The following is a 72,089-nucleotide window of genomic DNA, read 5'->3' as shown; positions in this document are numbered from 1 at the left end:
TACTAGAGCAAATATTTCAACCAATAATTAGGAGCGAGCTGTAAGAAACAGGAACAATGAGTGTAAATGTCCAACAGTCAGAAAATGCTCGTTACGCCGTGGCTGCTGTTGAAGGAGAGGAGCAGACAGCTAGGAACCCCAATGTCCTGGCTGGTGGGAGTCCACACTTATGCGAGGCCAGCCTGAGTCTATGATGTGGACAGAGAGATGTCCCCAGACAGACTGAGCAGGCAGAGTCACCAACAGTCCCACTCACTATGAAGCGCCCATGTGGCTCTTAACAGTGTTGCGTTCAAATCAGCTAATGAAGGCAACGTCCTTAGATTAAGCTTGATTAAACTTCATCCTCCTAGTAACCATCACCCAAGCCAAAGCCACACTGCAGGAGGTCTGTAAAGTGCACATGCCCTTAGCGCTACCAGACTGAAGTCGCTGTCTCTTTTCAAGGTGCATCTTTATGGAAAGGGTATTATTTAAAGTCATCAGAATGGTAATTACCATATGAAGGCTAACTGGCCTAATTAATCCAGTGTCGCCAGTGGCCAGTGAAGATTCTGATCCAGCAAGTCGAGGGTGCACCCTGAGAGTCTTAACTTCTCAACTCTCGGGCCTGGGTTGAGAAGACCAAGACTAACGTTTTAGTGGGTTAGGTCAGCAGAAGCCTACCATGCTGGAGTCACCAATGTCACCCAGAGAACTTACAGGTACTGATGCCTGGCCCTGAAGACAACTGACAGGTGTGGGAATGCATGCTGCAATCCAGCTCCTGGGGCTGGAGTGATGGTTCTGAAGTTAAGAGCACATACTGTCCTTTACGGGACCCCAGTTCATGGTTCCCATACCCCATTAGGCAACCTCTGTAACTTCAGTTCCAGGGATCCAATGTCTCTGGCCTCCATGGGCATCTGCTATCATGTGTCCATAGCCACATACAAGCACACACATATGCACGTGATAGTCATTTTAATCCCAACACCCAGGAGTCCGAGGTAGGAAGGTCAAAAGTTCAAGGCCAGCCCAAGTTACACAAGGAGACAAAGAGGGAACAGAAAGACGGAGGGAAGGGCAAGAGAGGGAGGCAAGGAGAGAAGACTCAGACAGACTGACTGGCTGACGGGGATTGAATTAAAACCTTTGGTAGCTGAAGGTCAAGTGCCACACACTTTAAACCTTTCCAGGGGCTCTCATTCTGTAGACATACAGTCGATGTTTTCACAAGTGTCTATGTTGTATTGTGTAACAATGTAAGTTCTTTGGTGAATGAGAAATAAGGACATGATGGCTCGTAGGCGTGCTTGAGGGGAAGGTTTTATCATAGATATGAGGGGGAATTCAGCCATAGGCATCTAGAAGAGTCCAGACTGAACATGGTCAGCAGACTGAACCTGAACCAGGCGGGGGTGGGGGCTTGTGTAGGAGGCCAAGAGCGCAAAGACGGTGTGTCGTCAAAATGACTGGGTTATACAGGAGTCAAAGAAGCTGGGGGAAGGGAAGGGAGGCTCAGAGGCTGGAGAGGTTTAGGGTAGGGGTGGGGTGTGCTACCAGGATGACTCCTAACAAGTCCTTGTGAGCAGGAACTGAGGGAGGCCAGTGGCCATAGTCAGCTTTGCTATGGTAAATGTGCGTTTCAGTAAGCCATTTGTCCCGGGCTTTATAACTTCTTAGGTCTCACTATATAGAGAGATAAATTATAGTCCATGTAATTAGAATTATAAATAACTTGAGAAGCAAATTGCACTTTGCATGTGTGTGAACATCTCAATTACTCTTTACCATAGTTGCAAATGCACTCAGATTATCAGCATCTCAGCTATGGATAAGACGTTAATTCAAAATGTGAACTTCCACGATTCCATTGAGCAAACTCTCTCGTACGTTTCTGCATCAGGAAGAAAGCCAGTCTGTAACAGGCCACGCTCATTTGGACAACCACTGTACAATTTTTAAGAAGATAAAGAGGGCGGGAGAGACTGCTCAGCTAATGAAGGAAAATGAGGGCCTGGATCTGGATCCTCAGAGCACACATGAGGGCAGGCACGGTAGTGCACGCCTGTGATCCTAGCCCTGGGGAAGTCAGTCCAGAAGGGTGGGTGAGCGCTTTGGGGTCGGTGAGAGACCCTATCTCAAAAAAAGATGAAAAATAAGGAAGACATCCAATATTGACCTCTAGCCTATATGCGAACACACACACAGACACATAGACAGACAGACAGACAGACACACACACACACACACACACACACACACACACACGATCAATGTTGGCAAGAATACAGAGAAATTGAAAGCTTTTTTTTTTTTTTGACAGAGTCTCATTCTGTGGCCCAGACTGGCCTTGATTCCTGTCTCAATTTCCTGAGAACTGGGATTTATATGAATGACCTGCCACATCTGTCTCAGAGAAACTAGAACTTTTGTGAGCTGTGGATGGGCATTTAAAATAGCAGTGCTGTAGAAAGGTGCTACTGTAGGAGCCAGCCATGATGAGCTAAATAGAAACAGACCGCCCGAAGGATGTTCTTTACTTCCAACCACTATCACCTGCCAGAGTAGGACTCAGCCATCCATAAGTTTAGTGGAGGCCTGAGTCTCAGTAGTTGACCCTGAAGCAATACCTGGTTGCAGGAAGGACCATAAACTAAGATTACCCAAGAACAGACCATCCAAAGGAAATGCCTAATGTTCCAACCACTGTAGATAGGATCACCTGCCAGCACACACTCACCAGGACACCCCTACACAAATGTCAGCCAATCAGGGGTCCTGAACCTCAGAAACCCCTCACCCCCACCTTTATTACTATAAAAACCCAACTCTAACTGAGCTCGAGGCTCTGTTTATTCCAATACGTTGGACATGTGGAGGGACCGAGTTTGCAAACTTGTATAAAATAAAGACTCTTTGCTTTTACATATGGGACTCAGTCTCCTTGTTGGCTTTTAGGAAACTTCGCGGATTTGGGCATAACACTAGTTCCTCAAGAAACCAAGCATATACTTATTATAAATCCCAGCAACCCCACCTGTGGATGTACGCCCAGGAGAACAAGAGGCAGACTCTAGGAGACAGCTGCACAGTTGAGCTCACAGGTGACTCACGGTTCAAACAGTCAGAGGAGGAAGTAACCCAAGCATTCACCAGTAGACAGATGGATAAGCAAGCATGTGGACACACGAGGGGAGGGAATTTTTTTTTTAATTTCCGCCTCCTCCCCACCTCCCTTTTCCCTCCCCCTCCATTTTTTTAAAACATTACTGAAGGCGTAAGTCACAAACAATCCCACACCAGTTTGGAATTATGATTAATAGAATGGTTATTTATTTAAAGGGGAAAAACTTACAGTTCACCGTCCCTGTCCCAGACAAGAGCCCTCTGCGCAATCAGGAAGGGAGCCTAGTCCCCGGAAGTGGAGCCAGAAGTCAGAGAGAGAGGGGAGGGCAGTTGTTGCTTTTTTAAAGAGAGAGACCATGCCCCAATGGGCTGGTATCTCAGCAGCTATTGGCTGAAGGAGCAGAAGAAGCTCCTGCAACACATTACAGCAAGGGTGAACCTTGAGGGTATTGTGCTAAGCATTAAAATCAGCCACAGATGGACAAGCACTGTGTGAATCAACTCTCGTAGGATATTTAGAATGGGCAGGTTCACCGAGCTGGAGAGCAGAAAGCTTGGGAAGGGACAGGGATGAGGGAGGGCTGCAGCCCCGCAGATCAAAGTTTGGCTGTTGCAGACTGAAGGAGCTCTGAAGATGGTTGTCAAAGACGTGAATGCTCTGTATGCCTAAAAGTGGATTTACTCGAAGCCTGCTAGCTTCGAGTAAATCCAACCCAAGCTAGAGTCGTTGTAGAAGGGGGTATCTCAAATCAGAAAATAACCCCACTAGACAGTGGACAAACCCGTGGTGCGTTTTCTTTGGTTGATGTGGGAGGGTCCGGTTCACTGTGGCCAGTACCACCCCTAGGTGGTCAGTCCTTGGTAAGCAGTATTCTTCATGGTCTCTGTTCTAGTTCCTGCCCCCAGGTTCCTGCCCTGACTTCCCTCACTGATGGAGACCTGAGAGTCTAAGATAAAAACCCTTTCTTTCCCAGGGTGCCCTTTGGTCAGAGAAAGCCTACCTCAGACAGCGGCTGACATGGTAAATTTCGTGTTCTGTGTTGTGGAGTTGTAGCCTCTGAATTGAAACCCTCCATCCTGGCAGGAGGAAGGAGGCTGAGATTCAGAAGCCCGGGGAAACATACAGGGCTCAGGAAGACGAGAAAGCCCTAAGGCTGACAGGCCAGCTGCTGGGGAGAGGAGACGATCCCAAGGAATAGTTGTGCAGGGAATACCAAGGATACAGAGCCATGGTCGTTTGGTGATCTCGCCGTCCCGAGTCATCCACGCTCACTCAGATCATGAAGCTATACTCGGGCAGGATTTCTTCAGTCTGTTATGGTACCGTATCTGGTTGAATAGACATTTGGTCATGTCTCCTGAGGAAAAGTAGCATGACATATATTTTACCAAAAAAATGTTAAGAAAATAATAGAAAATTTTAAATATAGCGAGGGTAACATCGTTCAACTTGGTGAACTCTAAGGCTCAATGGATAAAGTGTTGGCTGGACAAGCTTGAGAGCCTGAGTTCAGAGCCTGGAACCATAGCAAAGGCAGATGTGGTAGCAACACCTGTACTCCAGGACCCTACGCTGACAGGGAAGGCAGAGTCTCTCTCTCTCTCTCTCTCTCTCTCTCTCTCTCTCTCTCTCTCTCTCTCACACACACACACACACACACACACACACACACACACACCAGAGGCTGGCTGCTCCCTTGCACTCACACCTAGATGTGAACAAGCACATCACACACGAGCACACACAGGTCACACACGAGCACACACAGGTCACACACGAGCACACACAGGCTAAAAATAGGAGGGTGAGAACCGGAGAGCTAGCTCAGCAGTGACGAGTCCTGGCTGCCCTTCCAGACCACCTGGAGTCAATGCCCAGCACGCACAAAGTGGCTCACAACCATCCATAACTTCAGTCTCAGAGGGTCTGTGACTACTACCAAGCACACTGTTAAGAAAAAAATCCTAAGATGGGCCACTCCGCCGACACAAAGAAATCCAACTAGATCAGATTAAACCAAATTAAAATACCTATGTTTTATTAAGTACAGGGCTCTCAGGTGGCCAAGAGCATGGCAGGGGAGACAGAAAACCAGGGACCACATGCAAACCCAGGACCACGTGCTCCTTCTCTGGGAGCCCACTTAAATACCCTGTGGGAGTGGTCAGGACCTGGATTTGGAGTCCAGACCAATTTCAACTCCCAGGTCAGGGGCCTGGGATGGATGCCAGGGGCTAGGGTGACACTCCTAACTTAACACACACGTGATGAATGCACATATATGCAGGCAAAATATTCGAAACACACACACACACACACATATTAGAAACAATATTGTTGTCAAATTTTTGATACTTGTCCTGGCTAGCTTTATGTCAACTTGACACAAACTAAAGTCATTTGAAAGGAGGGAACCTCAATTGAGAAATGCCTCTATGAGATGATTGATGGGGGCAGGTTCAGCCCATGGTGGGTGGAGCCATCCCTGGGCAGGTGGCCCTGGGTTCTATAAGAAAGCAGGCTGAGCAAGGCATGGTGAGCAAGTCAGTAAGCAGCACCCATCCATGGCTTCTGCATCAGCTCCTGCTTCCAGGTTCCTGCCCTTTTGGGTTCCTGTTCTGATTCTCTTCAATGGTGGACTGCAATGTGGAAGTGGAAGCCAAACGATCCCTTTCCTCCCCACCTTGCTTTCTGATCATGGTGTCTCATTGCAGCAACAGAAACCCTAAAACAACACTTCTATTGTGACGACACAATCTGATTTTCAAATTAAAGAAACCAAGATTGAGGAATGTAAGATGAGAGTACCTTATCTACGGGGCATAGAGCCTTCTCTTCTATGTTCCCTTGCGAGGTGTGTGTGTGTTCTATTTTTCAGATTAATATGTTGCCTGGATGCTTTTGCAATTATAAATACCTCTAAATGGTCGTCACGGCAGGGCTGTTTGCCTCCTTCCCAAGCGATGACAATGTATCGATAGTATTGTTAAGCAGAATCTTCAATGGTGACACAGTTATCAGACAGCGCAGCTGTCTCTGCTGGGTCATTGGCTCACACACCAGAAGTGAAGCTTCCAGAAACAGCCTCTCCCTGGACCAGGATAATAGGTCATCATTACCAAGTCAGCAGCCGTTGCTTTAAAAATACAAGTGAACGACCCTGCTTCACGGGTATCTCAGGGTTGTTGTGCATCTGACAGCGAAAGATAATGACCTATTTTATATTGTTCCACTTTTAAGAAACATGTCCTAAACGAGATGTTTCCGGTGACCCCAGAGTGGAAGCATAGGTGGTTTTAGGGAAGTTCGGTAGCAAAAGGATAGAATTTGTGCCCCTGCACATCAAGTCTGCACAATCATTTCTTCCTTCTTTAGCTTTGTTCGGAGCGGATGCTGTAGAGAGTGCTTGTGTCCAGGATGGCCCCTGGGCTAAACCTCCTGCACCACAACAAAAGGACAGGAAAAGGGTAAATCTACTAGGTGACCTAGTGTGATGTTTGCTTGGGCAATCAGAGCAAACCGATGGTCCCCACCCAGGGCTGTTTCCAAAGGAGGAGCTCTCCGTTTCCCCAGGGCAGAGCTTTCTACCCACAAGGCCAGGGCTTTCCCCATGGGCTTCTCTTAGTCCTCACTGGCCTGGACAGCAACTCTGCTGGCCATGGAGTCTGAATTAAGCCCCCTCTTCTCCCCAGAAGACCAGAGATATAGGGACCTACAGCGGTGATGGGAAGCACTTGCCTCCAAGGAGGGGCTTTTTTTTGGGGGGGGGGAAGGATCTTGTTTCTTGGCAACTGGGAAGCATCCTGTTAGGGGTGGCTGGTCTGCTTTCAAACAAAACAGAGCTTGGGGCTGTAAAGGACAACTGTGGGCCTCTGCTCCTCCACGCGCTCACAAGCAAAACCTATTTATGAGGTTTTATTAAGTGCAAATAAGTCCCTGGGTTTCAGCTGGGACTCAGCAGCTGCTGAGAATGTGGACATTTGCATATAAATGACGTGATTTCAGCTCAGAGAAGAATATCAAAAATATCCTTGTCGACAACGGAATCTTGATAGATTCACACATATTAAGGTCAGATTTTGTAATTTTTAAGGCTGCTGCTTGCTGATGACTGCATTGTATCACACGTTCAATTCTGTTTGGGTGACATTAGTTTTGTCTTCTATGAAATGGAGGATTTTTATTGTGAATTAATTAGACTGCTTTTTCCTCCCTAAAGATGAGAACATTTAGGTCAATAAGCTAAGTGCTCTACAAACACATCAGCTGTGTGATAGCCAAAGTTACCGACTCCAAACTTGGTTCTCTTCCTAGCTAACAGAGGGCAGCATACCCAGGTCTTCCCAGAAAGAATACAGAGATTTCCCTCATACAGGTCCATCCACTGTAAGAGCGGCCTTCCTTTGAATAATCAAAGAAATTTTGTTGCCATGTTCTTTGTACATGTGTGCACACACTCCCATACATGTGTGTGCGCAGGTGTACTTGCATGCGCGCGCGCGCACACACACACACACACACACACACACACACACACACACACACGACCAAAGGACAGCATATCAAGCGCCATTTCCTGTGAGCTTTCCACCATTTCTTTGTTTAAGTTTTAAAGGCAGGCTTCTCACCAGCCTGGAACTTACCAAGGCTAAGCTAGGGCTGGGTTGGAAGACCAGCCGGCCCCCAGCACCCTCCTGTCACCGCCTCCCAGGTGCTGCCGTTATAAGTGAGAATCCACTCCTGGCTACTGTGTAATTAAAATATAATTAGGTCATGTCCCTCCATTCCCTTTCCTTCCTCTGATTCCCCCATGTCCACCTTCATACATCCCCAAACCCCTGACCTCCTCCTCCCTAATTATCAAATATAAATATATACGCACAAATACATAGCTACAACCTGCTGACTCCATCCAGTGTTTCGTGATTTCAAGGCTGACCACCTGGTATTGGGTAACCAATTAAGGGACTCCACTGTTGAGAAATTATTATTATTGTTACCAGGGCTCGAAGGACCTGAGCTAAATCTGACCTGGAAGCCTTGTCCCAGGGAACTGGCTTTCATAGAACCAGAAGGGGCTACGCAAACTAACAAGGGCAGGAAGCACCCAATGCTGCCCATCCGTGAAGCCCATGCACCACACAGTGATCAGCATGGCACAGATCCCCAGTGGTGCAATAATGGTATCCGTGTCTCAGCGGCAACCAGCCGTTGTCTAAGCAGACTAGAAGGCCTGCTCAATGGGAGGGAAATTATGCCTGGTACACTAAGCCTAGCCAACTACCCAGGGCTAGGATCTTGGAGGAGAACCTAGTACCACTAATTTATTAAATTAGTATAATCCCTAACTGCATCATACACAGAGCTATCCCTGTTCACACGTTACACTTACCTATAGGAACGTGCACCTCCCAACCTTTACCAAAGAAGCTTCTTTATGCAATAGACCATTACAGAGAATCACTACTGCCCAAAATACAGAGAACAAGTGATTGCAGGGTGCCCAGCCCCATTGGGTGCCCAATCCCAATGGATACACTCAAGGCTCAGAGGACATCTTGGACGGGAAGCAGAAAGACGGTAAGAGCTGGAGGACCAGAAACTCTCCTGTGAGACTGTGTCCTAGAAATAACAGGGAAGTTCACTTGTGGTACCTGGACAGCGTGGCGGCCTGAACAACACCAACCGATGTGCCGATGTGTAAGGGGGAAATCTCATGGGGCTTTTACCACAGGCAACTAAGGACGCTGAGAGCAGACGTGCTCCTGGAGTTTTAAAATGCAGGTTGTCCCTGCAGTGGAAGGACCGGGATAAGCTCAGGTCTTCAGGCTCACAAAGCAAGTCCTTAACCAACTGAGCTATGTTCCCAGGCTTCAGTTCCACACTACAAAGTTTTGTAACGACTTGGCCCAAAGAACAAAAGGGAGCTAGTATAGCTTGGAAATTTCCAGCTTTCTACATGTTATTGTTTCCTTCCCTGGGCACTGTAGCTCAAGGTGCACCAGTGTGAGACCGTTTCTATAGCCCTGCACCATGCCCAAGCCCAAATACTGTACTGCTTAGAGAAAGTCTCACCCTGCATCAGGCAAGGTGGGTCTTGACTCCTGCACCATCGGCAGACTAGAGATGATTTACTATATTATTAATTATAATTAATAATAAGTTGGCAAACGTCTTTCTGTCTGTGAGTCACCAGGAAGATGTACTATTACCTACACGACCTCTGTCCTGCCAGGCAGACCAAAGCTCTCAGAGAGAGAAAGACATCCTATAAAAGATGGCTACTCCCTAAGACCCCCAAACAATCTAGGCTATTGCGCTTGTTCTTGATTGCCTCCCAGGACTTGGTGGTAAAAGTCTAATGCTGAAGACGCCATACACATTGGCCACAGGACATGGAAAAATCAAGCTGGCGACGGACAGGAGACTTCCTCCCGGCTTGCTAGCTCTCACAGTACTGGAGGGTATTGTGCAGGCTTCTGGGGCAGAAACTCATTGTCTAGCTTTGAATCTTTTGAGTTACGTTAGTGACCATCCTGGCAAGACATGCCTACGGGCATAATAGTGGCACAGATGTTCTGGGGGCAAGCGGCCACTTTCTGGCACTACTGTAGGGAAGGCCCACTCTATAGGAGGAAGCACAACTCCTTTCAAGGAAAATCTTGCCAGGAACCCACGGTTGAGGAGCTCACAAGCCCCAGGAGTGAGCCAATTATTCTGATACTCTGGACATCGTAGCAAACTGTCGGCTAAATTCCCATCTCTCTACCTGCAGATTAGCACAGCTCTCATAGAGAAGTTCCTTGTGCAATGGTGGTTAAAGCGGAAACTCACAAATGGTCACAATGCCAAGAAGTGACTGTGGAAGGCTCAGCCACAGTGGGCCATCTGTATCATACCCTCTCCCCAAGGCTCAGCCACAGTGGGCCATCTGTATCATACCCTCTCCCCAAGGCTCAGCCACAGTGGCCCGTCTGTGTCATACCCTCTCCCCAAGGCTCAGAGGGCATGGAGAGACCGTGAGAGCCAGAGGTCAGGGAAGACGGAGGGGACTGGACAGGACCCCAGGACCCTGCTCTAGCGAGCTAAGCAGCTTGGTTTCTTCACCAGCTCAAGCCAGTTGATGCGCTATCACAGAGTGGGACAGAGTTCACGGCCCCCACCCCTAACTGAGCAGCCCTAGCCCGCTGATGGCTTCCGGGAAAGGAGACTCAGTTTCCTCTAAGGCTCTGAGTCCTGGCCGGTCAGCCTGCGAGAACACAGGTGGTCCTCAGAGGAGCTACAGGGAGGGATTGGAGTGACTATAATCAAAATGCATTGTATGGAATTCTCGAAGAATTAATAGAAATATTTTAAAAAATAGTGATGGCTACTTATGTGAATAACTTCAGATTTTATCTTGGAAAATTGGTGTCCTGTAGTTCTTACAGTAACAGACATTTGCACTGGCCGAGACACATGATCTGAGGAGACACATGTACTGGTTTATGCTTTTAAAAGATTGAAAACTATAAATCTGAAAAGCTTAATCCTGTAGTCGATCAACTTTACAGGGAGATAATAATTGCATTGCCCAATGTTGGTAGTCCTAGATTAGGGAGGTGACATATGCCACCGGGGGTGGACCTAGGCATCGTAAACCTGAGCCTAAGTATAGTTATATACTATATATAAATACACACACACATACATACACATGCATGCATGCAAATGCATACAGAATGTATCTGTTATCAGTAGAGAAACATTTCCTTTGTCTTCATAACTGGCAGTGGCTAATTTGATGTACAGTTTCTCCTGGTCATCATCAAACTCAGGATCCTTCCTTCCCGCTACCTGTTTCCAGTGTGGTGACTGATCCTAAATGGTGCCACCTCTGCAGGAGCCTGGGGACAGAGGGAACTACTGCTTTCCACCAGTGTGCCTTTGGGCCCTGTATTTTCGTGTCTCTGAAGTTGTGTTTCTGGATGCCATCCCTGAATCAGAATGGCCAGCAACACCTCTGCCTGCCAGTATGTCCATTTAAATGTCTTCCGAAAAGAATGTTTTTCCAGCCCCATCTTGCCGCAGGTGGAGAGGAAAGACTTTTTTGAGAAGGAGCAGGGTCAAGTGGCTCTTTACACCTTGCTTGGTCATGGCTGATTTACCACGTGTGGGATTTGTGATTCGCAAAGAAGGGCAGCGAAAGCAGGCGTGGGAGCCGACTCCGTCTGGCAACAAGGGTTAAAATCAAGTTAAAAAGGCCGGGATACGGCCCAGAGAGTAAAGTGCTTCCTACACAGGCCCGAGGACCTGTGTGAGCTCCGGCTCCCTTGTGAAAAGCTGGGAACGGTGGCAAACATTTGTCCTGCTAAGAGTCGGAAGCAGAGGAAGGAAGGTCCCTGGTGATTGCTGGTCAGCTAGCCTCACCCAGTGGGTGAGCCCCAAGTCCTAGTGAGAGACTCTGCGAGAAAAACTAAAGGGCCGCTCCTAGGGACGCCACTCGGGGATGATTTCCAGCCCCCACGTGCACGGGCACACACAATAAATAATCGAGTTAAAAGTTAATTAAAACAAAACAATTCTCCCTAGCTCCTTGGAAACGAAACTGCTGACTCTCCCCGTGTGAGGCACCTTGGTTCCAGCAGCGCGAAACTGAACCCAGGCAAGGCCGACAACAGAAAGGTAGGTGGCCCAGGGGGCAGCTAGTCTCTCTGGGGTGCACTGAAGGACCACAGCCAGTTTTCTAACTGGTCAATGGCCACCGTGCCCTGGAAGAGCTTTGCTATAAAAGCCGTGTGCCCCGGAGCCACCAGAGATGGCGTGAACCTTCCCTCCACTCTGTTCTGGAGAGAAGATGGAGCCGGCAGTTTAGATCACCGAGAAACACTTTGAGATAAGCTTGTCGTTTCATAGAAATTAATCCGGGCCTCTAGACAGCACGTAGGCCTATTGGAAAGCTTCTTCAATTCAAGCAGTTAATAATATATCAAGTCTTGTAGCTTAAGGGATACAATTTTGAAAATTATTGTGCTGAGGGAATCATAAATCCCACCAAGGGGAAGGTTGGAGTCCAGATATTTTATTTTCGATTTCCATCCAGGGTGCATTACGACAGTCCGCATGAAAGTCAAATCGTCCATGTAAAATGGCTTTCAGGTGATGAGTTTACCCCTTGGGGTCCCGTACAGCAATGCATTCAGAGTTATATCTGACTTTCACAATCTATAAAGACTAGTTATCAATTTTTTGAAAGATTTGATAAGCAGGAACAAAAAAATAGCTTATGGATGCTGACATTTGTCTCATTAATGGGAACAGCCTACGAAACATGGGCTCCTACTGGATTTGGCTATAAATACAGTGCTGACATACATTTTGGAAGGTTGCTGTTTTGTGCTGGTGGGAATGTATTTGTCTAACCTTGCGCTGACTGTAATAGACGGGAGAGTCGGTGAGAAGACTGTCAGCCACGTTCGGCTTTTAAAACAGGGGCACCCAGTCTGCCAGGATCTGTCAGATTCCAGGCCACTGCGTATTAAAAATTATGTCCCATCAACACAGTCTGGTCATGTATAAGTTTTATTAGAAAGTAATTCTCCTACTGCATTGGGGGGGGGGGGCGGCACTTTGCACAATAGAATTCAAAGAAAGAATGTCTTGTCTCTGTCTTCAGGAGGGAACGGCTACCCCTTCTCTGGCCAATCAGATGGTCTTCTGCCCCCAGCTTGCAGGAAGAATTAATATTAGACATAGGCAAGAGACTCAAACCCTAAGAAACCTCCAGTCTGGGCACCTCCTGCCGCGCCGATCCACCTTCTGTAATAGGGTGCTGACAATGTGCCGTTCCTGTGTTGTGGGCGAGAAGGGCTAGGATCTCAGACGGTTCACATCCGTGTGCTGGCCGAAGCCCCTCATCACAGTTATCACCGCAACAGCAGCGCTAGGCTTGGCTCAAACTGTCAAAGGCAAAAGAGCTGTCTGGGAGGAAGCTGCTGGCCTGTGCAGAGAGGGTTGGGGCTGCCTCAAAGCCTCAGGTCCATCTGATGAGATACAAGGAATGGCTTCATTATCCACCTTCAGAATTTAACACTAAACTCTTTAAAAACTAACCATGTAGTCAGGCAGGATGGTGCACACCTTTAATTTCAGCACTCAGGAGACAGGCAGGTGGATCTCTGTGAGCTCATCAAACACTTCACTATGCCCTTAAACAAAGCAGGTAGTGGTAGCTCGTTTATCGAATCCAGCAATAACAGAACATTTTCCTGAAAAGTGGATCACATATCTACATGGCATTTTCCTTTTAAACCATGTGCGGTAGAACTCAAGCCTCCCTGACAGCACCATCCCCCTGGGTTTCTTCCTGAGGACCTCTTAGTGATCTTCCTCAGTTAGGCACACAAGTGGTTCCGGAAGTGCTTTCAAACTCCTCCCTCCCCGTTCTCATTTCCTTCTCCTGCTCACTGCTGTGTTCTGACCTCTACAGCTCATTCCTCTGAGGGAGGCAGATGCTGACCGGTGAGGCCTGGCTGGGGAGTCCACCACACACCACCTGGATGACCTTAAATTATCCACACCTCCTTTGTCAGTGTGGAAGGGCCCACCCTCGTGTTTCTCCTGAGACGACGCAATGTTTCCAGGGGAGAGACTCTAGGGTCTGAGGCACCAATGCATCAGCTGTCCGAGTCTGTCTACCACACGGCCCTGTGACAGTCCACCTGACTGAGCTCCAGGGTCCTGTCTCCTCGCTTGTGTATTTTTTTGCTGAAGTCCTGGCTGGTGGTCATTACAAGAGGGGCTGAATACAGAAACAGCCAGAATCTCCTTCTAGGAACAGGGATAATGTTTTGTTTTTTTAATTGCTGTTGCTTTCTTTTTAAATTTTTAAAACTTAATTGTATGGTATTCTGCCTGCATGTATAACCATGTATTACGTGTGTAGACATGTGTAGTTCCTATGGAGGCCAGAAGAGGGCGACAGATGCCCTGGAATTGGAGCTACAGATGCTGGGAATCAAACCAGGCCCTGTGGAAGAGCAACCAGTGTCCTTAACTGCTGAGCCCTCTCTCCAGCCCTAGTCTTCAATGGAAAGGTTCTGATGTGCGGTATAGTAGTGTAACCACCAACTTTAAGATAAAACCCTGAATGCTAGCTATATAGCAGAGTGGGTCTCGGCTGTGGTCTCCATGACAGGACAGCCCCACGTCTGTTCTGATCCCTGTCCAGTGGGAAGTCAGAGGACACAGTCTGGGGGTTCGCTGAGCTGCTGGGCTTCAGGGAACACTGGGCACATGGCCTGGATCAAGATGGCAGCTCAGTCCTTGGGTATGTACGGGGCACGTGCAACTCCTCAAGTTCCACCCCCACCATCCCTGGCACAAACTACACGTACACAGACACACACACACAAATACACGCATGTACACACACAGGCATGCACAGACAAAGAGGTGCCAAGGTGGCTTCTGAATCCCCAAGTTATAAGTAGATTCTGAAATCGATAATTCTTACTAATTTTCCTTCATCCTTATCCAGGTCTCTCAAAGTGTTCATTCAGTCACAAATATTTCCACAGGACCCTTGGGGTCCAGCTGTGGGCAGATGTTGGGATTACCATGGCTAGCATAAGGTTGATCTCCAACACTGGTTGCTCCACGTGGCTTCCATGACCTAAACTGTGCTCTTCCCTAGCCTGGGCCTTCAGCTTCGCTCAGCAAGAAAGCTGGGATGAACTGTATAGACAGGAAACCATGTGTGTGTGGTGCAAACATGAACAGACAGACTCTATCCGTCTGTCTCTCTTTGTCTCTGTCTCTGTCTTTCTGTTTCTGTCTGTCTCTGTTTCTGTGTCTCTGTCTGTCTCTCTTTGTCTCTGTCTCTCTGTCTCTCCATGTCTCTGTCTTTGTTTCTATCTGTCTTCTCTGTTTCTCTGTCTTTGTCTCTCTCTGTGTCTCTGTCTTTGTTTCTGTCTTCTCTGTCTCTCTGTCTTTGTCTCTGTCTGTCTGTCTCTGTCTTTGTTTCTATCTGTCTTTGTCTCTGTCTGTCTGTCTCTCTCTGTGTCTCGGTCTTTGTTTTTGTCTGTTTTTCTGTCTCTGTCTTTCTGTTTCTGTCTGTCTGCCTCTCTCTGTTTCTGTGTCTCTGTCTTTCTGTTTTTGCCTCTGTCTCTGTTTCTCTCCTCTCCTCCTCTCTCTCTCTCTCTCTCTCTCTCTCTCTCTCTCTCTCTCTCTCTCTCAGAGAAATCAGCAGAGCCTTCCAGGTTCCTGCCCCAGGCCCTGACGTCGGCTGCCTGGGGCTAGGATTGCAGGTACTCGGTTGTTCTCTCTTCCTTACAGCTGGAATGAGTCTGGCCACATCTGGTTAAGGTGATGCTGCTTTTCCCAGACTCATTCTTAGAATATTTTTCTTCCTTGGCTTAAAATAGCTTCAAAACACACAGAAAGCGTGAGTTCCCTGTAGGGCTTCTCTGGTGGTCCTGCCATGAGCCCTTGTCTGCTCTCTCTGTTTTGAGTCCTTTGTTTTAATTTTATTTTGTTTGAGAATTTTATACAATGCATTTTGCTCATCCCCACCTTTCCTCCCCATCTTGTTTTGTTTTGCGGTACTAGGGACTGGACTCAAGGTCTTGACTGGGTTGGGCAAGTCCCTATCATTCAGCTACAATCCCAAGCCCTCTTTTTATTTTGAGACCTCACTAAATTTCCCAAGATGGCCTTGAACTCACTCTGCAGCCCAGGAAGCAGTTAGACTTGTGATCCTCCTGCCTCAGCTTCCTGAGCAGGTGAAATTGCAGGTCCGTAGCACCAGCCTGGCTGTGCCCTCTGTCCCTGCTGATACCAGAGAAGAATTCAGGAAATACAGGCTGGCTCATTGTTCTAGGTTCCCTGCTAAAGTCACTGCCACAAACAACTTAGGTGGCCATTCCTAGCCTTGCCGTGCTGGAACTGGGGAAATATGTCAGGCCCCTGGGATGTGTTCTGCTACTGGTTATTTTGCCTGAGAGGAGCTGCCAGATCAATTAAAACTCAAACAAAAGAGAGGCCGGTACACACAATCCACCTCATGGAAAAGGGACCCTCAAAGGGAAAATAAAATTTGGGAGGCTTACTGAGCCCACTGAAGAGCTGATCCAGAATTTAAATTGATTCTATAATTTATTGCATTTTAATTAGCAATCACAGGAGACCAAGTATTGTTTACTCATCTTGTTAAGCGCTTCGACTGGAGGCAAATACCAGGGAGCCTTAATAAGCATGAGTTATATTTACTGTGTTCTATTGTACAGTCTTGTTATAATCATCACAAGAAGAGATTCATTTAGCACTCACCTGTTCTTGGCATGACATTTGTTGACCACTAGGGTGACATAAAATCAGAACATATCCCATAAGCCAACCCTCATCCCACTGCAAGCTTGTCCCTGCATTGCTTTCAACAGTATAATTTAATGAGAAAATACTTCTGGCTAAGGTTCGGCAAGTTCTCATGTGCCATTGTCACCCAAAACGCGTCTAAGCTGCTGATGCTGCTGGTTATTTATTTATTTAGGCAAATAGTGCCACAAACAAAGAAGGTGTTTATAAGTGTCATTCTGGTCTGGAAACACCAGCCGCATTCACCTGCATTTTCCACGAAATGATTTCGTTCTACAGTCAGGTTGGGAGGCCCACTGGATGTTTCTTCTTTTAATGAAATTTCCCCAGAGGCGGGACACAACCCCGAGCCTTTCAGACAGCTCGTGCTATGACTACTCGAGCAGGAAGGGTACTGAACTCTGCAGAGCAGCCTCTCTGGGAGCACAGTGTGTCTGCTCACTGCTGAGAACGCTATAAAGCTACTCCGTGTTATTCCAGGGTTCCGTGTTCACTCTCATGCTCTCCTTGGGTTGCACCCAGCAGGAAACAGCCTTGCGACGTAAAGGGAGGACAGTCCCATAAAAAAGCACAAAGAGAAGACTCCAAGGAGAGCGTGTTTCATGGTTTCATGTCACTTGGATGCATCCAGAACAGACATCTTTCTCCAAAGGCAGAGGCAGTGGTTGACATCGAATACTTGCTCCTCTTTCTCTCTTTTAACCCAGTTGTTCCACCCACCGCGGGGCACAGTCTCACGCTCCTGTCTTAATTAAAATGTGCTCGCTGCTAAAAAGCTCCCATTGTCCTATCCATTTAAATAGGATTCTTCTTAGCTCTTTAACGAGACCACGGAGGGGTGATAAATCTGATAAGTGTCCTTATTAAGAGGAGATCATTCTCACAAGACTGGAACAGTCGCCAAAGTAGCCGGAGTACCCTCCTCCTGCCCAGAGCGGAGTGGCTCAGTCACACACACAAACAGACAGACACACAGGCACACACACACACACACACACACACACACTGAGACACACACACAAAGACATACACAGACACACAGACACAGATTTAGTAAGGTGACATTCTGTTTACTTTTCAAAGATTTCCCTAACAGAAAGTGGTTCTCTGGATGGTTTTAATCAGGTCCACAGAAAGAGGGGAACTTATCCACTCTGTCTCCCTCCCTCCCTCTCTCCCCTCCTCCCTCTTTCTTCTGTTCCCCCTTTCTCTCCATCCCTCTTTTCCTTCCCTTTCTTATGTCCTTTCTTTCTCATTCCTCCTTCCTGTGCTTCCTCCCTCCTTCCCTTTCTCCCTCTCTTTTCCTCCCTTCCCCTCCTCCCATGTTTCTCTTCTTCTACAACAGAAGCTTCAGTTGTCACTATACCTACCTCTCTGAGGGATCCGTTGTCCAATACGACAGCCATGGTCCCTGGAGCAGGTGCAGGGCTTTAAGGAGTCAAAGGCTGGGGGAGTCTGCCTTCCTGGGACTTAAAGTGCTCCAGGAATTTAGACGTGGACCCACGACTGTCTGGTCGACTGACAACAGAGCGCAGAGCACACCTGTGGAGTTAGACATCCCTGCTCACTTCCTTGTGCCATCAACGACCAGATGCGCTTTTCTGCGCTCAAACTTCCTCTCATTCCCAAGGTTCTTGTGTGGTCAGGAGCTCCTACCATGCTCGGCTTTTATTTTAAATCCATGGCCTAAACCACCATTTCTCGGTAAGAGGGAGTTAATGTTTCTAGAACAGAGCAGACATAGAAAACTCTGATGCATACTCAAGCACACACGTGCCAAGGCTTCATTTCAAGAGCACGCACGTCTGTGCTCTGGGGTAACCTGCCCTGAAAGGGGCCCTGCAGGGGAGAGCTACTGTCTGCAGCCTCATTTGCTTATATCCCCCCATTCTTGAGGGCACATCCTCAAAGGGCTCTTCATGCAAACTTCATGATGATTGCTTGGCCTAGGAACCACAAGTATGAACTGGTATGGTTCTGAAGTTATGTAAAGTTAATCTAAATTAATAACCAATCTAAAATTGCTGGGAACATGAAAAACTGTGGGTGTCGATCACAAGGGCCACTCCTTGGGTGTAAAGAGGAAAAAACCCTCTCCTCAGCCACCTAGAACATCAGAGACTTCCTTAGAGAATAGAGGCGCCTACCTGCCACGCGGAGTCCCTGTCTTCGTGGCCTGTCCATGGACTAGCCTGGCCTAGCACAGGCTCAAGACCTGCACAGCCCACTGGGAGCAATTATTACTTCTGAGTAAGGACTATAACGGAAGCCAGGAAGCTCAAGAGTTCCATGTCCTGCACATTCTACTCCCAAAGTGGGGTCTAAGTTGTAACCAGAGCTTGCTGAATGGGGATAGAGTATAGAATGGCGAGAACTGAAGATGTCCAGACCAATGAGCCGCCTCTCAGACAGCCACACCATCTTCATCACTGCACCTGGCTGTATAACTGACAACAGGATGGCTCTGTGGTTAAGGGGAAGGTTTTGATTGGAGATGTAAGAGAGAGAACAGCCAGGGGCGCCTGGAAGGATCCGGAGCACAGAAAGTAGCAGATTGAACATGTCCAGCAGACTGGACCTGGAGAGAAGGAGGAGAGAGGGGAGAGAGAGAGAGAGAGAGAGAGAGAGAGAGAGAGAGAAGAGGAGAGAGAGGGAGAGAGAGGGAGAGAGAGGAGAGAGAGGAGAGAGAGGAGAGAGAGAGAGAGAGAGAGAGAGAGAGGGGAGAGAGAGAGAGAGAGGAAGAGAAGAGGAGATAGAGGGAGAGAGAGAGGAGAGAGAGAGGAAGAGAAGAGGAGAGAGAGAGGAAGAGAAGAGGAGAGAAAGGGAGAGAGAGGAGAGAAAGAGAGAGAGGAAGAGAAGAGGAGAGAGAGGAAGAGAAGAGGAGAGAGAGGAGAGAGAGAGAGAGAGAGAGAGAGAGAAGAGGAGAGAGAGGGAGAGGAGAGAAGAGGAGAGAGAGGAAGAGAAGAGGAGAGAGAAGAGAGAAAGAGGAGAGAGAGAGGAGGGGGGAAGTGGCAGATGAAGAGAGACAGAGGAGGAGGGGGAGACCGTGTGGTCAAAGAGAGCACATTGCTGGAATAGCAGGGTTATCAGGAGGGAAGGCCATGAGTTAGAGAAATTTAGGGTAGGAGGGGAGGTGGAAAGAGCTTGGATACAGGTACGTGTGGTACTGAGGTAACCTGGAGGCCAGCATATGGTTTGGTACGCTCATAGACCCCAGAGACTGTCATTTGTTCCTTCTGCCACTGATAAGGGAAATTGCTCCCTTTGGTGGAGGGGAACTGGCCTCACAAGTTCCTGAGGAGTGCTGGGTTTTGTCTAACCTCCAGAATTTGGGGAAACAGAGTTTCCTTCGCCCCTGTCACTAACCCATTGACAGCAAGGCTCCAGAACTCCAAGAGCCATTGTTTCCTCTTAGGAGCTCAGTTTTCTCTGATTTTCTTTGGCTCCCAAAGCGTGGTAGCATTCCCTCCTTCCTCAGGTGCACACAGTCATGGCTGTCATAGCACATTTTATACTGTTAATAAGAGCCAGGTTTGGAGGGAACCAATAACTCTCCTCAATGGACTTAAGGCACGCTCCGGGGAAGGGAGATCACAGCCAGTACTGGGGAGCTATTGCTGACTGCCTGGGGCTAGTGAGGCCATCACTAGAAGACAGCATAATTTCTAACTGTATCATAAATATTTATCCTTACACCCACAGATAAGTGTGGCTTTCACCCCTCATTAAAGAAAGTCCTCTTTGCAACAGATGGAGACCATTACAGGGAACCACAACCAATCACAATGCAGAGAACAAGTGATCCAGACACCTAGTCCTTGCTGGTACATCCACAACAGAGTTCTTACACCTGAGCTGGGGGAGCATCCATGACACAGTTCTTACACCTGAGCTCAGAAGCATCTACAACACAGTTCTTACACCTGAGCTGCACCTGCTCCACAGCAGGGAAGGGTGCATGGTCATAGTCAGAGAGCTGCACCTGCTCCATGGTCATAGTCAGAGAGCTGCACCTGCTCCATGGTCATAGTCAGAGAGCTGCACCTGCTCCATGGTCACAGTCAGAGAGCTGCTCCTGCTCCATGGTCATAGTCAGAGAGTTGCACCTGCTCCATGTTCATAGTCAGAGAGCTGCACCTGCTCCATGGTCACAGTCAGAGAGCTGCACCTGCTGCACGGCAGGGAAAGGGTGCACAGTCATAGCATGTTGGCTGTTCAGAAGCACATGCACCACATCTGAGGCGGGTGCTGATTATGAAAGACTATGCAGTCTTGAGGATGGGGTAATCCGTCCTCTGCTTGACTGTGCCTTCCCCAGGTGTACAGAATCTTCCATCTGACAAGCATCCCTCACCAAGGTAGGGCATCTGTTGCAAGTGTTGAACCTGCGTCTGCTCATTCCCAACCCCCGACGTCCTCGCTTTACAGGACGGTCCCTGTGGGTGCTGTGCAGCCCACAGGTTTGAATGAGCATGTAGTGATATGTGCCACCATTACATACAGGGTAGTGTGACTGCCTTACATGTCAGAGGCATGTTTTCTCCGGTGGACACGGCAGCTTTGCCCCCAGCTCTCTCCTGGGACATCCTTTCTGCGCAAAACCAGGAACTCTTCAGTTATTCACACGGGAATGGGAAGTCCATCCGAGATCCTGCCAGACATTTGTGGGCCTGTGATTCCATTCCCAGCATTCTCTGGAGTTTAACTTGAGAAAATAATAAGAATCCTATAGGATCAGTGATCTCACTCAGTTGGACGACAGTAAATCTCTTCTATATTACTGCTCAGCCTCTGAGAATATTATATTGGGTCTCATTTTATTAAAGAATGCCATGCATACCCAGAAGTCACTGCTTAATTTTTAGCTGCAAGATACAATTTCAAAAAACCATTATCTAGAAAGTGCAATAATCAAACAATGTAATCATGGATGTTAAACCTCTTTGAAATATTATTTTAAACGCTTGCCAGCTGGAAGGGAAGGTTGACAAGGAAGTATCTGACTTGGCTGCCTTTCTTATGCGCCCGAGCAGCTACACTTTATAATAAGATATATTTGCTAAAATGTGTTTTTCTCTCTGCTTGATTGTTTTCGAAACTACCAAAGAATGCAAAGCCCTTAAACTAGGAAGACAGATTTGCATTTCTGTTTGTTTCAGTCTAAGATTTAGGATTAACCCGGTAAGAGGCACAATTGTATCCTTTCTCAGAGGAGCCGGGTTGTTCACACACATCACCGAGTGCCTCTGAGCTCTCTGGCTGCTCTGGGAGATCAGATTCATAAATTTCATGACATATGGAAAATATCAGAAAACCGCAGCATGCATTTTAAGATGGCCCAGAGAACCAGGCTGTCAATGTTGTGGCAGACCCGGGCGATAGCCGCTCTTTCTACTGCCCACCCCTAAAGGGTCAACTTGGCCAGGGGCTGAGAATCTCGGACATGATCCAGCTATCTGTGGATAGCATAACGTCCCACCCAGAAGGGGTGAGGCAAGGGCAAGGTTCTGGACCACAGTGAGAGCTTCCAGGAAAAGCATTCTCTCTCTCTCTCTCTCTCTCTCTCTCTCTCTCTCTCTTTCTCCTCCAGTCTTTGGCACATATTACTCCCTTCTGGAATGCTATACCCTGCCACACATACACCCTGCTTCTTTTGTTGCTTTTCTGTTCTCTCTCTCTCTCTCTCTCTCTCTCTCTCTCTCTCTCTCTCTCTCTGTGTGTGTGTGTGTGACTGCATACGTTATGTGTGTGTACATGGTGTATACTCATGTAGTGGTGTGTTTCTTAATGGCTCTCCATTTTAGTTTTTGAGGTAGGATCTCTTGTAAAACCTAGAGTTCCCCAAGCTGGCTAAGCTAGCCAGCGTACACTGGGGACTCCTAGTTCTATTTCCTGCATACTGAATTGTCCACCGCAGCTGCTCAGCTTCTGCATGGGTTCTCGGGGTCAGAGCCGCAGTACCCACGCTTATGTGGCAAGCGCTGGACTCATGAGCCGTCTCGTCAGCCCTGGAACACCGCTCTAGCTCAGCGACACTCTGTCCCCACACACCTCCCGTGCCTTCTCCCCACTTGTCTTCCTGTGCTATAACATACATTCTCACACACTGAGGTCCATTTCCTTATGTGATCTGGATTCTACAGTTGCATGTGCCTGGGTGGTCCATGGGAAGACACATGATGCACTTGCTTGGCTGGGAGGCCTGAGGAAAGACCAGAAATCAGTCTTGGCTCCTGGTTTCTTTTACTTATAGACGGTCTCGGCCTTAAGTGTGATACCAAGCCTTATCTATAAAATGTGGCTGATAATGGTGCCTACTTATAGGGTGTTGTGAATTCTTAATAGCCTAAACATATATTAATATTATACTTAGATATCTTGCACTACTCACAGGGTCATGGATAACAGTTAACTCTCGTTTGTCATTCTGACGTCATTTTAAATGCTCTGACTCCAGTGGGTCCCTGCTTTAGACCAGGTCATCATGTAAATAACTCAGGGCTATTGAGATTACTCACTGAAGTAGTTTTCTGGGTCAAGGAAAAGATTTGTTTTGTTCTTGCTCCTCCCCCGGTGACCTTTCTTTGGAGTTTAATTGACTAAATCACATCATTTAATCATTGCTTCATACATGAAAAACTCAAATCAGCTTTCATTCGCCCCTCCTCCCAGAACCTCTCCCCTGTGTCCTTCTGTGGGTCCTGGGGAACCTGGCCTTGGATGGCACCTCAGACTCCAAGGTCAACAGAAGTCATAGGCCCAAGAAGGAAGAGGGAAAAGCGTAGCAGCTCCTCACCACCATGTACAGGCAGAGCCGTGCCCGGCGTGGTTTGGAGATGGCTGCTGGCTCCAGCATTGTGGTAAGTCCTCGAGCCCTCTGGCCTGGGCCCCACGCTGTCAAGGGTGCATAGAGCCATGCGTGGGCATCTGTGTGAGAAGGCAGGGCAGGAGTGTCAAGCCAGCCCAGAAGTATGAGCGGAATGGGCCTCTGTCTGCTGCTGGCCCTTGAGTTACCTTTGAAGGGAGAAAGAGAGTAGAGGAAAGGGGGGGGGGGGGGCAAGGCATTCCTTAAAGGAATGGAGAAAATGAGCCAGTCTACCAGTGTGGCCAGGGGTTGGTGTGCCAGGAGTACTCCAGGGTGGGGACACCAGGGGTAGAAGGGGTGGACCTTAGTGTACAAACAGAACTTGCAAGTGGGAATGGGCAATGTCACCGGTGTTTACAACTGAAGATCCATGCAAGAATTTGGAGAAGGGATTCAGGGTCTGGCTGTAAGGAGGAAGGGCTGGTGAACAGGTCTAGAGGGGTTTTCTAGTGAGCCACTTCAAGTTTGATTTTACTAGTTCCTTGGCAAACAGCAGGGTTTCCCAGAGGCCATGGTACCAGAGTCAAAATGACAGTACATACAGGGCTACCCAGCACCCATACACAGGCAGCCCAAATCTCCTTAGCTACTTGAACCCCCCAATTCCAACATAGCCATGCAGTTCAGGGCAACAGTGGGCACACCCCTGGGACAAGAGACTTTTCCTCACATATGACAAACAATTGAGTGCGCCGGATCCTGGTGCTTGCTTTGAGAAAGGGCTAAAGAGGAAGGGAGATAAATTCAGAAGGAGGGTAAAGTAACAGCAAGGATGTTTGGAAAAGTCTTAGGCAATCATACTATTAATTATCTACCCTAAAACACCCATAATACATATAATTCTGCATAAAATATACACATAGCTTAAATGAAATTGTTTCATCTGGGCTGATGGTGCTCCCTCCAAGGGCCAGAGACCATCTAACAGGAACTTCAACACCATGCATGAAAAACCTTCATTTGAGTCGTTGGTCAGGGATGTCCATTAGACTCCCCAAACATAACAGGCTGTTGTTAGTGCCCGTGGTGCCCCCCCACACAGGAGGGAAGTCCCTAGTGATAAAGACACTGTGCACTGCAGACACAGGGCCCAGAGGCTTCTGAACAGGAACTGACCTGAATGCCCCCTCCCTGAGGACCAGCTTTCATGGTCCCAGAAGGCATCATGCAAGCTTCCAAAGGAAGAGGCCACCAGCAGCGCTAGCCAGCTGTGACATCTGTGAACCCGATCCGTGACAGCACGGCATGGTACCACTAAGTTAGCGGCAGTGGTACACGTACTAGGGCCGTGACCACTGATTTAACCTAAGACCTGGTCAACAAGACGGACATCATGCTTGGTCCTGGAAACCCAACCAACTACCCAGGGCTGGTGAGACCGTGGGCCTTGGAAAATTGACAGCTGCCACTTAACCAAATGATACCCACAGGTAAATGTGGTCCTCACTTCTCTTTGCACTAAGTAGAGATTGTTACAGAAAGCTACAACAAGCAGGATGAGTGTGGACCCACACAGATACAGCTACAAACACTCCCACACCCAAGGCTCATGCAACATTACAGAAGAGGAGAACCACAGGATCAGGGACTTTGCTATGAGATGGTGTCTCCTAGTAACATCAGAAGCTACATCCCCTGAGTCTCGCCCATAAGACTATTCAAACGTGAGCTGAACAAGGCCAGCACCAGCAGACATACTGGAGTAGATGGGAAGGGCTTCAATCATGCACGAGGAATGCAGACCACCAAAGGATACTGAGGGTGGACAGGAGGAGCAGTTTTCCCCAGGGAAGAGCACTCTAGGTGGTTATCCAATACCAAGTGGTCAGCCCCGAAAATATACATATAATTAACAGTGTGCGTGTATGTACATACATGTGTATCACAACAATTAATGGAAGAAGAGGCAGTGGGTTTGAAAAAGACCTAGAGGGAGTGAGAGAGAAAGACAGGACAGAGGTTCCTCCATCTTGTGTTCCTGCTGAGGCCATTTCAGGCTTGACTAGAATTTGATCTCCTTGATAGCGAGCCCCTTGAAAATGGCCCAGCTCTGTTCTAGGAACCTCAAGTCAAGATGCCTGGCTAACTTGGCTTCTTGTGAATTGGCTTTTATTGTGCAAAACTCTCCTGGGAGCTGCTGAGCAAGATAACAGGGTGTAGCTTTGCCTTCAAAAGCCTCTTGCTCTCAATGCTCACGGCTACACCTAGGTCCCAGTCTCTGAGCACAGACTTTCAACTGGCAATGGACTGTGTCTGTGTGGTCCTCTTTGGTGGACTCTCCGGATAACAAGTGGTGTATGGAGGGGTTCTGAAGGAAGAAAGAGAAGGGGCAAAGGATGTATTTATATCACAATCTCAAAAAACTAAAAGAAATATACTTGTTTTTAAAGAGAAAGAAGAGCTGGGTGGTGGTAGCACACGCCTTTAATCTCAACCTCTCAGGAGGCAGAGGCAGGTGGATCTCTGAGTTCCAGTCCAGCCTGGTCTACAGAGTGAGTTTGAGGACAGCCAGGACTACACAGAAACCCTGTCTCAAAAAAAAAAAGAAAAAAGAAAGGAAGGAAGAAAGGAATGAAGGAAAGAAGGAAGGAAAGAAAAGAAGGAAGGAAGGAAGGAAGAAAAAGAAAGAAAGAAAGAAAGAAAGAAAGGCAGGCAGGAAGGAAGGAAGGAAGGAAGGAAGGAAGGAAAGAAGGAGCCAAAGATTCAACCCAGGCCCTGGACGTGTGTTTCTAGGAGCTCAAAAGTGAGCTGGATGACTAGGAGGCCAGAGCGGCTGCAGCTGCTTGGTGACACGAGGAATGGCTGCCCCAGGACAGAGCTGACCTACAGACAGGAAGGGGAGAACGAGAGAAAGCAAGACTCAGAAACTAGGTGCAGTTTCCCCGAAGTCCTCTGACTGTTCAGCTGCAGGAGCAAACACACGTTTCTGGCTCAGAAACTCACAGGGAATAACATCTTGTTGGCTGCTTCTAAGCTTGGCTTTAAAAGCCACTAAGGGATTGGCTGATATCATTGTTAAAGAACTGTGGAAGCTCTGCACGGGACGAGGCCACGTCCTCCCTGGTCCTCTACCGCAGCGGCGCGCTGCCACCTGCTGGCCTCAGAGCAGAACGGGCCCCAGAAAGTCGCCTGAGAGTGAACGCCTGAAAACAGGATCCCTAGGACGAGTCGGTCTCTGTTAATGTGTTTTTCTGGGCGTTTATACCCTGGTCTCGTGCAACCTAACCCAGACTAGGCTCCAACTGCTCCACAGCCGAGGCTGACCTTGAACGTGTGATCCTCTTACCTCCGAGCACCATCTCGGCCAGTTAGCAGGTTACCTTTATAATCAGAAAAATATACATCTCACTTTAGGAAACACAGTATTTCGTATCTTATGATATTAGCTTTTTAAAAAAAATGGTTTGGGCATATGAATAAATGTCTGACATTTTCTTGAGAAGTAACACCCGCGACCACGGAGATCCGGTCCTCGGTCTCCATTCACTCACTGATGGGCTCGTCCTGTGCCCCCACCCCCCCCCCCACCCCAGCAACCTCCGCAAGGGTAGGCTTGACTGTCTTTGACTTTCCCTAGTGTTTAAGGATTTTCGGAATGTCTGTCCTAATCCAGACAATACCGAGTTCTGCGTTTTGGAATCTGGCGTCTTTTAGAGTCACGCCACAGCCCAGAGTCAGGACTTCCAGGATAACACATGAAGCCAAATTCCCTCTGGCCTCGGGCTGCGGCGGGCAAGCCAGGATGGCGGCAATGGCCTGATCCCGCCGGCAGGTGGCGCCGCGTTGCCTGCTCCGCCCTGAGGCCCACGCAGGACCGTCAATCTTGCTCAAGCCCGCTTTCCACCCTCCAGTGTTAGATCTATCACACGGCTTTGGCTTCCGTCCCTGTAAGCTCTGCAACTCACCGCCTGATACCCCCCCCCCCAACCCGGCTGGCCCCCTCCTCCTGGGACTGGCAGGACACCTGGCAGGCTCGCTCCAGAGCAAATCAGGTGACCATGTCTCATGCTCTATCTACTGGACAGCCAGCCAGCACTAATAGACACTGGGTTTTAAAAACACAGGCACAAGAAATTGGGAGGGAAAAGCGGCGAGGAAACAGCTCCACAGCAGTCCTAGGGCGCAGACACCCCAACAAGACCACTTCACAGATCGGCTGCAGGGACTCAGAGACAGTAACTTACCCGAAGTCTACCGCGCTAAGTGGAGAATCTGCCAATCTTCTCGCTATTTCAAGGTTTACCCACTTTCACCCATCAGCTGCCAGGTAGAGCCTGGCGTTTTCTATCTGCCCTGGGGTGTTTGAGAGCCACCAAACGCCTAGAAGATACCCAGGCTCTGTCTTGAATCCCTGAAGAAGACGAACCTTCCCGCCCTCAGCAGCCACTCCCTGCCAATTTTCGGATGCAGAGTCTCGTGGAGTCACAGCAGGTCTCAAAGACGATGATGATGTCATGCGTCTTTCTCTTGAATGCTGGGATTCAGGCGTGTGTACTACACAGGCTATACCTGGCTTTGTGTCCCTCGGCAGCCAGCACAGCATCAGAAACAGAAATGAATCACAGTGGGTTCAGTGCCCACCAGCGAAGAAGCCCCCAGAAAGGTCCTTCATCCTCCCAAAGACTACCCTTGTCCCCCAACATGCCACATGGTGCCTGAACGGGTGCAGAAGTGGCACCCGGCAGAGAAACAGGACAGGGCCACAATACATGGCCCAGGACCTTAAAACATCCCTCGTTTCTAGCAACTTCACAAAAGCTGGTGCTACTCCTCCCCCAAAACCCGTCTTCTGGTTTCTCCTGAAGAATAGACAGCTCTGGTAACTTCGGACCAGTCTGTAGAAGGCAGTGCTCTGTGCCAGTTTCTGGTGCATCCCAAATCGTTGTTCGTCCTTTGGCTTCTCTGGGTCCTGTGCTTTGAATACTCACCTGGAAAGACATCAGATCTGGGCACGTCAGACACACCCAGGGGTCGTCAGCGCAGGCAGCTGGCTACCAGGTACCTTCTCTTCTATCAGTCACCTCGGCTTTTGCAAAGTCTTTGTCCTGGTATAGTGGTGTTGAGAACAGATAGGCCCACGCCCCAGCAACTTCTGACAATTGTGCAGACACATTGTGCAGGGACCCCCAAGCATCTCATCCCTTGACAAAACTCCACCGTGCTGGGCACGGTAGCATGAACTTGTGATCCCAACTTTCAAGAGGCCAAGGCAGGAAGATATCGAGTTGGAAGCTGGTCCGGAGTGGGTGGTGGTAGCACACTCCTTTAATCCCAGTACTCTGGAGGCAGGGGGATTTCTGTGAGTTTGAGGCCAACCTGGCCTACAGAGTGAGTTCCAGGATAGGCAGGGCATGTGTAGAGGGCCTGTTGCATAAACTACATCAGCAACAATCACCGCACCCCCCTTTTGCCAAACATTAACCCTGAAGCAGAGGCTGATAGATGCTTGCAGCAGGAGCAGGTGGGCCCGAGGTCCATCCCCAGAACACACAGTAAAATGCCAGGCATGGTGACGTGCGTTGGTAATTGTCACGGCCACCCTCGACCCGCAAGGATGACGCAACCGCCGGAGCTCTTCTCACTGCAGTTTATTCCAGGACTTTTTACACTTCTCTCTCTCTTCCCCTCTCTCTTTGACCTCTCTCTCTCCCCGGGCAAACCTCTCCCAGCCCTTAAGTAGGCATGGGCTGCCAACCCCGAACTGCCAGGTGGGCACTACCCATAGGTTCATGCATATGCAAGCAGCTGATAATCATTGCCTGATCAGGCATAGGTCAGACTTTAGCCATAGGAGTTGATTATACATCTCCATCAGTTGTGATTCCACGCAGCTTGCTACAGGTAATCCCAGTGCTGGGGACGGAGACAGGCAGGTCCCTGGGTTTGCTGGCCAGCCAGCTTAGCTGCCCACTGAGTTCTAGGCCAGTGAAATACTGTGTCTTGAAGCCCAAGGTGAACGGCTCTTATGGTGTGACTCCAGAGGATGACCTCTGGCCTCTACATACCTCAGGTTTATACATATAATGCAACACACGCACATACATACACACATACCACATACACCACACACACCACACACCATACACACATTTACACACACCACACACATACACTACACACATGCACACGTACACACCACACATCTATATGCTACATACACACACCCCACACACATATACACAAACCACACACACACCACATATATACATACATACCACACACACTCATATGCTACATACACCCCCCCACACTACATACACATATACACAAACCACACACACACACACACACTACCTATGCACATACATACCCCCCCCACAAACCATATACACCATACACACATTTACACACATCACACACACATACATACACACCCATATGCTACACACACACTATACACATACAAATACACAAACCACATATACACACATACTACACACACACCACACGGGTGCTTGGCCTGGTACTAGGAGGGTACTATGACAATACCATCCACTTCCCTCCTCTCCTCAGGTTTGGCTTCTGTTTATCTATTCTTCCACCCTTTATACAAATGCTTTTCTCACCGGTCACCTCAAAACTCATATCAACCAGGTCTCATTAGCAACATCGACACCGAGAAAGAATTCGAGACAGGCAATGAGCAGAAGTTAGAAAGGTGAAGGGTTAAAAACCAAACAAGTTTGCAGAGTAGCAGGTTCCAGGTTGGCGACCATTTCACTGGCAGGGAGCGACCCCCCCCCCCCCCAGTGAACCAGGTGACGCACCTGACCCCCGAGACATTTGCTTCTATCTGCCACAGTTCTCGCAGGGACAGAATCGAGACAGAAAAAGCTAGCCTTGTGTCAGTGGAGCCGTGTGTTTGCATCCTGAGACCTGGGAAAAGCTGAACGGCTGTGAACTGCCAGGCTAGGGCTTAACAGCTTAAAGAAATCAAACACGTTAAAGCAACACAGAGCAAAAGCAGAAAGAGGCAGCCTCTCATAGGAGCCAACGTCCGCCTAACACAGCCTGTGCCGTCCGTTCTTCTACAGAGTGAGAAGGCCTCCAAAACTGGCTGCTGGCTTCACAGAAAAATCACAGTCCCTTGACAAGGCTTTCTCATGACTAACTTCTTTCTGTCGTGAGTGTCAGCATTCTCATGTTGACAGAGACTCCGCATAGCGTCCCGCTCAGGTCTTTGCTAGACCTTTGTCTCCTCTGACCCTTCCCTCACTCTGAATGCTCCGAGCGGGGCGGCTCTTTGGCAAGCCACCACGTGCCAGCTCAGCTGAGCACAATGAGAGCATTCACCTGGCGTGACCAAGACCTGGCCCATCCTGACATTTTATTTTTTTTAAAAAAAGAAAACAAACTATCTTTTTTCTTTTTACACACCTATCCCGGTCTCCACTCAACCTGTCACTTAAGACTTGGTCCAGACTAGTGTCTGCTCAGGGTACGCGTTGTTCTGTGGAGTTGCTTCCAACAGAGGAATGCGCTCTAATGGGGTGAGGGAGCACAGGGTTAGTTTTCAGAGCTGGCGGTTGGAAGGTAATGCACTGTTTCCTGTTACTTTGTAACAAATAACGGCAAACTGGAAGCCTTAGAACAATACATATAAAGTGTACCACCGGCCTCATGGAGGAATTGAGTTATTGGCAGGCTGGGAGGCACCAAAGAAGAATCTTTCCGTTGCTTTTTCCAGCTTCTAAGCCCACCAATAAATAGCTCTTAGACGCTGGCATCCTCTTCCCTCATCAAAGCCAAGAGCAGTGTTTCCTGTCTCTGATGTTGCTGTCACCATGGCTCTCTCTGGCTGACCACAGACAGTGCGTGTGACTGGATTGAGCCTAGGTATTATAGCCAGGGTAACTGCCCCACTTCAATGTTATCAACTTTGGTTATGCCTGCAAAATCATTGTTTGGGGTCCAGCTGTGGCCCCGTGAATTCCTCACTCTCCTGCTTCACACTGTGATCTCAGGCGCAGTTAGTTAGGATGAGATCATAAAGGGGCCCCTGAGCAAGTGTCTCTGATGTCCTTAAGGAAAGGGGAGTTTAGACACAAGCCCAGAGACAGATGTGCCGAAGGAAGTCAACACGGAGACGTTTGGGAGGAGGCGCCTATTACACGTCAGCATCAGGGAGAGGAGTTCCTTACTCGGAGCCCTCGGAAGGAGCTGGCGCTGCTAACACCTAGATTTTAGACTTCAGTCCCTAGGGCAGTGAGATAATACTTCAGAGTCTCATGTAAGCCACCCACTTTGTGGTACTCTGCAGCAGTGTTCTTAGCAAATGAACACATTCGCTGTACCGTGTGAGGTAACACATTCCCAGACTCTGGGGCCTGCAACGTCTTTCTGCAGAGAAGACTCTGGCTGCCTGTTACAAGTTTAGAAAGTTAACATGGGCTCACTTGGTTCATCTCAGTTCTGTGCTCACCAGCCCGTTGGCCTCTAATGAAATGGCACTCTTTCAGGGATGTCTAACCTGCTGACGTTTGTAACACAACCTCGTCATCGATGAAGTCCAGCTGACAAGGGAGTTTTAAAAACCACTCCCCCAAAGCGTCACAACATTCTAAGCATGTTTAAATTGTGTAGTGGGCTGGATTTATAGCTGGACTTGGTTGCATGTGGACATGCCTGCCCCCAGATGAAATGTCGGCCTATTGCTACACGTAGCCTGTCAGCACAATGACAAACTCCAAACAACTGGTGTTTGTATGTAAACACTGACCAGCCTCAGGACTTATAAACTACAATGAATTGTGTATTCTCTTTGTTTGTGAGAAGAATCCAGTGGGCATTGTTAGTTACTTCCTAGAATAAATTCAAACCCATGTAAAGTGTTAGCCTCTGAGGTGAGGGGTTTCTCTATGAAAGCAAGCAAGGATCTCTCACAGCTTTCGGAAGCAGCATCTCTAGGCGGACCTGTGAGGGCTGAATGGGGACCCTCTCATCCGCAGGTCCCTAGGCTGCATATTGGTTTAGACAAGAGAGACTTAGTGACGGTTGCTGAGACAGGAAGAACAGCACAGAAAAATAAACCTGTGGTTGATAATTATGTAACAGGGCTGTACTTGCCCCCCGACTCCCCCCCCCCCCCCATTCCAGGTCCCATAGCAGCGCACTGCCCAGCTTGAGTCCAGATTCCCTTCAGGTTGGATGGTGCTACAGGACGTCCTGGATGCTGCGTTGTCCTCAGCCGCTCGGTTCCAGCTTTGGTCCTCTAACTGGAAGGTCAAAGCAGCCCATGAGAGATCTGAAACCCCCTTGCTGCCAGCTCAGGCTTAAAAACATCAGAGACTGCCTCCGACCCAAAAGTCCAGGTTCCTAATGTGGCACACAGGTCCAGCCTGTGTTTCCAGTGTCCCCGTCCACTGCTCCACATCACACAGGTCCAGCCTGTATCTCCAGTGTCCCTGTCCACTGCTCCACATCACACAGGTCCAGCCTGTATCTCCAGTGTCCCTGTCCACTGCTGCACAGCACACAAGGTCCAGCCTGTGTTTCCACTGTCCCTGTCCACTGTTCCATAGCACACAGGTCCAGCCTGTGTTTCCAGTGTCCCCGTCCACTGCTCCACACACCAAGCTGCTATTCTAGTTGGACCCTGAACATGGCAGTTGACTACCAGAATTAGCGTCACTTGTGGTACATAGAAAACAAGGCGGTCTCCTGATTCAGACTCCGTTAGCAGCTATCTAAAGTACTTTCTGTGTACACTGTAGCTGGAGGCAGTAGCCAGGGCCCTTCTGTCTCAGGCATGCCCTCTCCTGTCCTGTCTGAGGTAGCATTCACATCCACTTTCTCCACATGGGGCTCACCCTTACAACACGGCTTTAACAGGGTCCTGTCTTTCTTCAGAGTTCCCGTTTCCTAGTTATTAGAAACCATGCCTTAGCCATCTTTCTTTTCTAAGAAGCTATGCAGACTGTCTGTTGCTACCAAAGGAGTTGGTGCCTGACTATGTGTCCCTTTCCCCAAGGTGACCTAATGCACTGAGAGTCCCACACAGGGCTCAAGAGCAGCCGTCAAGATGGCTCCCACTGGCTGTGCATCTGTGCTCTCCTTTCCCTCTGGACTTGACCCATTTCATTTATATTCCCTTGTTCTGAGTTTTACACGCTTGCACTTGGATTTTTATTTTATATGTTTCTGTCAAATCTGCCTCAGATCCTTCCTGAACCAAAGCAAAAAAGAAATAAATTATTCATCTCAATATTCATACCACCTGGACAACGTCTGGCAGACAGAAACAGTTCAACGACGATGTTAAATTTAATCGCTGCTTAGAGGAGCTTTTGCTGCTTTTTATCATCGTGTCCAGAATTAAGTCTGCTAGAAGGAGTTTTGATGGGGATTTCATATTTCTGTCCTAGATCTCAGCAGTCCAGTGGCTGCAATTTCCACCTCCACCCAATGAAAACCCATTTCAGGAACTTGGACTCTTCAGGTGGGTCTGTGATTAATTGTGAAATTAGGGGAATGGACAACCAGGAAATAAGGAAGGAGACAGAAGGATGTCTCTCGGGGAGCATGGAGCCCAAATGAAAGTGCACAGGACAGAGAATAGGTCACAGGACAGGGTGAAGGATGTCTCTCGGGGAGCATGGAGTCCAATGAAAGTGCACAGGACAGAGAATAGGTCACAGGACAGGGTGGGGGACTCAAGGCAACGCCACCAGACCAAGGATGAGGAACAACATTAGGTCAGGCTGTGTCTGAAGACAGCAATTTAATGTCCCAAGTGTGACGGTAAAAACAAGTGTGCTCAGGCCCAGACCTAAAGACACCAACATCAAATTGCTGCACAATAAAACTGTGAAGAAAGAAGAGAAAGATCATGAGTTAAGAAAAAAACATCGATCTCACTTTTTATACTCATTTTTCTTCAATTTACATATAATGTTTCCTTGAGGAAAACCATCTTCTCCACTCTGATATATTATATCTGAAGAAATCACAGCAGCGCCCACATCTCTTTAGACTGGAGGTTTATTTTTTCTAGGGAACGTGTGAGCGTGTGCAGTCTTGACTTTCATTGTCACCTCAGCTTCCGAAGGGGTCCCTCACACTTCCAGCTAGCGATTTTCAAATTGGAAAATTCCACTCAATTGGAATTTTTCCCCATGGGGGAGGATCAAGGTATGCTTACTGATCGATTGTTACACATATCCAAAGACATGTGACACAGAGTGTCTAATTTAAATTCGCTTTCCAGATAGATTTATTTCTATCAAACATCAATTCAATGTGTTGACTTTAATCATATTTTCTCCTTGAAAACTTAAGGAATTTGAGAGAATTCTTTGAACAACATAAAAGAAAAGTGTCAATTTTAAGTAGCTTACAATGGAAAATTGGCGGAAAAGAAGTTGGCTATATCATTACCATTTTAGTAAGCATGAACAAGAGATGAAAGTCTTGGTCAGTTGTAATGAAGTCTGTGGCGTCAACTTGGTCCAGTGAGCTACTTGCACTGGCTTGGAGGTTAGTCTAGGTCTCAAGGGGTTGAATACTAACTACAGGGGAGTAAGCTCCTCAGTCATGCTCAACCAAGGAGGGGGGTGGTCTGCAGACTGGGCATGGGGTAAGGGTTATGTGCCAGTCACTCAATGGCAGGGCCAACCTGCTCAGTTGAAACTGATCAGACCCAAACAAGTCTCTGATTTTGTGACCCCCAGACCAACCCTCTATACCACACCAACGCCATCTATCCAAACCTAACTCAAAGTTCCTCTAATCAGTTTCTTTGGGAAAAAGACGTACTTCATTATATGGTGTGGGATGCCCCTCTGTATGCTGTGAATATTCTTATTACCATTGGTTAATAAAGAAGCTGCTTTGACCTCTGACAGGGCAGAATGTAGCTAGGTGGGAAGTCCAAACAGAGATCCAGGGAGAAAGAAGATGGAGATGGAGAGACACCTACAGCCGCCAGAGGAGTAAGATGCCAGAGCATTCTGGTAAGCCATGGTGATATACAGATTATTAGAAATGGGTTGATTTATATGTAGAGCTAGCCAGTAAAAAGCCTGAGCCTTCAGCCAAACAATTATCATTAATATTAGTCCTTCAAATGATTATTTTATAAACAGCTGTGGGGACCAGTGGGCGGAGGAAAAACTGGCTCAGTGTGACCAGATGGGAAGAAAAAAGTCTCCAGCTATGGTTATGACTGTCTGAGACTTTCATCCTACACACGTGTGCCCACATAGTAATGATACAAGTAAGGGCACCCCACACCCTTGTCTGGCTCTTCTTCGAGTGCCAGAACTTAACCCCCTCCATCTACCTTGTGCCCCCCCCCTTCCCACGGTGTGCTTTCACTGTGGCTCCTGCCATGACGTCAGAGTCACCTCAGTGATGTAAACCACCATTTCCTTAGTCCTAGCAAGTGTCGTGGGCCGAGAACTCAGCCTGCTTTTCCCAGCTCATCCTCACAACTCGTTAAGATGGCTACGCTGTCTTCATTTTCAGACAAAACTCACCCAAACCTCAGTGAAGCTACGTGGTTTCCCCAAGAAACCGAAAACTCACCTTGAGCAGAACCCAGATTCAGACCTAAGACTGGAGGAGGTCAAAATCAGAGTTGCTAACTGTGTCCCCCACAACCGACTAAGATGAAGAGGGTAATAGCAGCCCGGTCTGGTTCTTCACGGTGTTTCACTAAAATGGGTTGGCACACTTCAAATCCCTTCAGCCCCACCTGCTCCCTCCCATTTGGTGCAGGCTCCGCAGACTTCAGCATAATCGACCTCAGCAGTGGTTTGCCTCCGTTTGAGTTTCTGTTTCATGGTTCCTGCTTTGTGGCATTTGGAAATCACACCAGGTCACACCACAGCACAGTGTTCCAAGAGGAACACCTCAGCCATGTAGACTTAAGCTTGGGGCCACTCATGACCAGGTGTGTGTGCTGAGAATAAATGTATCCTGTTCTCCCCATCATGGACATCCCCCCAAAACTCACGGGGCTCTGTGGGAAGTTCCACAAGGTCAGTCTGTGGCCAACCCACCAACATGTCTATGTTGAGTTCCCTTCCTCTCTGCTTTACTCGGTCTGGTCCCTCATTCTGACCTCAGAACCATGTTTTCAAGTAAGTTGCCTGCAAACCTTTGTGTCAGGCAGACAGGGAGAATGAGCAATTCAACAAAGAAACAGATCTTGCAAAAAAAGCCAAACTTAAGAGCTGGAGAGCACATGACCGAAGTGAGGGTCCATACAGAGTTGTAGCAGCTGAGCAGACAGACAGGGAGCTCAGCTCAAGGTCAGGAGAGGGGTGGGGGGGTGCTGTCCAATGAACCACAATGTATGTTATAAAGACCCAAAAGGGAATGGAGAAAATGAATTAAAAGCTGATTTAAAGAAATTCTGGCAGATCAAACCCCAAATGTGTAGGCAAAATGAACTCCAATAGCCTCACACAGAATTCTCAAATAAGACACAATATAACCAGAGGCTCAAAAGTCAAAGACAGGGCTTTAAAAGCATCAAAAGGAGATCACCCTGTGGATACAAGGGAACCGAATGCAATTCTCCATAGTTTTGACAGCAGACAGTTTGCAGGCCAGGAGAGAGTGTCATGACACAACTGAAGGGATGGGAAGAATAATTAATAAACAAAATAATAAGATGGTCAACCCAGAATACCACACCGGACAAAACTACAGGCATAGGCCAGGCATGGGGGTGCACAACCTTGGTCCCAGTGGTCAGAGGCAGAGACAGGTCTGTAAATTTGAGGCCAGTTAGGCCTACATAGTGAGACCTTGGAGGGAGGGAGAGATGGACAGACAGACAGACAGACAGACAGATGGACAAGATAAAGACTTCCCCAGAAAAATAAGAGCAGAGGGAGAAATGCTGTTCAGTGCTTTCCAAGTTGAAACAAACATGCTAACCTGAAATCAGTGAACCTGAAACCCACGCAAAGGTAAGGCCACGGTGGCCTAGCCATGTTTAACTACAGTGTAAACGTTAAGAGGGAAAATATTGAAATTAACTGTGGCCACATTAATTTCCTAGTGGTATATTTATGATGTTGGCTGGGTACCGCGGCATCAGTCTATAACCCTGGCTGAGGTGGGTGTGCAGGAGTGTCGTGCTCTCCCAGACACCTCCGCTAGCTTGTTTTCTCTGGCTCTGGTAAAACACTTGCCAAAACCAACTTGGGGAAGAAAGGGTTTATTTCGTTTTACAACTTCCAGGTCCCAGTCCATCCCCGAGAGAAGCCCAGGCAGAATGTAAGGCAGGACTCTGGAGGCAGGAACTGAAGCAGAGGAGGCCATGGAGGAACCCTCCTGACTGGCTTGTGCAGCCACAGGAACTGCCCTTCCAGAGGATCGATCAGGTTAGGGTTCCTTCCCAGGCGTAGGCAGCTAACAGTGTAACTCTAGCTAAAGGGGATCCAAAGTCCTCTTCAGGGTATCCACACACAGTGGGGTGAGTGCACACACACACACACACACACACACACACACACACACACAGAAAAAAAATCTTAAAAATAAAAATTTGGAAAGTCCAAAATATAAAGGAAAAACAATTTAGTTAGACTTTGTAACATTAGGAACATCTGCTTTTCAAAGGGCCCAGATAAGAAAATGAGAAGAACGTTGCACGCTGAGGGAAATCTGTTTTAAAACGCGTGCTTACCAAGCGCCGTAACCCTGCGTTAGGAAAACAAGCACACAATTGAAAATGGCTCCCTGGTCAGGCTGCACCCAGCGATTGCTCCCTGAGTTGCCCACTTATTTGAACAACAAATTCCCTTTCTGCCCAGGCAACGGTGAGCTGGTTTCTGTTCCTGACACAGGAACTACTAAGGGGCAGAGCTAGAAAAGCAGGGCCACTAACTGGGTGCCTTCCTTTTGGGCCTCCCTTAAATGCTGGCTTCTGTGGTCCCACCGATCACGTGGTTGTCACAAGCTAAGCCTCCACAGCGACGGCAGTGACAAGTCTGGAAAGAGCTACCTGCTCCCCCTAAGACCGTCGATCTTCCTTTATACAAAATCTCTTTCCGATGTTGGAACAGGGCATCGGGTTTGCTGTGGAAAAACATGAACATTTCTTTGCTGGAAGCCAAAGATTGTGTAATCTCTGCTTCCAATTCCTGCTTTCTGCATGGTTTGGGAGGCTGCGGAGCACTGAGCTCCCCTTTAGAGCATTGGGAAAGCTGCCTAGAATCTGCACTCAGGGGTACTCCCTGCTGTGTGGTCCTGAGGGGGGACAGGGCACGGGGAGAGGGTGCGGGAGTGTGCTCGCCTCTTTAAATTATTCTACTACAGAGTATGAGAAACGTCCTCAAAAGGCTCGCCATGTGGATTATTACAATATGCATAACCCTCTTCCAACAGTCCCTGGCCCCCGAATGGGGAGGATGACGCGGAACCACCGGACGGACGCGGTCCAGTGGCCTTGACTTCGGGCGCCTTTGTCAGCTCCCTGAGGAGTGAGCTGGAAAAAAGGGCAAAGAGCGAATCAGGTCACCTGCTTGTCCCCGTAAGTGTGTCAGTAGGTCGAGGGCAGCGAAGTCTTGGTCTCCGATCTTTATTTTCTGAATATAATCTTTTTTTCTAGATGACTAGTTCAAATTACATTTTTAATATGGTTTAAATAGACGTTTTCCTGATTATATTAATAACACATATGCATTACTAAAAATTAGGAAGATGAATAAAAAGAAAACATTAAAGGGCACATAATCCTGCTACCGGGAGACACATGCTATTAACATTTTGATTATTTCATATTTTAATTTGAGGTTGCTTTTCTCCAGATTCTCTGAGAGCATTTTAAAATGAATATGTAAATTCATAGTTAAAAGTTTATTATATACATATTTGTATGTGTGTGGTTTTATGTCTTTTTCTCCAGTGAAGTTACAGTGTAGTTTTCCACAATATTAAGTATTCTTTGAAATAACATTTCCATGGCTCTTTACCATTTCGTCATTTGTCTTGTCAGAATCTCTGTAATTGGACCTCTGAGCTCTGCATCTGCACAAACAATGCTGCTATAAATAGCAAGGGGCGTCAATCTTGGAGCAACTGACGGCTTTCTTGGGACGGTGTTTCAAGAGGTAGGGTGTTGTCTAAGTTAAAGTGTGTGATCCTTAACAGGAGCCTTATCGACCCGGGTGAACGGTACTTCTCAGGAGCTCTCTGTGCCGCTGCGGGGACAGGAGCAACCTGAGGATGTCCTGACCTCAATTGAGGATTTGGGCTAAATTACTCTTTCTCATGGAGCTTTTCCTTATAACATTTATAGAACTAGGCTTTGAGGGCCCAGAATGGATTAGATTTCTTTTTTAAGCCTCTAGATGTAACCTTTTAAAACCCATTCCCACAGGACTATAAACTAAAAAGCCGTTGACACCACAGACTGACGGACTATAGCCAGGCTGGTCTGGACCTCACTACGTGTCCCAGGCTGACCCTGAACTCCTCCTCCCAAGGGCTGGGACTGAGGTGTGCACCACCACTCTCTCTTTTAAGATTTATTGTATTTTTAATCGTGTGTGTGCACGTGCGTATGTGAGGGTGTGTGCACGTGCGTGTGTGAGGGTGTGTGCACGTGCGTGTGTGAGGGTGTTTGATTTTTATTTATTAAAATAAATAATAAAATAAAAAAATAATCAAGCCTATTTGATTATTATTTATTAAAATAATAATAACAATAATAGCAACCATAATAATTTCTTTTGTGTGTCATAAATGTTATAAAGGGTCTGGGGACTGGGAAGATGGTTCAGTGGTAAAGAATCTGCTTCAGAAGACCGAGGTTTGCTTTTCAGGGCTCGGGTTAGGCAGCTTACAACCAAGGGCAGCTGTCCCTGTATCTACACACCACACCCTCACACATGTAGGCCGCATGCACACACCCTCACACACGCACGTGCACACACCCTCACACACGCACGTGCACACACCCTCACACACGCACGTGCACACACCCTCACACACGCACGTGCATACACACACACACGCATGTGCACACACCCTCACACACGCACGTGCACACACCCTCACACACGCACGTGCACACACCCTCACACATGTGCATACACACACACACACGCACGTGCACACACACGATTAAAAATACAATAAATCTTAAAAGAGAGAGTGGTGGTGCACACCTCAGTCCCAGCCCTTGGGAGGAGGAATTCAGGGTCAGCCTGGGACACGTAGTGAGTTCCAGACCAGCCTGGCTATAGTCCGTCAGTCTGTGGTGTCAACGGCTTTTTAGTTTATAGTCCTGTGGGAATGGGTTTTAAAAGGTTACATCTAGAGGCTTAAAAAAGAAATCTAATCCATTCTGGGCCCTCAAAGCCTAATCAAAATAAACAAAGCTAGGTGGTGATAGCACAGGCCTTTCATCCCAGCACTCGGGAGGCAGAGGCAGCAAATCTCTGTGAGTTCGAGGCCAGCCTGGTCTACAAGAGCTAGTTCCAGGACAGGCTTCAAAGCTACAGCGAAACCCTGCCTTGAAAAAACAAAAATAGATAGATAGATAGATAGATAGATAGATAGATGATAGATAGATGATAGATAGATAGATAGATAGATAGATAGATAGATAACAGATAGACAGACAGACAGATAAATAAAATGACAACATCTGGCCAAAGTCCTTCATGCTCTGCTTCACAAAGGACCACCATCCCATGACTCAAATGGTGCAAAGAAACCCCCTCATCACACCCAGGCTGGAGTCCTCTCACCCTAAAAGATTCAATGCTCTCAATTAAACCCGTGGCTCTGATTCACGAAACTTGAAGTTTGAAGGTGATTTGTAGACATTCTCCTGTGTCTGTCACTTAAGTCCCACACAGTAGGTGGCAAACTGATATCAGGTCCTGAAAAGCAAAATGATATCATGTAGGATTTATTTTTGTTTTTGTTTTTGTTGAGACAGGGTTTCTCTGTAGCTTTGGAGCCTGTCCTGGCACTAGCTCTTGTAGACCAGGCTGGCCTCAAACTCACAGAGATCCCTCCTGCCTCTGCCTCCCGAGTGCTGGGATTAAAGGCGTGTGCCACCACCGCCTGGCTATTTTTAAATTATCTTTGATTTTTCTTAGAGTGTAATCACTTGAATAAGATACTGGGTCTCTTTGTGCTTTGGTCATCTGCTCCCCCAGCCTGTGTGTCATCCTCCAGGATGGGTCCTTCTCCCCCCAGAATAAAGTCCACCTTCTACTTTCATGGCCTTTTTTAGGTTGGCAGGAAAAGCCGTGTGTTTCGTCCTGGCCTCTTCAAACACACGGCCACTACACTCTGTCTTCTGCCCCCATCACTCCCCTCCCCCACCTCTCTGGATTCCATAGATTAGAGGAAACGTGGTTACTGTCTTTTTGAGTCTCGATTATTTCTTTCAATCTGATGATCTGCAGCACCATCCGTCTTTCTGACGATGGGCTTTTATTCTCCTTTATGGCCGAGTGCTGCTTTGAGCACGCTTGCCACGCTTTTCTCTACACATTCCCGTCTGGATGACACTTACTCTGACTGTGTAACCACATGAAGCAAGGGCTGCAGGGATCTCCGTTACATTGTGTGGTGCCTTTGTCCATGTGTCAGGAGTGGGATAGCTGATCATATGGTGATTATATTTTTAGGTTTTTGGGTTTTTTGTTTTTGAGGAACCTTCATACTGATTTCCATGGTTACAAGACTCATTTAAATATCCCTCCCCCGCTCCCACTGCTTTTGTTGTTTTCTGCCCACAGACTGTCTGAGGGAGGTGGGAAAGAATCTCAGTGAGGTTTGGGTTTTGTATTTCCCGATGGCTGAAGGTGAACACCTTTGCAAGTGTGTTTGTTATAGCCTCTTACACTTCCTCTGAGACCTGCCTCTTCGGTGCATTTGCCCATTTGCTGATCAAATTATATTTATTTGGGGGTAAAACAGTTTTTCAAACCATGGATGCCCCCTAGAGCAGAGGACTTCTGACTGTCAGCTGCTTCTCCGTAGGACCTGGATATGCAGCGGTGATTGCTTCCCTACCTCCGTCTCTGCACACCCTTGCCACTGTGACTGACAGGAAAGTTTCCATCCCCTAGCCCACCGCACTGTCTGATCCCAGGTCAGCATGACCCCCAAACTCTCCAAGTCACATGGCTCTCCCCGCTAGTCTCTGGACCCATCGTGACCCCCCAAGCTCTACAGCTCCTGTCCGCTGTGTCCTCAGAGTTACTGATGAGTGAGAAGCTCGTGATGGAGTCGCCATGACTTCTTTTTCTGTTTCTTGTGTTTCCGTGCAGATGTTTGAACATCTGTCGAGAGGAATCTCTCTTCCACGTCTGTGTCAGTCTTCTAGTGAACTTAGGTGCACGGGTTGTGTTACATGTGTGCCACCTGCATGCCCAGTGCCGGTGGCAGCCAGAAGCAGCACTGGACTTCCAGGACGTGGACTTAGAGATGTTTGCGGGCTGTCATGCAGGTGCTGGGAACTGAACATGGGCCCTCTGCAAGAGCAGAAAACGCTCTTAACGGCTGAGCCGTCTCTCCAGACCCACGACTGTCTTCTCATTGTCTTCCTTAGTTCAGGGCCACAGAGATGGCTCAGCGGTAAGAGCACCGGCTGCTCTTCCAGAGGCCTGAGTTCAGTTCCCAGCAGCCTCACAGTGGCCCACAATCACGTATAAGGGGATCTGAGGTCCTAACTGATTTAGGCATTTATTTGTGTGCTCATTTGAATCACTGGCCATTTTAAAGCTTAATGTTTTTGATCTCTGTCTGCCATTTCCTCCTCTTTGACATCTTGGGATTCAGTCATAGAAGAGCTAGAAACTCTTGACGGCGTTGGATGCCCTTTTTATTTTTTCATAATTCTTGTGTTTTCAATGCCAATATTTGCACTTCTGTAGCAACGGATCTCTCTTCCACTTTTATGTGAGAGTCTTCCCAGAGAGCAGCCTTCTCTTGGGGGCTTAATCCCCAGCAAGGTTTACAGAGAAGAAAACAAGATGTTTTAACAACAGCACAAAACAAATGCGATACAGAAATAGAGCAAAAGCTGATTAAAGACAACAGCCATAGCACCAGCAACAACAGAAAGAAGGAGCAAAGCATACAGAGAGTACATAAAAGTTTAAAACTAATGAAAGTAAAATTAAAAAGAATAACACATTAACAAAGGGGATTGGGGAAGAAAAATGATCAAAGAAGCAAGGTGTTTAGAAGAAAGAGAAAAGAAAAATGAGAAAAGAGGTGAAAGATAAAAATCTAATTAAAAATAAGAAAATAAAATTTAAAAAATTATTGGAAGGAGGGAGGGAAGCAAGGAAAGAAATGAAGTAAAGAAGGAAGTGGAAGGGAGGGGAGGAGGGAAAGAAAAGGAAGGAGCTGGGGGAGGGAGGAATTCCTTCTAGCCAAGTACTAAGCAGAATGCCTTGTCAACCCTGCTAGAGAGGACATCTGGAAAGAGAGGGCTGTTACACCTCTTTCTGGATCCTTTAACACTGCACAGTTAGGTTGGGGCAGGACAGTGGGGCACAACCTAGGCTTGAAATCCTTTCTGCTCCCACCAAGCCGGTCAGCGCTATGTACAGTTGAGTGTGTGCGCTCATGTGTGAATGTGTATACACACCCATCCTACACATGTATGCACACATACACCCACCCCACACACATACACCCACCCCACACACACCCACACACATACACACCCCACACACATACACACACTCACACACATACACACCACACACATACACACACTCACACACATACACACCCCACACACATACACACACCCACACACATACACACACCACACACATACACACACTCACACACATACACACCCCACACACATACACACACCCACACACATACACACCCCACACATATACATACACCCACACACATACACACACCAAACACATACACACACTCACACACACACCCCACACACATACACACAACCACACACATTCACCCACCCCACACCCACACACAAACCCCACACACATACACACACCCACACACATACACACCCCACACATATACATACACCCACACACATACACACACCAAACACATACACACACTCACACACATACACACCCCACACACATACACACAACCACACACATACACACACCCACACCCACACACAAACCCCACACACATACACACCCCACACACATACACACACCCACACACATACACAAACCCCACACACATACACGAACCCCACACACATACACACCCCACACACATACACACACACTCCACACACACACACATACACACACACACTCCACACCCACACACATACACACACATACAAACCCCCCACATACACACCCACACACAAACACACACCTCACATACATACAGACACCTGCACATACATGTTCACATACTCCACACCCACACCCACACACATACACACACACAAACCCCACACATACACACCCACACACAAACACACACCTCACATACATACAGACACCTGCACATACATGTTCACCCCCTCCACACACACACCTGCATTCCCTGATGGACCAGTGAAATGGGGTTGGGGAGATGGGCAGGGGCTCTTTCCAGAGACTTCTGTAATTCAATCCAGTTCCTAGAGGGAAGAGCTTTACTGGCCTCTCTGTGAAGGTCCCCAGTCTGTGCCTCCAAGGGCATTGTGGTGATTTGAAAGAAAATGGCCCCAAAGGGAGTAGCACTATTAGAAGGTGTGGCCTTGTTGGAGTAGGTGTGTTCGTGTTGGAGGGATGTGTCACTGTGGGGGCAGATTTTGAGGTCTTTTTTGCTCAAGCTTCCCTCAGTGTAACACTGAGATCACTTCCTGCTGCCTTCAAGATGTAGGACTCTCAGCTCCTTCTCCAGCACCACATCTGCCTGCTACCATATCCCACCGTGATGATAATGAACTAAATCTCTGAAACTGTAAGCGAGCCACCCCAATTAAATGCTTTTCCTTGTAAGAGTTACTGTGGGCTTGGTATCTCTTCACAGCAATAGAAACCCTAACTAAGACAGGCATGAAACATGTCCACATAGTGACATATCCCCAAATGTCTCAGAGAGTGGAGGACGCAGACAGCTGAGTTCTGCAATGGAGCAAGGTGCTATAGGAATTCCTTCATCCAGTAGTCTTTAAGTTATCCGCCCACTTGGGCGTGGCCTCTTGTGCTATAAATTCTGATGCAAAGCGTGTGATTGCCCTCTCTTGCGGCAGCTGCATTCCCTTCCGGTTCCCGGTTCATGCAGAGGACTGTGATCTGTGAGTCTACCCTTAAAGAAATAACCCTTCATTATACTCAGTTCTGAGCTAGTGTGGGATTTCTTTTTAGCGTCCGTCTTCAGCAAGACACCATGGGAGGGGAGCAAGGCTCTGGCCTTGGCTCTGGTCTCAGTAAAGCACTTATCTGTTCTTGCTCTTTATTACGGAGGACGACAGTAGCCACCCGCTCTTCTTCAGCCTTAAACCTGTCTACAGTCTTCCCAGCCTAGGAGGATGCTTCAAGAGACAAAGACTGGAGAGACAAAGACCTTAAAGTGGCAGCACCCTCCATCCTGCCTGGCTGCTCCTCAGCCGAATGTGCGCATCTATAGCTGTTGCTGTCGTTGTCACCCACTGCCACCAGACTACAGCTTCTCTATAGCTGTAGCTGTCGCTGTCACCCACTGCCACCAGACTACAGCTTCTCTATAGCTGTTGCTGCCGTTGTCACCCGCTGCCACCAGACTACAGCTTCTCTATAGCTGTTGCTGTCGTTGTCACCAGCTGCCACCAGACTACAGCTTCTGCTCCTGAGTATCTCGCACTGGTTTGGGATAGCTGAGGTGTTTTGCTTCACGGACCAAGTCCTCAGCCTTTTGCCATGCAGAGGGCCACTGTTGGGCTACCAGAGCACACACACACTAGCAATCAGTTCTGTTATTCTAGAAAGTCCTGCCTAGTACAGTACATTCCAAACAGGACCTCCTCTTCCCGGTGACCTTCTCCTGGGTCATTTCCCACTCAGCCTCCTAGGGGACCTGAGTGACAACTGTTCTGATTCTAGAGCAGTTTAGTTCTTTTCAATAGACCCCTCCAAGAGATGGCTCTTGGTCACGAGACGTGGGGATGGCTAGCTGTGCATGGATTTTTTTTCTCCAAAACTAGCTTTTAGACCCCATCACATCCCCTACTCAAGACTTGTAAGAAACAGGTTTCTTCTGTAGCTGGGACTGCCGGTCTGGGGGAGCATTGCCGGTCTGTGGGAGCACCGCTGCCAGTCTGTGGGAGCATTGCCCTTTCCAGGTTACATTGCACTTTGCCCGAGGGTTCTGCTCCAAGCACTTCCAGGTGTGGAGGGAAAACTGGAGGTGCCGATTGGTTTGGACCATTCCCTTGATTCCAGTTCAGCTCTTAAATACTGTTATTCTGAGCATTGTTTTCCCATTTTTTTTATTTTGTTATTTTGGGGCTTGCTAACTTCTTAGGTCTTAGCAAATGAATCCTCCCGGAGCTTGCTCTTGAACGCTCAGTTACGCTGTGTGAGGAATAGGATCCTGAGTTTAGAACAGTACTGCATGGACGTGCAATAGTCCATGCCCTTTCTTAACATTCTGCAAGGCTCTCAGTGTCCCCTCCCCAAGCTCGGAAAATGGCATTGCTTCTGAACCCTAACATTTCCCTTTGTCCAGGCTCCTTCTGACTCAGGTGGTCAGGCTGAGGTGACTCCTGTAGCTTTTGTTGTCTTGCTGACAGTCTCTGGAATCTACTTCCCCTGCTCTAGTTCTTTGGACCCAGTGAAGAGTTCAGGCCGAGGTGCCCTAAAGAAGCGGGGTGACAACACCCTGGGAACAGAGGTTCACCACCCATTTGCCTCTGAACCTCTGGGAGTTTGCCTGGAGTAAATCTCTGGAGTTGTAAAGTAGACAGAGGTTTGAGCACATGGATTTACTAACAGTCTCCACCAATTATGTGATTACTAGTGACGGGCACTGTGATATTCTCTCTCTCTCTCTCTCTCTCTCTCACACACACACACACACACACACACACACACACACACACACACAAAATGAACACCAAAACAACCCCCAAAACGTTTCTTTTTGTCTAGAACTCCTCCATGCGGCTCATCATTATCCCCTTCATAAAAACAAGGAAAACGAGGCACAAATAGCTAACTTCGCCAGAGCTACACAGCTGGTTCGCGTGAGCTTTTGCGCCTGCCCAGAAGCAAGCACTAGGCTAAGACAGGAAAGGAAGTGGCGGCTCCTTCTAGGGTTCGGCAAAAACCCTTCCAGTCAAATCTCTGCACAGGAAGAGAGGCCTTTGTGTCCCTATCAGAGCATAGAACCGCTATCCCGAGTCTCAGATCTTTTAAGATCATTCGGCCCATCTGGCAGAGATAAGCAGAGTCCGTCTCTCCTGACTGCCTGGCTGAGATTCCCTCACCTTCACAGACCAGACCAGCACTCAGAGCAGGCTCTCCAACCATCACCACCGCCCCCAGCAGCGCCCACGCCAGTAGCTTTAGCACAGTGAGGCTAAGCCACCTTTCAGCGTGCATACAAAGCAGACAGGCCCCTTCTCTCTTCCCTTGGACAGGCCTGCTCTTGGGCTTCCGGAGTCCTTGCCAATTAGCCAACAGGTAAGTGAAAGACAGCAAGGGTTATTATACTGGACAGGGTTTAGCAGACCCGCCTAAAGGTGTACGCCTCACGCCATCCACGTGACCAGAACTGTATCAGGCGGCCACGTGCGTCTGCAAGGGAAACTTCAGGATATTCCAGCTGCGGTCCCAGCAACAGAGCTCCTGCTTCTCTGTCCAGGCAGCCTTTCTGGGACCAGAAGTGCAGGTTCTCTCTTCCATGTCTGTTCGAAGTCGCTGCGGTTAGCTGCACTCGCAGACAAGGGGAGAGCACAGCAGGATTTCGGGGGGGGGAGGGGGGTTAAGAAACTGCGTGTTCAGGGCTTCTTGTCCAGTCAGTGCAACTGTTTGGTTTCTTTTGATTTCTCTGTCTTTTTGTTGATGAGGCAAAGGCAGCTCAAAGTGGTCAGAGGCTAAGATCAAGGCAGTAGTCTGTTTTCATGGCTACAATAAATACTTGCAAGACACATTTTAAACGCAAATGTTAAAATTTTTTATTTTTGCATTCTTTTGGGAATGTCATACATGAGTAATACATTTACATCCTCCCACCCCACTCTCCCCCAATTCCAGCTCCTCCCGAGTCTTCTCCGGCCTCTCCTTCCTAAATCGTGACCTCTTTCGTGTTGTTCTTAGGTGTTGAGGGTTCACCACTTGGGACTGGATACCCTAGAGAGGGCCTTACCCTGGAGAAGACTGAGACCTCCTCTCTCGGCAGCCATTAATGGCCCGCAGCTCTTCATCTGGGGTGCGGTCCTGGGAGACCTCCATCCACACCGTGTTGACTGGCGCACCGCCACTGTGCTTGCTGGACTTGTTTAGCAGCTGTTCTGGTTTCACCGCTGCAACTCTCTGTTGTCTGTAGAAGACACTATCTCGTGGTAGACATCCTCGTTCAAGAGCAGGATTCATTTTGGCTCGTGTCAACCCGTGCTGGCTGCTCCCTTGATTCTGGGCCTGTGCTGAGGCTACATCTCACAGCAGAAAGCTGTTGCAGACAGAACTGCCCACCTCAGTGCGGCCAGGGAGCACAGGAAGCAGACAGACAGAAGGACCAGCGACTTTCTCTAGGTACCTCTGCCAACCAAATCCTCCAGGGCCTTTCAGAACAGAGCCACAGCTGGGGACTAAGGCTTTAACACATGAGCCTGTGGGGTGTGTTTCATATTCAAACCATAACTGTCACAAAGCCAGGCTGTCTAGAGCTGAGGTCGACCAAGGTCTCTTCATCCCATACCCTACGCCGTTGGTTTCATGGCCCTCTGGCTGGCAAGATTCTGGCCAGAGCAGAAGACAAACCACAATCGGGAATAGTCATCCGAGCCTTACGTCCCTGCATACACTCCATTGTCGACCAGCTGGGGCAAAGGTCACCTCCGCTAAGTCTTTGTTTGTGAGTAGTTATCAGTGGAGGCAGCGTCTGGGTTAGGGATGGGGTGAGTGTCCAGTCCTCAGCCCTAAGACCCCACGTGGGTCAGAACTGCGCGGCCCTGCACTTGCTGCCAGAGTCTGAGTTCACACCAGCGTTGATCCTGCTAATATAGAAGGCCTTGTTTTCTCTGTGTGCTCCATCTCCTCTGGCTCTTACGCTCTCTCAGGCTCCTCTTCAGCAAGGCCCCCTGAGCCCTGAAGGGAGGGATTTGGTGAGACATCTGTTTTTACTTTTTCTCCAAGGGAGCCTCACTGGGGAAACAAATTACTCTTAGCGGTAGACTGCGTGTCCAGCAGGAGAGGCCAACAGAAAACAAACTCAGCGGCGTCTTTGGGGGTTTTGTGTCCTAATGTTGTGCTGGAACTTTCTTTGAATCTGATTTTTTTACTTTTATTTTATCTTACTTTGTTTATATACAATTTTAATTGTTTTCTCTCTTTTTACCATACAGGTCCTTTGCAGATATATTATGGCTTCCAGCTTGGTATTTTTGTGGGATCCCAGAGTGTGGGAGTGAGTAGGTTCTGCATCTGTATCTGTTCCTTGTGCCTTTTTTGAGCTCTCTCCTTTTGTTTTGTCCTATTCCAATGTGTTAGTTTTGTTCTGTCATTATAATATTACATTATATTCCCTGAGAAGCCTGTTTTGTGATGAGAGACTTAAAGGGGGTAGATCCTGATTGGAGGGGAGGTAGGGAGTGTAGCCAGGATACAGTAAATGAGGAAAACACTCTATTTTCAATAAAGGGGGGATCTCCTCTGCTGATGGTAGCTGCTGGGGTACAGACTACCCGAGACATTGCGACGGGCAGAAGGAGGCCAACATTACCGCAGCTCTTCTTTCAGCTGGAGATAGATTCTTCATGGAGATACATTTTTAGTCTCCATGTTAGAAACCAATTTTACCCGAAATGAATTATTAACTTATATTCAGTTCAATATCTTCTAAATACTTTTTAATTTGGTCAAATATCTCAAAAGGAATGCAATAGCATCTCTCTTAAACCACCGTGGCTATGGGCTAGTCTGACCATTCTTTCCATATGTCTAAATGCTTAGAATGTCCTGGGTGTGAAACACAGGATCACTTAGGGCAAATTGACTTAATTTACCAGAGCCCTGAGCTGATGCCCTTGCCTGTCCTGGAAAGGTCTAGCAAGCTGAGCTACTTCGACTGTGAACACCATGGGTCATGTGCTCATCCCACCATTAGAGAGGGGTTTAAAGAACTGTATTAAAGAAAGCAAATGGGTGTGAGAGCCAGGGCAGAAGCGAGGGAGGGGTGTTTGAGCTCTTGGATTCAAATGGAACTGTAAACAAGGGCTTGTAAAAAAGGAGGCTCCCAGCTTTCTCAGGATCTGACCCTTTTGGGGGTCTCAGTGTGCGCAGAATTTAACCACACACCCGTCCTTCCAGCACACAATGCCACTCCACTTGCCTCTAGTTCGAGCAACTAAAAGAAGTGACCATAGATTTTGAAATCATGGTGCTTTTAAGGTGGATTATACAAAGAGCAAGAAGCCAAGGCTGAGGCCTCTCCTCTGAGGTTGTTCCTGGCTCAAGACTCAGGCTGGGAGCGGGTTCCAATCTCAGAAGATTTCCTGCTGCAGAGAGAGCCTTGTTGGCACAGGCAGCAGTGTGTTAGTTTCCTGGGGACTCGTTACCTGTGTTCAGCGTGTCCAGAGAGATGAAGGGAGCTGGTGAGCACCTGTGTCATCTGCTCTCAGGGTCTGCAGCTGACTGCACACCAGGATCCCCAAGACAAGTTGTTTCCACCAGTTCCCTCAGTGGACCTAGTGAGAAGGCTCAGGAAGAACCGTGGGATTGTATCTCACCCTTCTCGGGTAGGTGAGTCAACTCTAAGTTTGGTAAGGAAGGTCGTCAGCCTGAGAGTCACCAGGAGCAGAGTCAGGTAGGTTCATAACCAATCTTCATAATGAACAAGAAGAGAATAGTGTGGGGTTTGAATGAAAATGGCCCATATAGACTCAAGTGTTTGAATGCTTGGCCCACAGGGAGTGGCATTCTTAGGAAGTGAGGCCTTGTTAGAGGAAGTGTGTCACTGTGGGGTGGCTTTGAGGTCTCCTATATTCTCAAACTACACCTGGTGTGAGATACAGACTCCTGCTGCCTGCTGATCAAAAGGTAGAACTCTCAGCTCCTTCTCCAGCACCATGTCTGCCTGCATGCCTCCATGTTTCTCGTCATGACGATAATGGGCTAAACCTTTGAAACTGTAAGCCAGCCCCAATTACATGTTTTCCTTTACAAGAGTTGCTATGGTCATGGTGTCTCTTCATAGCATTAGGAACCCTAACTAAGACAGACAGAAATCCTCATCCTAAGTTGATAGTTTGCTACTTAGGTGAACTGTGCCTTACTTTCTGCCGTGTGGCAATTCTCTGAGTGTTTCCCAACGTTCAGTGAACAACAGCTCTGCACCGTAAGGTGACTGAGAAAAAGGACGGTCCTCATCCTCAAAGAACACAGCACCCTTTGTGAGGGAACCTCAGGTCCCTCTTATTAACTGACCTTGGTAAAGGCACAAGAAAAAAGAACAGAACTTATGATGTTTTCTGGTATTAGTGGACCTTGTATTTTTCTTTTTAGACAGGGTCTTACTTGGCAGCCTTAGCTAGCCTGGAACTTCCAATAGACGCAACCACCTCCTGAGTCCTGGAATTAAAGGCGTGCACCATGACCCCAGGCTGAAGCTTTTCCCTTGTAGAAATAATTAAACTTGAATGAATGCTATAAAATGGTCTTGGTTGGTGGTTCACATGTTCCTAGGCCACTGGGAGTTCCAGAGAACCTTCCACAGGTCCTGTGAGGTCAACACTGTTCTCATGATGTATTGTCCTTTTCAGCCGGGTTGATTGGCATTTGCACGGATGCTATTATGAAAGTTCCTCTGGGTGAAGATTCTGGGGCCTCTGCACTAATCAAGGCAGGGGCACCAGCACACCCTGGCAGTCGCTGTGTTAATATCCCTCACCCTGTGCACCTGCAAGAACCCCCACATACCTGTCACTTAACTGTGCTTTTGATTAAGCAGAAGTTATTAAATCACAGCCCAAGAGCATACATCTTTTTAATATTCTGTGTGGCAAAGGGAAGCTCGCACAATGTGCGGCCACTACACACAGCAGTGTGGTAGTGGGTATGAAGAAAAACATCCGTTTGACTTCTCTTGAACTGCAAAGAGAGCTAGTGGCCTTTATGGTAGAACATTATTTCTTTTTTTTTTAATTTATTTATTTATTAAGGATTTCTGCCTCGTCCCCACAACCGCTTCCCATTTCCCTCCCCCTCCCCCGATCAAGTCCCCCTCCCTCATCTGCTCGAAGAGCAATCAGGGTTCCCTGACCTGTGGGAAGCCCAAGCATTATTTCTTTTCTTGCAAAAAACACACAAAAAAATTAAAAACCCAACAGACTATGGTTATTCAAATGATCTAGTTAGCAGAAATTTTCCTGTAAATGAATAAATTATGTTTGTCATGTAAAGGAAAATAACGGATAGCATTTGCTGCCAAAGATAAAAATTCAAGCTTCCAAACACAAATTAAAAATGTTAGAAAACCAGTGGCCACACCCAGGGCTTGACAGCGCTCAGGCACTTAAAGGTTTTATCGAGATGACACAAATTGATGACATTTTTAAGTGTTGTAGAATGAGGCATGCCAACATTTAGAAAACTGTATAACTCAATAAACTCATCGTTTCCAAACACTAACCTTGAGGTTCTAAGATCACGCACGGGTAAAGAGCCATTCAAAACCATGAAAGGGCATGATGGATTTTAATATGACAGAGTAGGAAAAGTTCGCTGTCCTGGTTTCATGCAATTAACACTCCCCACCCCCAACACCACATGGCTGTGGCTTACAAGACAAAGTTTTGTCTGGCTCCAGAGGGGCTACATGGCTTCTCTCGACTCTGCCATTTTCTTTTAAATCACCACACCAACCTTGTCCTCTATATAGGCTCCCACGAAAAGGTGTGGCCCACATTTAGGGTGGGTATTCCCACCTCAAGTGATCTTGATGTAAGCTGTGTCTTCCTACCTCAAGTGAGTCAGTTAGCTAAAAATCCCTCATAGGTGTGCCCGGTGATTTTAAGTTAATTCCAAATGTAATCAAGTTGACAACTAAGAATAGCTATCACAAACTATATTTTCTATATATAAAGCCAGATTTTTTTCATATACCACTGCAACAGAAAGGACACCGCTGACTTGAATTCAGAAAGTGATATGAAAACTAACTGTTTTCGGTTAATTCAGACATTTGGAAAATGCTGCCATTAGCTTGTTTGGGGAACGAGCGGCATTTCATAAAAAATTGATGCCAAAATTTACTGGTTTTTACTATTGATATTTTAAAATGAATTACAAACACATAACCTAAAATTCCTTGGCTTTAATTTCTGATATGAAAATATTGATTTACATAACCCACATCCATAAAACCTTTCCAGTTATCAATATTTCTTAAGGGTTTGGAAGAATCCGCTGATCCAAATATTTAAGAACTGCTGGAATTGATTATTTTGCAGTAAACTTGCTGTGTTGAATTTCAGAGGCTGAACAGGGATAGTTTTTTCCTTCTCAGGCAAAATCAGTTGCACTAAAGACAGCTGGTCCTCCATGCTGACTCAGCAGCCTTTAGGACTCCATCTTGTGGCTCTGTCATTTCAACACACTAATGCTAGGATGGCCACCAAGCTTATACGGCAAGCTGGCTCTTCTCGATGCTCATGTGTTATTTGCCACAGCTCATACAGCAGAACTGGTCACATGACTTCACCTACCTGTAAAAGGACTGGGAAATGTGAGCAAGCGTGCAAAGATTTAGAGAGCAGTGCATGGATCTAACTGGTCCATGCAGAGAACATGCAGTGAGAAACTAAATCTCCACAGGAATTGGGGATGGGAGCGTCTCAGATCAAGTGAGAGGAAGCCTGAGGAGTGAAACCTACGGCTGAGGAAACACAGAGGTCAGATTCTATAGTCCCGTCTCAAAAGGTTTAGTCTAGTTGGAAAGGATGGGTGATAACAGCTGTCTTTATCTTTTGAAGGACCACAGAGACTGTGGAAGAAAATGAATACAGGGGTTACAGACAATACGGGTTGTATCATAAACGTGGTCTAATTTCCATCTTTGATAATGCTACTTTTGCCAACTGGAAGTCACGTAAGAGCAGGATCAAGAAGACCCAGGAGTGTTTTATTGTTTTAACCACACTTGTATTTTATATATAGCAATATAGATTAGTCCTTAACTATTTTAGCAGAATCTGGTCACACGAGGCAACGGCACTAGTCTAGACATAAATGATAGTATTCTACAGGTTCCCTTTCTTTGAGCACACAACTAAAAGTGTTTTGGTGACCAAACTATTGGCCCCAATTTACAAATACAGTACCACTGTCTCTGAACAGCAAGATTGTTCAGCAGTTGCTATGAAATGACAGATACGATATAGAAGTTCCACCCACCCCCCTATTCATCCATCCATCTGTCCATTCATCCACCCACCCATCCATTCACCCACCCATACATCCACCCATCCATCTATCCATCCATCCATCTGTCCATTCATCTACCCACCCACCTAGCCATCCATCTATCTATCCATCTATTCACCCACCCACCCACCTATCCATCCATCCATCCACCCACCTATCCATCCATCCACCCACCCATCTATCCATCCATCCACTCACCCATCCATCAATCCATCTATCCATCCATCCACTCACCCATCCATCAATCCATCTATCCATCCATATATCTATCCATCCATCCACTCACCTACCCACCTACCCATCCATCTGTCCATCCATCCATCCACCCATCCATCTGTCCATTCACCCATCCATTCACTTACCCATCCAACCATCCATCCATCCACCCATCCATCCATCCATCCACCCATCCATCCACCCATCCATCCACCCATCCATCCATCCATCCACTCACCCATCCATCTGTCCATCCACCCATCCATCCACTTAACCATCTAACCATCCATCCATCCAGCCATCCATCCATCCACCCACCCACCCATCCGTCCATCCATTCACTCACCCATTCATCTGTCCATCCATCCATTTGTTCATTTATCCATCTGCCCATCTACCTCCTTACTCACCGATCCACTCACCCACACATACCATCCATCTTTCTATTAGTCCTCCCAGTCTTGCCTCCAGGACAAAAGCCCAGGCCTCTGTCCCTTAAGGATCACCAAATGCCTCCTCCACTGTTAGTTCATCTCCCAGAGTCATGTGTGTAAACACTCAAATATTCCAGCGTAGCACCCCCTTCCAGCTGCTTCAGTGAGGGGGGTCCCCAAATACTACTAGGAAGGCCTTGTCTGCGTTTTTAACTCCTTCTGAGTTACGTGAACTATCACAAGAATAAAAACAACCACGATTATGAGAAACCTTTGCAAGCTAGTGAAATGGCTGGGAAATCTCAGCTTTTCCAGCCTGTTCCAAAGGGAAGCAGATGGCTCTCTCAAGAGGATGAGGCAGGAGTGAGTCTCCCCATCACTGAGGGCTCCTGCCCAAGTGCCCTGTGCCCTGTGCCCTGCAGCAGCAGAGGGCCATGCTCCTCGCCCACCCTCCGGCTAGTTCACCCAGGTTTTTCTTCCTCCAGAGCAGAACAGTTTGTCACACCTGAACTAGTGCCTGGCTGCTGCTATTTAAATAGCTTCTCCAACACAACAGGTGTAGCTCAGGATCTGGCAACCAACCCCCAGCCTGCAGCAGGCTGTATGGATTTTAATTTTTTTATTTAAAGAGCTTGCCCAGCAATCTCTTCCTTCCCTTTCCTTCTTCCATTTCTATTCCTCTCCCCCACTTCCTCCTTTATCCCTCCCAGTTTGTCTCTCCTTTCTTTTCTTCCTCTCTACCTCCTTTTCTGTCCTCTTCATATGAAGCCAGAGGCTACCCTTTCCCTCAGCTGTCTTGGCCTTCCTCCTACTGGGTCTATAAGTCCCTCTTAAACAGAGTGGGACTCTGTAGTGCTGCTTCTAAGAATTCCCTCTCCTGGCTCTACCTGCCAAACAGACAGACACCTCCATTAGTCACCTCTGAATCACTCTGGCCAAAGCACCTGAGAGAAACTACTTAGGGGCAAAAAGATTTATTTCCGCTCATAGTGCTTACTGACCACTTAGCTACCCTTCTTACACCGCCCAGGCCTACTTGCCTAGGGATGGTGCTGCCCACAGTGGGCGTGGCCTCCTACATTAAGAAAACACCCCACTGACCACTCTGATGAAAGCTGTTCCTCCTTCCTCCTAGGTGTGTCAAGTTAACAACAACACTAACTATGACAGTAGTCCACTTCAGAACGATGGGCCGGCACGCTCAACAGGAAATGGCCAGAATAATATAATGCAAGAACCCACCTTTTGGTGACCTATTTTTTTCTACCTAGGCCTCACCCACTAAGGTTTCTGAAACCCTCTAAATAGTGACACCAGCTGAGAACTGAGCATCTAAAACAAGGTGCTGTGGGAGACCTTTCACACTCAAGTTGAAAACATCCTAAACAGAAGGCAGACCCTCCTGCCAGTTCAGGGTTTACATCTCTGTCCCCATTCAAACCATGGCATCAGATACCCAAGTATTCAAGGAAACACAGCTAAGGTAGCCTGCATGCAGATGGCAAAGAAAATCCTACAGGGCCGGGGTGGCCCCATTCCTAATATTCTCCTTGAAACAAGTCAGAAACATGAGACGCGAATAATGTTTCCACTTTTAGACAGCTAACCTCCCATTGTTAAATTCACGGAACCCACTAGCAGAACAGAAGGCCTGCAGACAAGAGGGAACTCATCTTCTGTTGCTGGACAGCTAAACCCAAGTCTCTCTGGCTGTGCAGTCACACAGGTACAGGAACTGGACGGGGAGCCCCTTTCTTAGACAACTGAAGGTTTTAAAATAGATATAATTCTGGGCTTTTGTTCGTTTTTGGTGCTGGGGAATCAAATCCAGGGCCTCACTAAAAATGCAATCAGCACAGAGGTACACCTTCAGCCTCAAAGATAATTTTTCATCATTTGACAAAAAAAAAAAAGGACACTCTAGCCTCAGTGTTGTCTGTTTGGTTGGCTGAGACAGGTCTCAGGTATCCCAGTGTGGCCATGAACTTCCGATCCCCTCGACTCACCTGCCCAGGACTAGGGTTACACACGTGTATCCTCACACCTGAGCACAGCGGTGTCTTCATGAATGGAGCAGGTGAAGTCACCAGATCGTCCTTTGCAGGAAGCAGCACTTGAGAACCTCACCCCCAGTATATCTAACACTGTCCACCCATCAGAGTGACCCTGGTGGACTGCAGAGAACTGAACTCACAGGGGTTAGATAATGTAGCAAGCACCACACAGCCAATAATGAAAGAGACAGAACTTAAGATGAAGTTGCAACTGTTTTGGTGGGGGAGGAGGGCATAAACAGTCACTTATCCCATTCCTAATATCGGTATTAGGTTCCTTCTTCAAGTGGTTTGATTCATTACCATCAGGTAATCTTCCTAATTGTGTGTGAGACAGAGGCGTGGTATGTGAGGCTGTCTGGAGGCCGGACGACTGTCACAGGGTTTCTCCTCCACAGGTGATGTCAGCCTTGCCTTTTGGAGACAGAGTGGGTCTGTCGCTGGGACCTGGGGTGTGTTGTTTAGGCTAAACTGGTTTGCCTTTGGGATCTGGCTATCTCTCCCTCCCCAGGGCTGAGATTAAAAGCACATATTACCATACCCAGCATTTTTACCTTGGTTGTGGGGATTAAACTGAGGTCCTCAGGTAAGCACCTCACTGACAGCTACGGCAACAGCCTCCCTCTGTCTGCGGATCAGCAGAATTTGGTTATCAAGCATGGATTTCCAAGGACTCTGAGGTCTGCTGGTTAATGAGAAATAGGTGAGATTTTTTTTTTTTTTTAGACTTGAAAAACCTGATTTATAAGTTGACAGAGCTGTGCAAAGCACCCTGGGTAAGACCGCTGCTGTGGAAGGGACACTCCACCTGCCAGCCGGAGGGTTCTACAGCAGCAAGAACTTCCACCAGGTGACAGGCACCCGATTGTGACCTCAGGCATGTTCCCACGTCACTAAGGACAGCTGAAGTTGCTTCAGCTATACATGGAAGGTTTTGGATAAAATTATCTTGAGGGTTTCTTTCTTGTTGACAAGCAAAAACTACAACCAATTATTTCATCAAGTCATTTTCTCTGCTAAATGTAGGGACCTTGCATTTCTTTTCTGAGAGCTACAGACAATCTGAGAACGGCACAAAGCTTCACCCCTTTCTATTTTTATACATTCATGTCACCCACTTCTGTTCCTAATGCTATTGATCTCCGTCTCTGCCAGTCCTCAGCAAGACAATGCTGTCCCTGATTAAGGTATGGCCCTCTGAGGAATTTTTCATTAAATTATATATCTGTACTTATGTGTAGCACAAATTCTAATTGTTCTTAATTGTTGTAGGAGCTGCGGGTTGCATTCCTGCCGCCCCAGCTCCTGGTCGCCTGGCTAGCTTATGCCCCGAAATAGCAATACACAAATTGTATTCTTTTAAACACTGCCTGGCCCATTAGTTTCAGCCTCTTAATCCATTTCTAATAATCTATGTAGCACCACGAGGTGCGCTTACCAGGAAAGATTCAGCATGTCTGACCTTGTGGCTGGCTGCATCACGTCTGCCCTGGAGAGAGCTGCACGGCATCTGAGCTCACTTCCTCTTCCTCCCAGCATTCTGTTCTGTTTACTCCGCCTATCTAAATTTTAACCTATCAGGGCCAAGGCAGTTTCTTTATTTAACCAATGACCTTCCTCCATCACTTAATAAAAACTAAGAGTCAGCTAATAGGGTGAAAGTTGAAAGGTCAGAGAAGCAGGGCGACCAGCCAATAGAGTTTGTTTCTATTTTTTTTTTAACCTCTATCAATGTCCAGACCAAAGGGGTGATCCTGTCCTCAGACTGCATCTTCAGACTGTAACTGCTTCCTCAGACTGCACTGAGCTCCTATCTCCTCTCGTCTTATCTTCCTCTCTCCACCCAGCCATATCACTCCTGTCTCCACTTCCCTAGCACTGGGATTAAAGGCATTGGATACCAAGTGCTGAGATCACCTTTATATGAGCTATGTTTCTCTTTTAGATTGGATCAGTTTTGTGTAGCCTAGGGTGGTCTTGAACCACAGAGATCCCTCTGTCTCTTTCTCTCAAGTACTGGGATTGAAGGTGTGTATTTGTATGTGTAAGAATGTTTGCCTGAACGTATGTATTATACCACAGGCATGTCTAGTACACACAGAGGTCAACAGCAGGTGTCAGATCCCCTGGAAGTGGAGTCACAGTTGACTGTGAGTCACCAAGTGGGTGCTGGGAACGTAACCCTGGTCGACTAGAAGAGCAACAAGTGAGTTACCACTTCCGGTCACATGTACGTGCATCCATGTACTACAGTGCGTGGGGAGAGCCCGGAAGACAACTTCCGGGAGTCAGTTCTTCTTCTACCTTGGGTTCTGGGGATCAGACTTGAGTAGCCAATCAGCGAGCACTCTTATATCTGTGGCCCCTCCCTCACTGGCCTCCTCTGATGCTCTGGACCAGACTTTGCATCCTGTCTGCTCCTGAGGAAGTCAGGATGAAAACTCTACAGGCCCAGAGAGCAAGGCGAGGTGCCTGGAGCCAGTGGCACAAAGACAAAAACTGTAGTGGGGAAATCCCGTGGCACTTCTTTCTGGACAGCCACACTTGCAAACGTTTTGGTCCTGACATTGCAGAACTGACCAGAAGAAATGTGATACTTTCACTCAAAACAGGGCTGGAGAGACGGCTCAGTGCTTAACAGCACTGATTGCTCTTCCAGAGGACCAGGGTTTGACTCCCAGCACCCACATGGTGGTTCACAGCCATGTAACCCCAGTTCCAGCGGGCTAATGCCTTCTTCTGACTGCTGTGGTACACAGATATCCGTGCATGCAAAAGACCCAGGTACATGAAATAAATACGTAAGAAAGAGTCCCCGTGACAGCATGAGCCCAGCCCTGCTTGGGCGGAATGCTTTCTGCTTTCCTAGAGCAAGACACCATTGTTACAAAACCTGTGTTTTCATTCCTGGCATCTTCTTACATTTGGGTTGAATGTATTTCAACTACAGCTCATTTAACTCTACACATTGAAAATCAGCTCATTTTCCTACCCAGGGCTGGGTTTGGAACGAACAAAGGCCATGTAGGCCAGACATTATTGCCACGATTGGCTTTTAGATGCCACTCACAGTAGCAAGGAGCCCAGAGAGTCCTTAGTTTTAATGTGGAGCTTGTGTGTGGCTACAGTGGAGTTCCATCCCCTCAGCCAACAGCAATGGTTATCTGTAGGGTAACCTCCTCTATCTGTGGGGTGCTAGCTACAGCGATGGAGCCTCCTCTGCCTGGGGGGTGCTGGCTATAGAGATGAAGCCTCCTCTACCTGTGGGGGTACTGGCTACAGTGATGGAGCCTCCTCTACCTGTGGGGTGCTGTCTATAGCCCTGAGTAAGGCAGGGGGATGAAACTGGAGGCAATTCACAGTGATGGGCTGACCAAGCAAAGATCTTGTCTGCATTGTCCAGACTTAGTCAAAGTGGCTCTGGCGTTTGAGTCTGGGTTGGGCTGTCCAGCTGCTGAGAGTCAGTCAGAACAGCAGTAGGAAGGAAGACACCGTGGGTCTGTCTGCATTTTCCCTCTCATCTCTGGACCTCTCTCTAGAGCACAGACTCTCCCATGGTTGAATGACAGTCCCAATACAGCTGATTCAAGATCAGGAAACATGGGTGTGTGGGGCTTCCTGGCCTCCCTGAGGGAATTCTGACAGCCTCCCCTCCCTTACTGTCACCCACTCACACACGTGAAGGCTTTGAGGAAACACACCCAGCCATGTTTTTATTCCAGTTGTGACAGGGGTCTGTCTGGCCCTCAAATCCAGATAAAACTATGGCCAAAAGTCTTCCTGGAAGGCCGTAGAGATTGCTCAATAGTTAAGAGCACCTGTTGCTCTTTCAGAGGACCTGGGTTTGGTTCTTGGCAGCCACACGGTGACTTACAACCATCTAGAACTCCAGTTCTCAGAAATCCAACACCTTCTTCTGACCTCCACGGGCACTGCGTATACATGATATACATACATCCATTCAGGCAGTCGTACACATAAAATTAAAAGAAATCTAAAAAATTTAAAAAGAAAGCCTTCTTAAATACTTCTGGGGATCCAGGGGAGATGTGGGCTGTACAGCACAGCCCTGTAAGTGTTGAGCCCCAAAGTACAGACCAGGGAGTCACCTCCAACTCCCATGATTATCTCACCACTGAGATGGAACCTGCTACAGGTAGGTCACAGCTGTTTTCTACCCTGTCCCTTGGGTGTGGACATCCTATCTACACATCAGAGTTCATAGGGATGCTGCATCATTTTAGGACCAAATGAAGGGATAGAAGGTGTCCAAGTTGTCCCGGAAATGACTATGAATGTAAAGGCCAGCTTCAGGGGAGAATGTGTTAGTCACTAAAGGGTGTTTCTTACCCAGGGCCTGTCCTCCCCTGCCTGTCTCGGTACCTTCCAAGAATTCAGTCCAGTCACACACTCCTGAGACATGAACTGAGGTTTGAATTTGCAAAAGGGTAAAACTTTAGCTCTCTCAGCTCAGCCTCTGTGATGTCAGAGTCCTCTGCCTTCTGCCTGGATCACGGGATGTCACCATCAGACCCTGTTCACTCAGACTGGTTTTCAGTGGCCAGCCCCAGCGCTGACTCTGTGGTTCTTTAGCTGGGGTCTCTAACCTGTCGGGCAGAGCCGTCTTTTGGCTCTCACACCTTCACCACGCACACGCTTGTTCCCACTTCACCCACGACACAGAAGCACGTTTCCAGTTCCTCCCCGACCAGTCCCTAAACAGGGAGGACTCCAGGAATGCTTGAAAACAATGAGTAAGTAAGTCCAGGGAAAACATAGACTACTAGTGTGGTTATTTTAGAGCCAATGAATGAAAATAACATTATAGCAAACTAAAGGGGCAAAGTAAAAATTTTAACATAGGGTAGAGTGTGTGATGTCCCTTGGGCCCAACTGAATAGATAAGCCATTTGGGAAGCAGGTCAAGAAAAAAAACGCACCCACTAACCTCTAGTTCAGTGTTTTCCCATGATGCCTTTCTCACCTTTGTTACATTAACTTTTGATTGGATTTGCAGCCTTTCAGTAATTACAACATCAGCCATTGTTTTCGGGGTTTCCCAATATGCCCTTCTCCTGTACTATGAGGCACGGGCAATAATTACCTTTTATCTGTCCAATAATTTAAATTACGTTCTCTGTTGTAAACTTCACCACACCCCTTTGAGATAACTGGAAATACCTGGAGATGTTGTGCAAACAGACCCAGGAAAGATTCCCTCAAGCTGGGCTTGGCAGAGTTCTTCTGTGTGGGGGCCACTGCTCCACGTGTAGGATGTCCCACCATTAGCTCAGTGGAACCTAGGGACACGAGGCACAATGGCCCAAGTGACTGAGGAGCCAAAGCCTACATCTAAGTAATTCTCCGAAACCCTGCACTAACTTGGGTCAAATATCTCTCCACTTGTGTTATCAAATGTTTCTGTCATTCCCTTGTGTAGACCCACGTAGTATGACCACTGTTTGCTTATGTGTGCTGACCTCTTGAAACATAGGAAGTCTGGCTTGCAAGACTTAGTACAAAAAGAAAGAAAATATTGCATTTATGATTTTGGCTTTGGTTACCAAAGATGACTCAGCAGGTTAAGTGCCTGCTGCATGAGCCTGGCGGTCTGAGTTCAGACCCCAGAACAGATGGAGGCAGGAGGATCTCTGTGAGTTCAGGAACAGCCTGGTCTACACAGTGAGTTTCAGTACAACTAAGAGAGACCCTGTCTCCAAAGAGAGAGAAAAAAAAAGAGTAAGAACCAACTCCTCACGCTGACCTCTAACCTACACACACATGCATACATACGCACACACCCTAGACCAGAAATTCAAAGTAATCCTGAGGTACGTGGCAGGTTTGGGGCCAGCCTGGGCTATGTGCAACCCAGTCTCAAATGAACAAAGAAAGACAGCCCCAAACAACAACAAATCCAAACAACAGTATTTCAAGGTGTTGCTCAAATTTAATTTCACTTTTAAAAGCTTTTTTAAATGTGGCTGCTAAGAACATGTTCTCTTACTCATGTAGGTTGCTGTCCTATTTCTCCTAGCTGGGACTGGAGAGACAATGCTCAGCCACACTTAATAGAAGACTGAAACCAAGATAAATGAGCAAATTAAAAAGACCAAGTCACTGAGAGGGTGAGAGAATCTATTTCAGAAAGAAAAGATAGTTTGTTTCAGGTGTGACTGAATGAAAATCTCCTGGGTTCATAGCTGGGGTGTTTATATAGCAAAAGGCAGAGGAGCAAGGGAAAAGCGTGCAAACTTACCAAGGGAAGCTCCTCACAGCATGAGAATCCTGGGACATGAAGACCGGAGGAACAGAGGCCTGGTGGGTACGAAACCCTGAATTCAGTCCCAGCGCCACAGTGCGGGGAGAGGGGTCAGCCAAAAGAAACAAAGAAACTTGGATATTTTCACGATTATGTTTGTGAAAGAGGTGGGCAGAGATAGAAAGTGAAACTGAACCCAGAGAACGTGAGTTTACGGCAATAAACGGGAGGAAACCAGGCAAGATCTTTTTTAACTCTCTCTGCATCCCTGTACAGTGTTCCTTGCCTTCAAGTGCGGGGAGCAGGGACCACCGCCAGGTCTTACAGCTTTCAGAGGAAGGGCAAGCATCCCTTTATGGTGTGCTTAGACAGGGAGGCAAGGGAGAGGTGAGGGTGACCTTCCTGCTCCTCTGTTTTCCAATGTCAAGCACAATGTTTCTGACAGCGTGTCATTCATAGTGCTGGTGGCTAAACCAGACAGTAACTTTCAGGGATAAACTTCTATACTTTCAGGGGAGAAAACTGCTTCCTCTTTAGAAGATTGTTAACACGTGCTGGGCAGATGGCTCAGCTGGTAGAAATTCCGGCCATCAAGCTGGAAAACTTGAGTTTGATGGAAACACACACACACACACACACACAGAGAGAGAGAGAGAGAGAGAGAGAGAGAGAGAGAGAGAGAGAGAAGAGAGAGAGAGAGAGGAGGCGGAGAGGAGAGAGAGGAGAGGAGAGGGGGGAAGAGGAGAGGAAAGGAGAGAGAGAGAGAAGAAGAAGGAGGAGGAGGAGGAGGAAGAAGAGGAGGAGGAGGAGGAGAGGAGAGAGGGGGAGAGGAGAGGAAAGGAGAGAGAGAGAGAGAGAGAGAGAGAGAGAGAGAGAGAGAGAGGAACACGCACAAGACAAATAATTTAAAAACAAAAGATTATTAACTATTGTGGGAATTCATTCAGCCAATAGCCTTTTGGTACCGGCGCATTAGGGTGTGGTCTGCGGTCCCTGTGGACTAATAAGCACAGACAGGAAGCATGCTTGCTCTCGTGGGTGGTGGTCAGAGTTCTGTCACAGCTTCCAGCACCCACAGAGGACTACGGCTCTACTTTATTGTGAGTTTTTCCCCAAATAAATACCGTTATCTTTTATTCCGGACTATCGTGGGCCTCGCTAATTACAACTACGATTACCACGGATCCAAAGCTGTTCATTTGTTTCCACTAAGACTCTTTGGAGAAATTTGCAAGGACTATGTCTGCCTTCTTTTTTGAATACCTGTGTTGTGATCTTGCACTGAGCATGCTCAGACATGTGCCTTTTCCCCACACCTGCTTTCCTATATAAGTAGGTGGGGGGGGGTGTAGAATTTACCACTAACACCGCTTGCTCTGACTTTTGAGGAGAGTACCGCCGTGGTTGTCTTGATGGCGTTGTAGACTGTCCTTTTCATGTTCTGGTTATGCTCGCCGGCCTTGCACCGGCACAGAGGAGAACCGTTGCATCCAGGACAGAAGGGGCAGTGAGCAGACTTCCTGGAAGTGCTCCTTGCCGCTCTTGAAGTGCTGGACACAAAGTGCTAAGACGGGTAGTTCTGTGTGAGTTCACTCAAGAGAAAAGACTGATGCGATGCAGGGGTTCTTGCATCTGACCAGCAAATATTTTGGTTCAAATCTAGGCATTTGTGATTTTAGACAAACACCCTCCGCTTCAGTGTACGTATTCTGCCAAACAGGTCTCCACCCTGTAGGACTGTGGCATAATAAACATGGTAGAGCTGTCTTGGCTTTAACATGACCTACTCCTGTAGTGCAATAATTCCCTCCCAACTAAAACGCTCCTCCTCGAGAATAAGGGGGACTCATGACACCCCTGAGTCTAGGAGAGTCAGAATCATGTGTTTATACAAACCCTCCTCAGGGTCACAGAAGCATTGACCTGCGGACAGATGGAGACTCTCAGTTTCTTAGTGCTGCTTTGCAGGTTGTGGAGAGGGCTCCCATGCTGGGGTGGGCTCTGATAGTATAGCTGCCTTTGAAGCCATCGATGTCCCTGCCATTAACCCTTCACCCACACTCCTGTGAGTGACCCCGATAAACTCACTAGTTCACCACCTCAGACTTCGGCAAAGTTGTTATCCTGATGGTTGTTGGATTCCTATCCAGAGTGAGCAGACAGTTCTCATCTCCCTAGGGAAAGTCTCACACAGCAACACCCACTACCCCACCACACACACACACAAACATACAGGCACCAGAGCTTCAAGAACACTTGGTCCTCAGCTAGTGTGCCCTTTTACGAGGTTGTAGAAATGTCTGGAGGCCGGGCCTATGGAGAGGAAGTAGACAACCTGATGGAGGGGTGAACCCTCTAGAAAGATCTATCTTGTTCTCCATCCCTTCTTCTGTTTCTTGGCTGTCACGAGGTGAGCTGACTCTCCCACACCATCTTGCTATCCTGTTTTGACTTCCGGAAACCAGAGCAGCCCTTTCCTTCCTGCCTTCCTGTCTTAGACCCCTCATCAACTTGACACACAAACAGCTCACGGTTAAGCCATAACCTTTCCTTTTCTGTTCATCCCCAAGATCACACATCAGCATATAATATAATCGTTCCAAAATTTAAGAGTCCTGTGGACTTTAAACTTTTAAACATTTAAACTCCAGTCTCTTAAAAATAACCAATCTCTTTTAAAATCCAAAGCCTCTGTATAATTCCAAAATCTTGTTGAAAGCACAAAGTCAGCTGTGGGATCCTGTAAAATCAAGAATAAACTTTATAAACAGTTTATTATTTTAAGAAGGAAGAACCAGGGTGCAGTCACAATCTAAACAAAACAAAACCAAGTTCTAATTGTGTAAACAATTCAATAGCCAACGTCTGGGATGCACTCGCAAGCTTCTGGGCTCTCCAAAGGCCTTGGGTCACTTCTCTGGCTCCGCCCTCCACAGCACAGACAGCTGGCTTCATGCCACCGTTGCTGCTGTCCTTGGCGGTTGTCTCACGGTATTGGCACCACCAAAATGCTGGGGTCTTTGCTACAACTGAGCTGCACTTTCGTCTGCGGCTCCTGGGTTCTCTTTAGTGACTCCGATCCTGTTACACAGAGCCAAATCTCAGCTGCTCTCCATGACCCCTTCATGCCTTTCACCTGGGTGACTCTGACACCACCCAGTTTGGCTGCCACCCCGGAACACAGCTTCTGTGCTGTCAGGATATATTTTCCAGAAGGTTTCACTTGGTCTTTTAAATTTTTGTTGTTGTTGCTGTTTCTTGAGGCAGAGTTTCTCTTGTGTTGTCCTAGAACTCGCTCTGTAGAATAGACTGGTTTCGAACTCAGAGATCCACCTGCCTCTGCTTCCTGAATGATGGGATTAGAGGTGTGCACCACCACTGCCTAGCTACTTGGTCTCTTCTTAATCACAGCTGAATCCTCAGCTCCATCTGACCAGACACAGATTCTTCGTGCAAATGTCCTGACATTGTCTTTGCTTCCCTCTGCAGCTCCACGAGCCAGACCTCCAACATCTGCAGCTCCACGAGCCAGGCCTCCAACATCTGCAGCTCCACGAGCCAGGCCTCCACCATCTGCAGCTCCACGAGCCAGGCCTCCACCACCAGCAGCTCCACGAGCCAGGCCTCCACCATCTGCAGCTCCACGAGCCAGGCCTCCACCATCCACAGCTCCACGAGCCAGGCCTCCAACATCTGCAGCTAGATGAACCAGGCCTCCATCATCCGCAGCTCCACGAGCCAGGCCTCCAACATCTGCAGCTCCACGAGCCAGGCCTCCAACATCTGCAGCTAGACGAGCCAGGCCTCCAACATCTGCAGCTAGATGAGACAGGCCTCCACCATCTGCAGCTAGACGAGACAGGCCTCCAACATCTGCAGCTCCACGAGGCAGGCCTCCACCATCTGCAGCTCCACGAGGCAGGCCTCCACCATCTGCAGCTCCACGAGCCAGGCCTCCAACTTCTGCAGCTCCACGAGCAAGACCTCCATAATCCACAGCTCCATGAGCCAGGCCTCCAACATCCGCAGCTAGACGAGCCAGGCCTCCACCATCTGCAGCTAGACGAGACAGGCCTCCAACATCTGCAGCTCCACGAGCCAGGCCTCCACCATCTGCAGCTAGACGAGCCAGGCCTTCAACATCTGCAGCTCCATGAGCCAGGCCTCCAACATCTGCAGCTCCACGAGCCAGGCCTCCATCATCCACAGCTCCACGAGACAGGCCTCCAACATCAGCAGCTCGACGAGACAGGCCTCCAACATCTGCAGCTCCACGAGGCAGGCCTCCAACATCTGCAGCTCCACGAGGCAGGCCTCCAACTTCTGCAGCTCCACGAGCCAGGCCTCCAACATCTGCAGCTCCACGAGTCAGGCCTCCACCATCCGCAGCTAGACGAGCCAGGCCTCCAACATCTGCAGCTCCACGAGCCAGGCCTCCCATCATCTGCAGCTCCACGAGCCAGGCCTCCATCATCCGCAGCTAGACGAGACAGGCCTCCAACATCCGCAGCTAGACGAGACAGGCCTCCAACATCCGCAGCTAGACGAGCCAGGCCTCCAACATCCGCAGCTAGGCGAGCCAGGCTTCCACCATCTGCAGCTAGGCGAGACAGGCCTCCAACATCTGCAGCTCCACGAACCAGGCCTCCAACATCTGCAGCTCCGCGAACCAGGCCTCCAACATCTGCAGCTAGACGAGACAGGCCTCCAACATCTGCAGCTAGACAAGACAGGCTTTCAACATCTGCAGCTCCATGAGCCAGGCCTCCACCATCTGCAGCTCCACGAGCCAGGCCTCCACCATCTGCAGCTCCACGAGACAGGCCTCCACCATCCGCAGCTAGACGAGCCAGGCCTCCACCATCCACAGCTCCACGAGCCAGGCCTCCACCATCCGCAGCTCGAGGAGCCAGGCCTCCAACATCCGCAGCTCGACGAGACAGGCCTCCACCATCTGCAGCTCCACGAGCCAGGCCTCCATCATCCTCAGCTCCACAAGCCAGGCCTCCATCATCTGCAGCTCCATGAGCTAGGCCTCCAACATCTGCAGCTCCACGAGCCAGGCCTCCACCATCCGCAGCTCCACGAGCCAGGCCTCCATCATCCGCAGCTCCACGAGCCAGGCCTCCACCATCCGCAGCTCCACGAGCCAGGCCTCCACCATCCGCAGCTCCACGAGCCAGGCCTCCACCATCTGCAGCTCCACGAGCCAGGCCTCCACCATCTGCAGCTCCACGAGCCAGGCCTCCACCATCTGCAGCTCCACGAGCCAGGCCTCCACCATCTGCAGCTCCACGAGCCAGGCCTCCACCATCTGCAGCTCCACGAGCCAGGCCTCCACCATCTGCAGCTCCATGAGCCAGGCCTCCATCATCTGCAGCTCCACGAGGCAGGCCTCCATCATCTGCAGCTCCACACGCCAGGCCTTTATCATCTGCAGCTCCACGAGCCAGGCCTCCATCATCTGCAGCTCCACGAGCCAGGCCTCCATCATCTGCAGCTCCACGAGCCAGGCCTCCATCATCTGCAGCTCCACAAGCCAGGCCTTTATCATCTGCACTGCTCTCAGTCTTATCTTCCAAGGTCCTACAGAATCTCCTATTGAGCTCTCAACACTCAACACTTTTAAAGTCCAAAATTCAAAAATCCTTCCACAGCCTTCCCCAAAATAACACGTTCAGGTCTGTCACAGTGATAACCCACAATACTGGTACCAGGGTTTTTGTTTTTGTTTTTCTCAGTTGGGGTTTCTATTTTTGTGATAAAAAATTAAAATACCATAACCATGAGCAATGTGGGCCAAAAGGGTTTATTTGGTTTATGCTTCCACATCACTGTTCATCCTTGAAGGAATCAGGGCAGGACCTGGAGGCAGGAGCTGTTTACTGGCTTGTACACCATGGCCTGCTGCAGCCGGATTTTATGGGGACATTTTCTGAATTGAGGGTCCCTCCTCTTAGATGACACTAGTTTGTGTTAATTTGACATAAAACTAGCCAGCACATGCCTTTTAAGTTGTTTCTCCTGGGCATTTACATACAGCAACAAAACCTCTTGTACATGGTGAAGAAACATGATCCTTCCTGTGACGTTCTCCTTGTAGCGGGTTCAGCAGAAATGAAGATACTCTAAAAAGGCTCTTGTGGCAATTAATCTATCAGACTATTGAAACAAGGGACCCCAAAGAAAAGGAAATTTCCCTAGGAATCTCATGCTGGGAGAAGGGAAAGACACCATTTAGAGGACAAACTTGGCTCCTACGAAGAACTTTCACACGATTCTAACAAGTTGTCCAGTTGCTGTACAGGATGAGACTAAAACCCAGACAATGGTGAGTCAATGATGAGCTGCTTAAATGTGAATATCCTTAGTCCTAGCACAGGGTGGAAGGGGAACCATGAAGAGAGCCCAGGAGAGGCTGTCGGTGAAAGTGCAGCTCAGTTGCAGCAGGGACCTCAGCATTTTGGAGATGCCAGCACCATGGTGTGACCACCAAGAACAGCTGAGCAGGTGGAGTCAGAGAAGTGAGCCAGCCCTTTGGAGGAGCCCAGAGGTCACCAGGGAATCTCAGATGTGGAACACTGAGTTATTTACACTATTGGAGTTAGTTTTGCTTTGTTCAGATTGTGAATGCACCCTGGTTCTACCCTCCTGAAGTAAGAAAATACTTAAATTATTCTGACTTTTACAGGAGCTCACAGACGAAGTATTTTGAACTTTTAAAAAATTGAATTTTTAAAAAGAAATTGTATATTTTAAAGAGACTGGACTTTTAATATGTTTGAATTTGCAAGGACTGTGGTACTTTTAAAGTTACTTACGTTTTATATTGTGATATTAATATTAATGGGTCAACTTGGAGATAATGTGAAAGGAAAGGTTCTAATGGAAAAGTCATGTGTTTGTTTGTCAAGTGGTCAAGGGGTCAGTTGTATGGGTGGTTTTATGTCACCTTGACACAAGCTAAAATTATCAGAGAGAAGGCAGTCTCCATTGAGAAAATGCCTCATGCTGGGAGAAGGGAAAGACAACCAGCTGGTGGTTCTGGGTTCTGTGAAAAAGCAGGCTGAGCAAGCCAGTAAAAGCACCCTTCGTGACTTCCACATCAGCTCCTGGCTCCAGGATCCTCCTACCCTGCGTGAGTTCCTGTCCTGACATCCTCTGATGAACCATGATGTGGAAGTGTAAGTCAAATAAACCTTTCCTTCCCTGGTTGCTTTGGTCATGGTGTTTCATCACAGCAATGGAAATCCTAGCTAAGACAGTCCTCTGTTTAAGCTGGAACCTCACTCCGGCACACTGAAGATGGACTTGGGGGGTTCACTGAATCTACTTGTCTTTCTTCCCAACGTGACCATATTGAATGCATCCCCTTTTCTCTGCTGTCACTAATTTGACTGTTTCAATTGGCTTGTGAGGATGGGTGACCAAACACTGATCACAGGCTGTGACCCTCAAGTTCCATAACCTCTCTAATTCCTGTCTGTGAGGTCCACCTGGCTTGCTATAGCAGTGCCCAGCAATGCTCCCCCATCCAGTGCCTCGTCTACTGTTCTCCCTTCCCTGAGAACTGACTAGGAAATAGTAAAACCTTGTGTTCAGGGCTAAGCTCAAGCACCCTCCTGACAGATCCATTCCTCTCCCAGAAAGAGCCTCTCTCAATTACTCCTTACTTCCTCTGTTGGACCCCAGAGTCCAATCACTGAGGAGGAGTCACCCCAAGAGATCATCTCTCACACCACAGTTGATGTAAAAAAGCATGAGGATTTTATTAATTCTGTCATGACAGAGTCTTTCAGCATTTGAGAGGCCAGAAAGACCTCCAGTAGCTGGTACAGGCTAATTTTAAAGCAAAAAGCCACAAAAGGAAGGGGGGTGTCTGGGGGCTATTCCTTAACTATTATGATAGGCTTATTCAAAGGGCTATTGCCAATAATTGTCTGGAGAGTGGTTGCCAGATCAGATGAGGTAAGGGGGAAACATCTGAGGGTCACTTTGCCCCTTTCCCAGGGACTGAGTCAAAGCACCAGGAACTGAGTCAACACCTAAGGGTTATCTTGCCCCTATTCAGGGAGATGGAAAGTTCCCAACATCTCAGTACGTGCCCATGTAGCTGTTATGTCCTTGGTTCCCAGGGGAGGGGAACAGTATTGCTGAGACGCCTCAGACATGGCTTCAGAATTCTCTTAAAGTTTTACACCTCCTTCAATGGGCTTGAATGTGTCAAATTCCATTGT

The 72,089-nt window shown here is 48.0% G+C and overlaps 1 protein-coding gene and 1 long non-coding RNA gene across 2 annotated transcripts; both read right to left on the bottom strand.

The window, feature by feature from the left end:
• Positions 1 to 38,733: 38,733 nt before the first annotated feature.
• Positions 38,734 to 63,934, bottom strand: LOC121440921. Its single transcript, XR_005973400.1, has 3 exons — positions 63,850 to 63,934; positions 41,042 to 41,176; positions 38,734 to 38,772 (listed from the first exon to the last, which is right to left on the bottom strand). It is a non-coding gene; the product is annotated as an uncharacterized LOC121440921 (long non-coding RNA).
• Positions 63,935 to 66,838: 2,904 nt separating this feature from the next.
• On the bottom strand, positions 66,839 to 68,323 carry LOC121440940 (glycine-rich cell wall structural protein 1.0-like). The gene is made up of 2 exons (XM_041641978.1): positions 67,243 to 68,323; positions 66,839 to 66,933 (listed from the first exon to the last, which is right to left on the bottom strand). Exons 1-2 carry the CDS (start codon positions 68,321 to 68,323, stop codon positions 66,839 to 66,841), a joined length of 1,176 nt encoding a protein of 391 aa, XP_041497912.1.
• Between the last annotated feature and the right edge of the window lie 3,766 nt (positions 68,324 to 72,089).

The sequence above is a fragment of the Microtus oregoni genome, unplaced genomic scaffold, assembly GCF_018167655.1.
Source record: "Microtus oregoni isolate MIOR12 unplaced genomic scaffold, Mior012 000072F_ref0000427, whole genome shotgun sequence".
In the NCBI taxonomy this organism is placed as follows: domain Eukaryota; kingdom Metazoa; phylum Chordata; class Mammalia; order Rodentia; family Cricetidae; genus Microtus; species Microtus oregoni.
Note: the sequence above shows the minus strand (reverse complement) of the source record. Positions and strands in the feature narration are given on the sequence as shown.

Coding starts and splice junctions, on each gene's coding strand:
- LOC121440940 (XM_041641978.1), bottom strand. CDS start 68,323: ATGGAGGCCTGGCTCGTGGAGCTGCAGATGATGGGAGGCCTGGCTCGT. Junction 66,934..67,242: donor TGTGATTAAGAAGAGACCAA/GTAGCTAGGCAG, acceptor TCTGTGTAACAG/GATCGGAGTCACTAAAGAGA.